Source organism: Urtica dioica, chromosome 3 (assembly GCF_054948205.1).
Source record: "Urtica dioica subsp. dioica isolate 48M chromosome 3, U.dioica_male_clone48M_v1_H2, whole genome shotgun sequence".
Lineage (NCBI taxonomy): Eukaryota > Viridiplantae > Streptophyta > Magnoliopsida > Rosales > Urticaceae > Urtica > Urtica dioica.
The window spans coordinates 42,894,821-42,966,909 of NC_142758.1; the positions used below are offsets into that span (position 1 = coordinate 42,894,821).

Sequence of the window (72,089 nt, forward strand, 5' to 3'; positions counted from 1 at the left end):
CCGCTTAGAAGCTTTCTGCATAGTCCAAATAAGTCAGGGGGATTGACCAAATGGCTTGTAGAACTAAGCGAATACGACATCGAGTATCGAATCAGGACATGCGCCAAATCACACGTTTTGGCAAATTTCCTTGTCGAACTCCCTAGAGGAAACCCCGCTGATACAGAAGTTGAGGGTGCTTGGATACTGAAAGTAGACGGGGCATCATCAAAACAGGGGCAAGGGTAGGAGTCCACCTACCATCCCCCCACAGCGAAATAATTGAACACTCATTTAGACTCGACTTCGTCGCATCTAATAACGAAGTTGAATACGAAGCGCTAATAGCTGGGATACGATTAGTTACAGCCATCGGAGCAAAGCAAGTCCAAGCTTTCTACGATTCACAACTCGTAGCAAATCAATATTCCGGTGAATACAAACGCGAGACGAGCGAATGGAAGCCTATCTGAAGGTCGTAAAAGACAGCATGGCGCAGTTCAAACAATTCACTCTGACATGAAGCCCTCAAGGTGAAAATACCTCCGTAGACGCTCTCGCCGCATTAGCATCGACTTCGGATCCAGACTTGAAAAGAGTTATACTGGTCGAGACAATCAAACAACCTTATATAGCTAATACCGTTACTGTAGTAATAACTATAGAAGGGGGGATCGGAGAGATGAAATCATAAACTACATCACATTGGTACAACCCCGATTGAAAAAATGGCCAAACGCAAACTCGTGCTACGAAGTGCAAGATTATGCATAATAAGTGGAAGCTTGTTCAAAAGAAGCTTCGCATAACCATACCTCAGATGCGTTGGATTGGTCGACTCTAAATGAATCCTCGAAGACGTACACGAGGGAGAATGCGAAAGCCATGCAGGTGGGAGAGCACTCGCCATAAAAAATAAAACGACAAAGCTACTTCTAGCCCACAATGGTAGCCGATTGTGAGGCACATTTGCATCGTTGCGACCGGTGCCAATGATAAGCCCCTAACATAAAAAGACTCGCAGAAGAGCTGTCCTCCATTTCGGCTCCATACTCATTCATTAAGTGGTCTATTGACACATTATAGGACCAATGCCAGCCATCCCAGGTGGATTAAGATTTCTCTCAATCTTGACAAATTATTTTTCCAAATGGGCTAAAGCAGGCGCCTTCATCTTAGTGAAAGATGTCGACGTGGAGGCCTTCATCTAGCAAAATATAATTTGTCGGCAAGGGACACCTCACGAAATCATGGTACACAATGGCTCATAGTTCTTATCTAAAAGACTAAGGAAGTTTTGCTACAACAATAATGTTGAACTAAGGATGTCGACACCACGATATCCTCAGGGAAACGGACACGTGAAGCAGCAAACAAGACCATGTTGTCAATGGTGCCCACAAGAAGAGTAGTAGTGTCTATTTATGTACATTTGATGTAATATAGTCTCACGAAGACTCTTGCTTGTAACTGCTGAATCATTAATAAAAGTTGACACGTTCATTCATTCTTCCTTGTCTGTTTGAAGCTTTATGATAATCTATAGTCTTTAGTCCTTAAACAAACCTAACAACGTATGAAGAGACAAATGTCGATTTGCATGATTAATCATTAATAAAAGGACTATTGATCTCAGTACGATTGTTAGAAGAATCTATGATGTCTGGTTATGGGGCATAAAGAGTTGGAGACTCTATAGTTATTCTAGGTATCTTCTGAAGGTACTGAATTGACCAGTGCACTTCTAGAGACAGAATAAGAACAAACCATTTAATCTCTTATGTCTCGAAGTCACTACGCATGAATTGCATAATGCTTACCTCAATCCTGAAATGAGACATGTCATTTCATAACTTATGTATTCTCATTTGAGAAAGTCAAAGTTTGAATTCACTATGTGTTTCTGAACAAGACCTATTGGTGAAGTACTAAGTTATGAAGATGTCATGAATAACTTTGTGAAGATCTCATAGATATGGAATTCATGTACAAGATTGATAAAATGCAATGTATATCACCTTATGCTTTGTTCCTTGGAATGTGAATAAATGAACTGGCCAGTATCCAAATTGAGTCATGACTCTTTTGGATGAATCAATGTGACTTGTTATCTCCTCGTCAATACATTGTTTCTAATTTATTCACAAGCGACAAAAGAGTTGAGGAAAGAACAGCTAGAAGGGTGTAACTTTGTAAATCCCGACTAGCTGATGATATTCATGAAGAGTAAACATAGATAATATTCAGTGGATCCACTCATCACAATTAAGTTGAATTCTTGAGTAGAAAATAAATTCATTTGAACCGAGAGATTCTTAGTGTCAACTCTTTAGTGGAGTCAGTTGACATTAAGCTAAACTTGGAAAAGGTTTGTGAACTTTTGAGTCCAAGTATGTTAGCTCAAGTTTTGTCCATTTGGATCCATGAGGTCACTGTCACAAGTCATATCGAGTAGGATTAGTTAAACTAGAAGCTAAGTCAAAACTAGAACGAGACAAGTTTTACGAAAATTGTCTAAAATGTATTTTGTCTTTTTGGACATAGGACGAAATGAATGTCAATAAATTTTTTAACATTGTCATATGATGACAAATGAAATACTCGGCCATGATGAGATTTTTGGGCCTTGAGGATTAATTTCATTTCATGGAATTTTGCTTGAAAATTCTTAATGGGCTTTTCTTATATTGTCATGAACAAATGAAGAAACATCTAGAAGCTCATTCTAGATACATGTTGCTCGTCCAAACCAAAGAAAGAGAGAGAGAGACCAAATTTACGTAATGATGTATGAAGATACTTGCCAAAAGAAAAAGAGGATACAAATTTCCTCTATAAGGAAATGAAGTGGGCGGCCAACAATAGGCAAGGGAAAAGTGAAACAAAAAAGGAAACAAATCCAAGGGATTCTAGAAGCTCTCTTGGCCGTGTGACTTAAGGGGAATAAGGGCAATATTTGCTCATGAATATGTGATATTCTATAGAAGAGGAAACTACCTTGTTGAAGGTAATTCCTCTCCTATAAATAGGTCCCTCATTCTCATTGTTTTCTCATCCCACATAAGTTAGAGATTGAGAGCTTCTCTCTCTAGACGTTGTGGCCGCCCAACTCCCTCTCTCTCTCTAGTTCTTTTCGTTTTTGTTTTGGCACCTAGGTCCACATTTGACCTAGTGTTTTAGCTCTTTGACTCTTAGACTTGTTCTTGAGTCGTCGTGTTTAAAAGTGCCATCACACTAATTCCTTCTTACCTCGAGTGATTTATGTGATAGAAACTTTTGTGGTTACTCGAGTTCCCGAAGAACGAAGAAAGACGAGCTGTGTAGGGAGACAAGTGATTCAACCTCCACAAGCTTCTCAACGATCAAGCTTCATAAAGGTTAGTAAATGTGTAATCGCTTTTAGATAGTTTTAATAGTAACATGTGCTTGCTCTTTGTCTAGGTTAGTAAAATCGTTTTACTTGTTTAAAAGAAAATTTTTATTTTCTGCCGCTTGCTCGAAGTGTTAAATCTTTTCTTAACCCTAGATCAATTCCAACAGACCATCGTGAACTCCATCAAGAAAAGGCTAACGGCTAAAAAAGGACGATAGCCGAAAGAGCTACCAGGCGTGCTCTGGGCCTATCGAACTAGCCCACAGAGGCCGACCGGGGAAAACCCATTTTCCCTAACACATGGAGTCGAGTCAGTCGTACCGATCGAATACCAGGTGCAAACTCTCAGAACGATGCACATCCATGAAGATGAACAAAAGAATGAACAGTCATTATGTGAGGCATTGGATTTCATAGACGAAAAATGGGAGCTAGCATTAACACGACTATCCCAATACAAACAATCAATTGCCAGGTTCTATAACAAGAACGTCAATCCAAGAAATTTTGAGGTAGGAGACCTAGTTCTCCGAAAAATCTTTCAAAACACTACCGAGGCAAATGCCGGAAAACTAGGTGCGAACAGGGAAGGCCCTTATAGGGTCAGTAAAGTCGCACACCTTGGAGTCTATGAACTCGAAACGCTCAATGGAGTCCCCATTTTGAGATCCTGGAACGTAATAACTTAAAAAATACTACTTCTAACCCATTAAGAATTGATCCGACTTGATCCCTACAAAAAGGTACGTTGGCAGCCTTTCCTTACAAAGGCACAGTCCCCAACCTCTTAGAAATTCTAACCCCCCTTTTTTGACAAGAAACGTCAAAAATAAAAATAAAACCACTACAATCAGAGCTCCGGAGCTCGCACATCGGCCAAACTGTCCCGACCTCGGACCAGACCAGCAGTGCAAATACTTCACGACGCATGTGGCAATATCCGACATCTCACAACGTCATCTCAATAAAACATCTGAATTAGAGGTCGCACTTTGACAAGCTCGACCTGGCCCAAGGGCATTAAGGGAAACTTTTTAGACCTCCAACGATCTAAAAGACTTAACAAAATCTTGGTAAAATTCATTTGTTCACCTCGGCTTTAAATCTTAAGGGAAACGTTTCGGATCACCGGCGATCTGAAAGACTTGTCAGATTTTGAATAAAATTTAAGTCATTCTACGACCTCGGCCTAAGGGAAACATTTTAGATCTCCGACGATCTAAAAGACTTAGCAAATTTATAAATATCTCTAAGACATCGGCCTAAGGGAAACATTTTAGATTTCCGACGACCTAAAAGACTTGGTGAATTCTTCGCACGACTTCGGCATAAAATCTTAAGGGAAACATTTTGGATCTACTATACAAATTTTGCAAGTCTAAGTTGTTAAAGACTCGGATTAAATAATACTACGTGAAAATTCTCAGATCGGTAGGGCGACCTGAATGACTTAGTCAAATCCATAAACATTCATGCATTCATAAAAGAGTTTGGCGAGCTAAAGGACTTAGTAAAATTCGGTAATAAAGAGCACGAAATAATAATAACCATGATTTAGATAAAATAAAAAAAAAAAAAAAAAAAAGAAGAATAATATTCAACTAAAATAGGGGTACCAAAGCCCCCTGTAATTGTCTCAAAAAAATATTAAAACTTCGTCCAAAACAAACGGGCCCAAACAAATTCGAAACAAAATAAAAAATAATAATAAACTTCACGCTGGAGAAAGGCTTAGGCTTGGGGCTCGACCTCATCGTCTCTTTGCTCGGGAGTCGGCGTAAACGCTACCCCATTCTCATTCCCTTCCGGGATCGAGTTGAGGACCTCGTCACTTTGACCAAGCATTAAGCCGTATTCATCAATGACGGCGGTCTCGACTTCGGTCGCGGGGACGTCGGCAGGAGATCGGTCCGAGTAAGGAGTGAACGGGACGTCCTCGACCTCGGGGATGGCGATGGCCGTGTAGTCGACCTCGTACTGAGCAATATCATCCTCAGTGTCCTTCATTTCACCCGCCCAGTCTGAGATCTCGCCCTTCAAGGCCTCCGAGATCAACTCCTTGTTTCCTCGGCACTGCTCAAGCTTTTTCAGGACGAGGATGGCCTCGTCCGTCTTCTTTTTTTGAGCTCGGTACTTGAGGATGTGCTCTCTGTATCGCAGCGAAGTTGCCTTCTTCGCCGCATGCACAGCCCGATCTCGGTCTGCCTTCGCCATCCTCTTCGTCCAAGCGAGCTCCTCAAGAGCGTCTTTCAGCTCTTTGTCCCGATCAGCCAGGTCAACCGCGTGATTCTCATTTTCCCTCTTCAAGCTGTCCGCATAAGTGCCCCACTTTTGGATCTTTGCCTTCTTGTCGTCAAGGTCCACGGACATGCAGTGGGCCTTGTCGTAGAGCTCTTCGTTCCTTAGCTTCACCCTATCCAGCAGGGCGTCCTTGGCGAGAAGGTCTTCTTGAAGTGTGGCATCCTTGGCGAGAAGGTCTTCTTGAAATGTGGCGACCTTGTCATTCATCTCCCGTAGTTCAGCTTGAAGAGACTTTGTCCCCTTCTGAACCTCTGCCAGCTTTTCCTGCTCGACCTTATCATCGTGGAGGCGTTTCTCATAACGAAACACGCCCCAGTTCAGTTGGGTCGACAGCGGAAATAAAATAGACGTTTAATCAGCTCGATCACTAGAAAATCACAAAAATTTTCGTCAAGTGCAAGAGTTCGACAACATAAAAAGCTAACTAAAAATTCGGTTCAACTATTTGATAAATTTCCTAACTAGAATTTTACCAAGTACAACAGGTCGACTACTAACAAAAAAAAGTGCTTACCCCAGTGATGGCCGAAACCATCATTCGGTACCAGTCTGATTCGGTGAGCTCGGACACCTTCGGGAGAGCCATGTAGGACCAGGTTAGCTGAGAAGGAACCCCACCGAAGAATAGATGTCGTCGCACAACATGTGGTCTTGCGCGTAGTGAAAATTGACGACATGCTTCTTCTTGCAGGATGAAATCAGGTCGGTTTCAGCTTGGCCGCCACTCCGCAACTTCGAGAAGCCCTGCTCCCTTCGGCAACAGGCTTGCCCTTGTCGGCCCGAGCCACTACGGCCGCGTGGGCTTTGGTGGTGGGCTCCTCCTCGTCCTCCAGCAAGATCCAGGACTTGGGTCATCTTCTTCTTCTTCTTCCTCTTCACTCCTTCATCGGGCGCTCCGCCCTCGGGAACTTGACCTGCCGGCGTCTTCCTCTTTTTAGGTGCTGTCGCGACCTCGGTGCCCTCAATGGCCTGCTCCCCCTCGACCATGGGAGCAGCGGACTCGGGGGCTTCGGCCCCCGAAACAACCACCTATGCGGTCTCGGCCACCTCGGGCGCTTTGCCCGGATTCACCAGGATGACCGGGATCGAAGACATTAGCCTGACACCCGTCACCGGGCTGACCAGAGTCGAATTCGAGGCAGCGCCCCCTTCTTGTTCTTCCTCGCCTCGCGAGCGCTGACTGGGGTGTTCATATTGTCTCCTACGTCTAAAAAAAGGGACTTAGCAAAAATAACAAATACATATATATATATATATATATATATATATATAACAATAAGAAAAAGGAAGAACGAAATAGATCTATGGCAACACTAACCTTCTTCGAGATCTTCCACTAAGACAGCTGGAGGGTATGGCCAAAGTTTGGCCGAAGTAAACATGTACGATGTAAAACTCGACCACTCTCCACATCCCTCCTGCCACTTCGAATGCTTTTCGGCGAACTCTTCTCCTTGAGAGTGTGCCTTGATCTTTCCTGAAAAATGAATTAAAAAGGAAACTTTAACATATTTCGCTAACTACGTAAAAAGCGAACAAAGGTAACAATAAATCCAAGCATACTCGGTGAGCTCACCCACTTCGACGAGAAAGAACGAGTTCGGTTCCCGAGGGAATGCTCGTTGATGGCGAAGTAAAAGTATCGCCTCCCCCAGTACTTGTCCTTCGCAGGAAAGCCCGAGATCACTCCCTTGCCCGCGGCCTTCGAAAGGTAGAAACACTTCGGATCGTGTTTCGAGTCCGCCTTGCCGATACAAAGATGGACTAAATCCATCAATGTGAGCTCGACCTTTTGTTCTTAGGCCACAACTATCAAACCCAGAACCATTCTAACAAAGTTCGGACACATCTGAGGCAGGGTCAACCCGAGAGCCTCGACGAAGTCGAATAGGAGAGGGTGAATAGTAAATCTTAACCCACAAGACTCTAACCAAATCTCGTAGATGCAACAATAACCATCTACGATGGTATCGGCAGTGGATCCGGGAGGGGGAAGAAGGGTTTGGATTTCTGGAGGTATTTGATATTTCTCACGAATTCCCCTTAAATCAAGAGAGGTTACAGCAGAAGGTAAAAGGATGTCCTCATTTCCTAAAGGGTGAGATCCCAACGGACGAACTCCTGAGTTTGACATCTAAACCTAAAGTTGTAGGGAACGAAGTGACTAAAAATATGAACTTGTTTGGGTTCACTGGTCGAACTAAGAACAAAAACTAGCCGTAGTCTATACGAAACTAGGGACTCGGAGAGAAAATGAGAAGTTCGAAAATAAGTAAGAGAATAAAAAAAAGTTACCTTTCTCACTTCGGACGCTGTGAATATAACTGAGGAGAAACGTCTTTTTGTTACACTTATTTATACACATTTCTATTTAACCGAATTCCGAGCAAATCCAATGATTTCGAATGAAATCAAATCAAATCAAGAATATTCTCTCGATAACTTGGAAGATATCAACAAAGTTCGCGACTCTTCGACTCCGACTTCTGGAATATAATAAGATCGTACCACGTGTTAGGGAACACGTCTTCACGCGAAGCCACGTGTAAAAAATAAAAAAAAAATTCAATTTCCATCTTTAAATTCGAGATAGTTCAAATTCTTCGCGCTAAATATTTTCAAAATATTCAGAATATTTTGAAAATATTTGGGGGGCTAATTGTGGAGGTATTTAAAAAATAATAATAAATTTTCTTATTATTTATTGGGCTTTAGTTCGGCCAAATCTCAATAAGTGATTCAGCCCGGCTCTAACCGAAAAGCCCAAGCCCAGATCACTGAGGAGAACAAATCGTCCGCGTTGATCCAATCAAGGAGCGAAGTCATTGTCAAGCTGGAACCTCGCCAAGAAGACTGGATCTAAGACTTGACAAACTTGTGATGTAGCGAGGACGAGCTGATCAACACGTGTCCAAGAGATGATTCTTTCTTCGCCTATAAATGACGACTGTTGTATTCATTTTCGCGCACACAAGCTTTTACTTGGTCTTTCACTTTTATTCAAATTCTCTCGATCTTTTGTTGAGTTCGCCTTCTTGAGTTCGGCACTTCGCCAATTGTAAACGATTATAATTAATAAAGCTCATTTCTTTTGCATTTCGTATCAATATCTCTCTTGAATTAAATCGGGATTTTATTTTTGTTTCTTATACGAAGTCTTCTGAGACATATTATTAAATAAAACAAATATATCGTATATTTATTTGTGATTGTTGACGATCCCGAAATCGACATCAACAGTGATCAAGTCTGCATGCTACTCCTTGTATATGTAGACAACATTTTGGTCACAGGCTAATGACAAGAAGTTGATATACAAAGCCATCTTTGATCTTGATATAGATCATTCACATTGAGGTCCCTTGGCTCCATCAATTAATCTCTAGCACTACTACAAACTGTGGATTACACAACGGACTTTTCAAAACACTTAATTTAAGTGTTGTGAAAAGTTATGAAAAGTCGACATTTTACAACGGTTATTTTGTATTATTGTGAAATATGGGGGCTTTTGGAAATTTTCTTTTTGATATGTTTTGGAAGTAATTGCTTTTGGATATGTAGTTTATTTTCAGGTATTATGAATTGGGAAAACACGTTTTGCAGTAAAAATCCTTCTGGATTCTGGAATATCTCGCCGCAACGAGACTTTTGTCTCAAGAGTTTTTTTTTTAAATTCTCTCATTATTACACAACAGTATTTTTAACAAAAAAATTCTCTCATTATTACACAACGGTACTAGTACCGTTGTGTAATATTTTTCCGCGCTGAGAAATACTCGTAGCCGCGGCGAAGAATTCCTCTTGCCTCTTAACTTCCTCGCTGCGGCGACGTGTAATTATCGCCGCGGAAAAGTCTTCTACAATGGAACAGATATCAATTTTAGAAGATCTCGCCATGGCGAACAATACGCATCGCCGCGGCGAGGAATTCCTCTTGCCTCTTTGCTTCCTCGCCGCGGCGAACAAGACATGTCGCCGCGGCAAGGAAGCAAAGGGGCAAGAGGAATTCCTCGCCGCGGCGATGCGTATTGTTCGCCATGGCGAGATCTTCTAAAATTGATATATGTTCCATTGTAGAACACGTCGCCGCAGCGAGGAAGTTAAGAGGCAAGAGGAATTCCTCGCCGCAGCTACGAGTATTTCTCAGCGGCAAGGACGTCAGAAAATTCACGATTTTTACAATAGTTCATGACCTGTTGTAGAAGCTTCTACAATGTTTAGCTAACCGTTGTAAAACCCTTGAGATTACACAACGATTATTTGTGTTGTAAAATTCCCAAGATTACACAACGGTTATTTAAGTGTTGTAGAAACTTTCTACAACACTGGATTACACAACGGTACAAAAGTGTTGTAGAATCATTTCACAACAATTTTAAGTATTGTAAAATCCCTAATTTGTAGTGGTCTAAGTTTTGAAGTTGCAAGAGATTCTCATAGTTTGTTTCTCACGCAATAAAAGTATGTCAAAGTTCTTCCACTCAAGACCAAGATGAGTGATTCAAATCCTTGCCCAACATCAAGGTGCCAGAATCAAAAGCTTCTCAAAGAAGATAGTGACCTCTTTGATGATCCAACTCATTACAGAATTGTAATTGGATCTCTCCTATATCTCACCATGACAAGCCCATACATCTCATATGTTGTAAATAAACTTAGTCAGTTTTTACAAGCCCTTAGTCAATCCACTGTAAATGCTCGAGGTACGAGAGGGAGATCACTAGACTTCTTATAAAGGCTTACTAAGATACTTGGTTAGCATACCATGCCAAGGACTTCGCTTCACTACTGCTCCAAACTTAACTCTGTCAGGTTTAACGATGCTGACTAGGTCAGTATTCTAGATAACAAACGATCTACAACGGGTCTTGCGTTTTTCTTAGCTACAATTTACTTGTCTCGTCATCGAAGAAGCAAGAAGTAGTGGCACGAAGCTCAACTAAGTCAAAATATCGTGCCTAGTCCACCACGGCAGCAGAGACTGTATGGCTTTGATCTTTGTTCTTTGAACTTAGTATAGCTACCATGAAAGCTCTAGTCGTCATATTGTCACAACCAAAAAACTTTTTTAACAACTAGAGTTTTAATTTACTTTTAACTATATGTTGGCCTTAGAACGAAGTCTTTTAACATAGATTACGATCGCCCTAATATTAGGGTGTATAGTAGACTCCATTGGAATATAAAACTGTAGTGATTAACTTTATTTTCACTACAGCGAGTATAAAAAAGTAGTGTATATACCAAAAACATAAAAATTCCCCACAATTTTCACTTAGTTAGAATAGGAAGGATATTTCCCTCTAAGAATTTTGTTTTAGGCGGTATATGAAAACTCTAAAATTAGCTAAATTCACTTTACCACTAAATTAGCTAAATTTGTTTTAGAGATGAGAGTGACCACGATAGACGGATGAGATGACCTTTGATAGCCGTTCGTACACACATGTTTCACTGTTGTTCTATGTTGTTCTCATCGTTGTTCTTGGTCCAATCCAATCCAACTTCACTGTAATTTATCAATCTTTTTTATTTTTTGAATTTTTATATGTAGTAGTTGTATTTGGGATTTTGTTTTTGTTTTTTCGTGGCGTGGTATGCACTAATAACTACCAACAATGATTTTTGAGATAGTTTAATGCAAGAACCTATAACTGCGGTTATTCTTCTCCGATGCATTCCGCCATTGTTAACTATATAAAGCTATCTCCGACTCATCTCTCTCAAATGCTCAGCTCATAGCCTCGCAGAAAGCCCTCCAAATCCTGTCTCTCCCTCAGAATCTTAGATTTATTTAATATTTTTATTTGCTATATTAAATTATAAAAATATAAATTGGGGGAGATATCACTGTAAAACTACGAGAAGAGAATGTAGTCTATATTATTGTAATATAATTTCATAATTATTAAACTATTATTACCTACTATAGTTTTAAATAACAAGATACTAAAACACTTCAAAAAATAAAAGCAGTCTTATAATATGACTACAAAAAATATAAGTAGTATATATAATATATAATAACTGAATTATATTAAACTACCTGCTAACGAGGTCAGTAAATACTAGTAAACACTACATGTATAAATTGTAGTAACATATTCTCACTACAGTTTTATGAGTTTAATTAACTACGCAAAAACAAAACAAAAATTGGAGTCATAGGTAACGTTAGTCGATAGATGCCAATAACTACGTTAGTCGAAGTAGAACGGCTTTTTTTTTTTTTCTGGTAGTGAGTGTGATAACATGGGTGCTGGCTCACTTGCCAACAACCCAGTTTTTTCACTCTCGGAAAGAATATTGAGATAGATATTCATTTTGTGCGACAGAAAGTCACTGCCGAACTAATGGAGATCAGATACATCCTAACTATTGATAAAACCGCAGATATCTTCACCAAGCCTGTAACTATTCCTCAATTTGTCAAACTTTGTTCCAAGCTTAATATAGCTTTGCCTGTTTAAGCTTGAGTGGGTGTATTATATCACTACTACAACTGTGGCTTCGACGGCACACTTTGGACTACAATTCTGGAAATTTATCGTCCAGACCTCCGCGCCATGGCAAAACTTATACAGGCCGCGGTGCGGAGAAGCTTGTATGATAGGTTTTTTAAATATTCGTCCAAATTATAATCCTGGAGATTGGACGAAAGTTTTCGAACTGTCGTCCAAACATTAGTAATGTGTCCACAGAGGAGATCGCTCCCACCGCGGCGAAGGAGTTCTTGTACAAAAAATTTTAAACTATCGTACCTAATTATCTTTGTACGACAGTTTTGTAATTGTCTTACATTCCCGCCGCGGCTGTAACTAGACATGTCGCGACTCAGTAAACCTTGTACAATAGTATCGTAAACTGTTGTACAAACACTGTATACTTGATGCTCTACGCTAAGGCTATACATGTCTAGGCCGTGGCGAGAGAACGTTGTATGGCACTTTTCATTAAATGTCGTACAAAATGAATCCTTGTACGACAGTTACACATAATGTCATATAAAACTGACTTATTTTGTGTTTATTCGATGAGATAGGAATGTGCGTGTACTGGTATAAAACAGACTCCCACCGCGGCCTTATCATGTTCATCCATGACGAGAAATTGAAGCACACAATATGGATACCCTCTGCATAGTTTTTAATCTTTATGTCGTGACTTGAATATTCTTGACTGTGGAGGACGCCTCAAAAGATGCTTTCGTCGCCGGGTTATCATGATCAGCCGTGGCGAGAACTTGAACCACATAATCTGGAAACTCTGTCTATTGGGTACCGCCGCAGCGGACTTACTCCCCCGCAGCGGCGAGCAACAAAATTTTCGATCTCCCACTCATTCGATTCTTCATTCTAAAAATCCAAGTGTTTTCCCTCTTCTTGACCGATCTAACTTCCGCCATCGACGCCTGGAAGAGCTTGAAGCCACAAAAACACGGCCCCTAAGTCTAACTACCCTATCATCATATATAATAAAACCCGATCTCTTATCACAAAATTCGAAGCCACAAAACACGGCCCCTAAGTCTAACTACCCTATCATCATATATAATAAAACCCGATCGCACACGCACACACACAAACACAAAAAATAAAAAAAAAGTAGATATACATCACGGAGTTCAACCAGCTGTAATTATGTCTAGAGTTACTTACAGCAGAGACTGAACCGAGAAACCGCTATTCGTTTCAATCGTAGGCAACGGAAACGAGATGAGGGGCTTTGCGGTCATTAAACGAGAGGCTGACGTACTCTCCGTGCACAGCCTTGCTGTACATGTAAAGCACGGTGTTTGCCACCACGCTGTAGAGAAGCACCCTCTCTTGGTGGGCTAAGTTAGCATGAAACTTCACAAAATATGGGAAAGATGACCAAAAAATTAAAGGCGAAATGAAAAGTGTTTTTGGGAGATAAGAACATCAATATAGCAAAATGCTCAAATATTTATGGATGTTTTACAAATGAAATGACTCTCGTATTAATAGGATTGTCTACCAAGTCTAGAAGAAGACTAGAGAAAGCTATCAAGGTGGTGAGTTCTTATGAAGGTGTATGTTACTAAGTTCTTAGATGGTTCCATAGTTTGAGTGACGTTTAGGGTCTTCTAAAACTTGTTGGGCAAAACAGTCCATTGGTTTTTACTATCCCGTGGGCTAACCATTCTTCCGAACCTCCATGCTCCCATAGGTCAGACTGTCACGCTCACACAGATATCGAATATTATACGGGTGCGCGACAATCTACTCACTTTCTTTAGTTTTCCTATTTCTAATTTATCTCTTTGCATCCACTTTTTTTTTTCGATTAGGCCTTATTTAAATTGCCTCTTTAAAAAAAGAATTTTAAGAAGAAAAACAAAATAAACAAACATTTTTAAGCTTTTTCTTGGACACCTATTTTTTCCCGATATGGACAACCCACAGCGACCCAAAGCAGAAAAAAACGGGCTTTGATGATTTCATAACAGCTTTGGAAATGGTATGTATGTGCATTTGTGAACAAGATAGTTAATTTACGACCAATAAGGTGACAACTCTGTACTTGTTCCGGATACAAATCCGTTTATTCATTTGGAAGTCTAATCATTCCGTAACGATGTGGAATCCCCTTGGTTATACACGTTAAAAATTTAAGTTTTACAACTGATTTAATTGCCATCCGAAAGTGGGTCCTGCCCCGTTTGATCAAAGCTCCCCCATAACTTGATCGTGCGGAGGCAGCTTGACGCTGCTGAGCGAGAGAGGATGTACCTCAGATTGGATATTCTAATTAGGGATATCGATTTCCTTTATAAACTAAATGTACTGAGATATTTAATTGAACTATCAATTATGAAAACTTGTATTCTCTTTGCTTTTCTCCGCATTTTAGATATTTGCCTGTAGGTAAGTAACACCTATCTAGTTGTCGGAAGTTTAAATTGGATAGTAGAAAACGAGTAGCCCTTGAAAGCCATAAAAAACAAGCCCCTAAGTCTAACTACCCTATCATCATATATAACAAAAACCATTCTCTTAATACAAAATTCAAACCACTCCTCTTCTCTTCTCGTCACTTGCATATGAAATGTTCTAATGAAGCAAATACTTGACACATATCTAAAGCCCTGTTTCCCAAACCGTATAGATATATTCAACCAACTGTACATTATGTCTACAGAGTTACAACAAGCAAACCAAAAGCAGAGACTGACCCGAGAAATCGTTTCAAGCAGCGTAGGCAACGGAAACGAGATGAGGGACTTTGCGGTCATCAAACGGGAGGCTGACATACTCAGCCGCGAACTCCTCGGCGATCTCCGCAACAAGCTCTCCGTGCACGGCCTTGCAGTACATGTAAAGCACGGCGTTCGCCGCCACGCTGTAGAGAAGCACGACCGTCAAGAAAGCCGAAGCCACCGCGACGAGAAACACCAACTCCAGACTCTCCCAACCCCGCCTGAACTCGCCGGCGCTGGCGAGGGTGACGGCGACCCACGCGATGGCGGCGGCGGAGAGGCCGAGAAACGCCAGAAGCGAGGCGGCGAGGCCCCGCATTCCTTTTAGCAATCCGGCGCTGCGTCGGAGGGCAGAGAATCCCCAGTCGGACTCGGCGGCGACTATGGCCGGGAAGAGAGCCCAGTTGAGGTGAAGGAAGGTGAGGGCGGCGAGGAGGGCGAAGAGAAGGAGGGAGAGAGGGGCGAGGAAGAGAGGGGAGGAGTAATCGACTCGGATGGTGAGGAGGTTGGCGGAGAGGAGAGCGAGGAAGAGGGTCAGGGCGGCGAGGAAGGCGAAGGCGGCGGCGATGAGGAACACGACGAGGGAGGTGGCGAGGAGAGGGAGGAACGCCGCGGCGGAGGAGCGGAGCGCGGGGAGGAGGCGGACTGGGCGGCCGTAGAAGCCGCGGAGGACGCTGGAGGTGATTGAGGCGGTGGCGAGGAGGGCGAGGAGGGAGAGGAAGACGGCGTAGATAGCGGCGGAGGCGGCGGATGGGAGGGAATCTCCGGCGGATATTCCGGCGAGGGAGGGGAGGACGGTGAAGGAGAAGGAGATGGGGAGGAGGAAGAGGAGGGAGAGGGCGAGGAAGTGGCGAGAGTGGGCGTTGATTATGCGCTTCGATTGCGATAGGACGGAGAGGAGGCTCAGGGACGGCGGTTGTTGTTGGGTTGTCGCCGCCATGGATGGAGGGTGGCGGAGGAAATCGAGATTTTGGGGGAAAACGGGTGAGAAAGAATATGGGGACCGGGTTTTGGTCTTATTGACGAGTCTCTCTCACTTCAATTTATCAAAATAATATTTTTTATAAAATTTATCATTTTCTCTGATATTATACTGAATAAATAAAATAAAGTTCCATGTATTTAGAGCTGGGCCGATCATGTTGCAAAAAAATTACAATAACAACATTAATAATTTAATATAATCTCAAAAGCCAATAACAACATTAATACCTTCATCTATCCTCACTTATTCTGCGATTATTCAAATTACCATTTCATTCATTTTTTAACAATTTATAAATTGGTTAACCTTTTGCGTGTTGTTTATAAAAAAAAAATATAACTACTCATCTCAATGCTTAGTTGGTTCAAGATCGCAACTTCAACAACTTCAACGATAGAGAATCTGATGAATAAGGCGACTTATCTCAAATCACTTATGCTTCGACTTTAAAGATCAATCTTTTCAATTTTTGACGATCACAAACTCAAATTCTTCTCATAGTTTGAGCACCTTAACAAACGTCTTCTCATAACAATTTTTTGTCTTTCTCAACTTATTGACAGTGTAGAAGCACATTGATTTAGCATTTGATCGCTTAATCTCGAGTTCTTGCAATGGCTCAAGCTTGATCGATTAATTGTTAGATTGACTTTTTCATCATTTATGAATTCATGCTAGATCATCTCACTCACTTTGTTCAAGCATCAGATATCTAGTCTACGTTGAACACTAATTCACTACTACGACTTCAAAAACCCAAGCACTTCAAATTGGTTTACAACTCTCATTGTTGATGATTAGCCGATTCTCTCAACTTGCTCAACTTGAGTGTAAAATAATTGGAGATGATGAGCTATACCATAAATTATTTGTGGTCTTGAGGAATACAAGTTTGTAGTTATAAATTTCACATTGATGCATGCTATTTATTTATCATGAAGTTCAAATCATATGCTTTAATCACTAGATGGGGCTCTAGCTGCACAAGTCTTGGCTTAGTCATCCATAATTCACTTTGCCAACGTCACTTATGCCATAGTTGTGGGTTGTGGACATGGAAGACATATTTATGTAAGAGGAAACAATGTAATTTTTTTTAACTTGTTGGCTAAGTTGGTCACAACACCATCAACTGTTGTCACTGTGTTGTTGATTTATTTTTTACAGCAACTTTGTCTTGGTAAAATGGCTTGCAACATAGTCCAAGATATGTTGAGATATCTTGGCCGCTATGTGCAAAATTTGTATTTGGCAAGTTTCGTGTTTCGCCATATGATTATAAGTGGAAGACCTTCTACACATATTTGTTTTTGCGTGAATGAGTGACAAAACTATAATTCCACATCCAGAGATGTTGACTATTATAAAAGAAAGTTTATGCTTTTAGTGGTTTTTGACGCATTCATTCACACCAAGGATTCGAATACCGTTACCGATGCCGTACCAAGACTCAGATTTTGCTTGGTTATCGGTACCGGGGTATTTCAGGAAAACTTAGGGTAAACTGTATCGATGAACTTACCATTACCGATGTGGTTTACCAGTAAATACTAGACTTACCGAGCGGGTATCCATTGAACAAATAAATATAAAATGTCATACATACCATATTCTTAAAATGAAAATAGTTTACAATATCTTCATTACATAATCAATATAAAATAGTTCAACAAAAACCTAATGAAAATAGTTCAACACAAACTTAATTAAAATACTTCAACAATCTACCAAATATCATAGTTCAAGTATTCAACAAAAACAACCAATAAAATAACTACTCCGGCAATTCCCATGGCTAGTGGTCATATAAAAATCATACCAACTCAAAAAATGAGCATATGCAGTTTGCTACTTTTCAAAATGGTAGTCCTATTCCTATTGAGTCATACCAGTAGAGAAAGAGTATGCAGGATAACCTTGTTGCGGTGGGACTGGGGTAATATCAGGAGGTGGTGGCGGTGGTGGACAATATTGATTGATGTGGTAAGAGGAAGATCCTTCATATTACGGGTACGGGCCCGTTTCTTGAGGAGTAAGTGGCACCGATCCGAAGTTGTTCGACAAGTCATCAACGTCATTGCTAGACATAAATGGCATAACATCATTCATATCTCCGTCCAGACCGATGTATCTATATGATCATCCATATCCTCCATGTTCCATCTCCCGAGGCTGATATTTTCTTACCGCACGAACAAAAGATATGGAAGCAATTGTTATAGGGAAAAATTTAGATCAACATCTTCTCAACAAGGTCGATACCATAATTCTCACCGGTCTCAATTTTAACTCCACCACATTAAACACCGACTACACAGTGTATGTGCGTAAAACTATATAGTTTTCGTACTTTAACTATCATTCATTTACTACCTATTCGATATAAGGAGAATGACTAAATTGATTGATGATTATTTTGTTTGCATATTTATTTTTCTTATGCATAATTTCAAAGAATAAAAGAGTGATCATGGTGTCTATGAACGAGCTTGCAATTTATATGTCAACATGCACGAGGGCAAACTCCCATACTCATTGCTTTTAAGTCCTCTTGTCATGTATACTTTTTACAATTGTCCTACTCATCACGCAGTCATTGTCTTCTCAACTCACTAGATTGATAAAAAAAAAAAAAAAAAAAAAGTATTGTTATTCATAGAAACAAAACGCAGTCCTTCTTTGTCGTATTTATTTGCGTGGCGGTTAGTGATATTTGGGCGCTTCTACATGATTTTTTTTTATATTAGGAAATTTCATCGACTATAATTTTATGATAAAAAAATGCGAGTTGGAATAGATTGATTGGTTATGCATGGCTTCGTATTTGGGATCGGTGCATTAACAGTCTTATTTTTCTGATAGCTATTTAATATGACTTGAAAGGTCATACTTTCATTAGAAAGGCATTGCCTTCAAGTCCATCACGTAACCAACCCGGGAATTCGGGTTCCGGGAGAGACAGAGGAATCTCAACCCCATGACTGATGGGTGTCGTTTCTTATTGAAGACACTAATTTGTTTGTGCATAAAATTGTAAAAATGGCATTAACTATTTTTACTTTGAAAATTGCAGGCTTTTATGTCTTTATTACTTTTTTATTCTCATAAATGACTCGCATTTATACATAATTACACTAGAAATGGACATAGGTTTGAAAATATATGAATTAAGGCATAAATACAGCTCTAAAAATTGGACAAATGTGTCCATTTTCCCATAAAATAGGACTAGGAACTAGACAAATAAACTATATATATATATATATAACGTAGATAATAAAAAGAACCTTTTTCCCACTTTCATCCATAGGTCATCACGTGGCGGCTCTTTTTTCATAAATAATAAAGAGAATTTTTCTCTCACTTTCATCCAAAATCCGTCACGTGACTTCGCCAGACGGCGACACACGCTTTTTTTTCTCCCTCTCTACACGCTATTTCTACTCTCTTTCTCACTCATTTTTTTTTCTTTCTCTTCTCTCTTTTGTCTTCTTTCTCTTTCCAACGCACACAAGCGCGTATATTCAACTAGTGTATATATATATATATATATATATATATATATATATATATATATATATATATATATGTCTTGTACTCCAATCTAATTCATTTATTACAATTAGATATTAATGAATCTGTGTTTTTTTTGTTTGGCTCCCTACCACTATATGTATACTCAACCCCATTTGCCCGCTCATTACGTAACTACTCAAAATACCAATTGATTATCAATAACTTAATCATAGAAAGAAACAATGTGGTTTTCCATGGTAGTATGGCTTTGAAATATCCGGACTATGAATGCACAAAGAAATACATTTTGTCATGTTGAATTAACGACACGACATATATTGGTATATGGCCCCCTTCTACTATTATATATAACTACCGGCCTTCATAATCAATAAATAAAGAATTAATGACATTTTTGGCTCCTCGTCTTGGACCTTTTAACACCTTGGTCTCTGATTAAAAAAACTTACAGTCTTGGCCCATTATGACCAGACAATTTTCATATTTGGTACTTCTGTTAATTATTCTGTCAAAATTGACGGATACTCATCACATGCAAATCACGTCTGCGAATTTTTATTGTTTGCTTGAATTTTTATTGTCTTCTTCTTCCCGACCTCGAAGTCATCATCAACCTCTCTCTCGCTCTCATCTCCTTCCTCAGCCTCCCACAGTGTCGCCGCGAGCTTTCTCGCCGAGACCGGACCCGAGATTTTGGCGAGGCGTAGCTGTATTTGACCGGAGATTACAGTTTCGAGTACGCTCGGACATTGTGTTTATCATTGCAAAACTTTACCCAAATTCAAACTATATAAACATATTCCATCCAAATATTAAGCATCGCCTCTCTTTGTCAAATCTGGGTAGTTATTATTACCTTTTTATATTTGAATTTTCTTTCCCCTTTTTGTACAAAGAAAAAGCACACATTTACTGTTTTTATTTTATTTTATTTGGGTGTTCAAAAGGGCTTGAAGAACAACTCATTCTCGGCAAGGTATTATTATATATACATATATATTTTTTTTTCATTTCCTTTTTTAAGAAGAAGAAGCAAAACCCAGTCCTTGACAAGGACACCAAATTCTATTTCATTTTTTTTAAATTTTTTTCTTCAGCTTTGGAATAGTGAGGCGTCATTAAAGCGAGAATGAGGGTTGGAAGAAGAGGAAAGGTTAAGTTCAGCAAACTGTACGCTTTTCGGTGTGGCAAAGCTTCTTTCAGAGACGACCATTCTCGGATCAGAGGGCCGGGATTTTCGCGGGTTGTTTACGCCAACGACCCAGATTGCTTCGAGGCCGGGGTCCGGAGCTACGTGGACAACTATGTCGGCACGAGAAAGTACACTCTCGCCACTTTCGTGCCAAAGTCGAGAGTGGCTGTTCATCATCGGCTTCTTCGTCCTCTTCGATCGTCCAGAACTACAGATTCAAGCGAGCGATTCTCGTCGGGAAGAGAGTCGGATCCGGTACGCCCGTGCCTACTTGGAGGCTCGTGAGCTCGCGATCCCCTGCATCGGCGAGGTTCCGGACCGTCGCCGAGTCTCAAAAGCACGCACCACCGTCGCACGCCGCAGCCGAAGGCGGAGCCAAAATCTCTGGTCCGGTCTCGGCGAGAAAGCTCGCGGCGACACTGTGGGAGGCTGAGGAAGGAGATGAGAGCGAGAGAGAGGTTGATGATGACTTCGAGGTCAAATGGATTTTTTTTCCTGCGAAGAATTTTATCAGACGAAAATGGGGAAGAAGAAGACAAAAAAAATTCAAGTAAACAATAAAAATTCCCACACGTGACTTGCATGTGATGAGTATCCGCCAATTTTGACAGAATAATTAACAGAAGTACCAAATATAAAAATTGTCTGGTCATAATGGGCTGAGACTGTAAATTTTTTTAATCAGGGACCAAGATGTTAAAGATGTCCAAAACGAGGGGCCAAAAATGTCATTAATTCATAAATAAAATATTCAAAATACAAATTGAATATTAATAAATTAATCACCGAAAGAAAAAAAAAAAAAAAAGTGGCAGTGATTAAAGATGTTTTTCCTTGATATTGTGGGCTTGAAATCATGTCTATTAACGCATTAAAATTTTGACGATTATACACATTAAAAGACAAATAAAAACGGTTGCCCTATTTTTTTTTTAGGGATAAAAATTAGATCCATTAGATAAATAGTCATATTTACGGTTTGACATTATCATTAAATGACCAACATTTTGTAAATCTTAAATAAATAACCGCTTTCATATATTTACAAACGTAAATCTTAAGTAAATAGTAATTTCCATTTATTATGCCATATCATCTTTATGGTTATTTACCTAAGATTTACGAAACTTTGGCTATATAACGATTTCAAACGTTTTAGTTTGCTATTTACCCTTTTTTTATTAAAATGTATGTCCCAATTTAAATTTTAATTTTAAAATATATGCCCATTTTTAATATAAAATTTTATGTAAAAATAAAACATTACAAAGAAAAATATGAAAAGATATATAAGCATATCATTTTAGAAGTAGTGGCAATTAATGTTATTTTTCACATTTAAAAGGCACTATGAGTTGTTGTACGCAAGGATTAAAATCTCGCATCTCGCAGTCGTACCGCACTTTTAATTTTGGAGGTATTTCGTCTCATACCGTGGTATCCCGTGGTATTTGATGAACGTTCGGAGTATCTCGTACCGTGTGGTAAACAGGATTTCGCGGGATATATCGCCTAAAAAAGGGTATTCTGCGGGGTATTTAAACAACATTTTAATTAAGATTTTGTTTAAATTTAAGATACACAAAAAATTAAATTTTAAAATAAAATTTTCAACATTTCACACATAGAATTCTAAATAGAGTACAAATCAATACACATTTAGATCAAATTAATTACAAATTACATCTTAATCAAGAAAATAAATATTTAAATTCAGATTTAAAAAAAAAACTCATTTCAAAACAACAACATCAACATTAATAACAACATCTAATTATTCAAATAACTACCTAAATTCGGATGATAAAAAAATCCATATAAAATCAAGTGAACAATTACTAAAAAATCAAAATCTATGTTTTCTTATTCGTACATCATAATTTCATTAACAACCATTCAAAAATCAACATTTAAAGTCTAAACTGGACGGAAAATCCATTCAAAAATCAACTAAAAAACATCAAAAATAAGACATGAACACTTACCTAGCGAAAATGGCGGAAAACGGCGAGATTTACGCAAAAATGAACATCCGGCGGACGGTAAATGAAGATCTCGCGCGAGATCAAGGGAGAGCAAGAAATATGGCGAGATTTCGCGAGGTTTAATATATTTCGCGAGATATTCATGTATCCCTCTCGTACTTCTTAAAAACGCGAGATCTCGCGCGAGATACCCCCATCTCGCGCGAGATTTTAATCTTTAGTTGTACGCGGCAATGACTTGGTATTTTGGCTCTCTATAACCACATATATATAAGGTTAGAGATGTGTACATACCAATCAAGTCTAAAATTGGTCTTAAATTGAACGAGATCGTTTTAACTGATTTTCGATTTAAAAAATTGAGACCGAACCAAATTATTTGAGAGCGGTCCGATCTAATTTGGACCGACTGAAAGAGTTTTAAATTTGATTTTTTCTACAAATTTAATAAGTGAATGTTTAAAAAAAATATATCAACATAATTATTCTATTAATTAAGATGTTCAAACTAAATAAATAGTTTTACATATAGAATTATAGAACAACATTAAAAATAAAAATAAAAAAATAAAAAATTTCAAAGTACTTGATCGATCCAATCTAATGTAAACTGTGGTTTTATTATTTAACATCGGGCTAGATCGTTCTAAAAAGCTAGACTGGACCAGATAAAAAAATTTAAATCGATCCAAAGATTTTATAACTAGTGATCTACTCCTAGTTATAATTTTTGGATTTTTTTCACACCCATATACAAATTCCACTTGCATGATCAATAAATAAAATGAAAATAACATATATCACGTGAATTTTATTTTATTCAAATGCAGCAAGTGTAACATAACTTTTCAATAATATCATACGTATTCCTGAATTTAATATATTTATTACTTAATTATCTCTTAAAAAAGTTAATGACTCATATAATTCTTTAATGGACAGTGTAGCGAAATAGCCAAAATGAAACTATGAAATTTGTTTTTAGCATATGTTTCACAACTTTTAGGGAAATAGCCAACAGGTTTACGTTACAATAATTAAGATCTGATTTGCCCTTATTTATTAACAAATTCGTTATTTTCCCTCTCCTACTTTTTTCCTACACTTTTTTACATAAAAACTTCAAAAAACCATATCTATCTCATATGAACTCGAAATTGAGTGATTCCAAATCCTACGAATTCGTGACGCCGAGATCTTCAAAAATAGATCCATTGTGTTTGATGAAAAATCATGTTTAATACTATAGATGTAGAAAAATCACGTTACTAACTTAAATATAGAAATAACTGAAATTTTTTGAAATTATCGACATAAATATAATTTTTTGTCAAACACAATAGATCTATTTTTGAAGATCTCGACGCCACGAATTTGTAGGACCTGAAATCACTCAATTTCGTGTTCGCATGAGAAATATACGAATTTTTGAAGTTTTGATGCAAAAAAAAAAAATTTGAAAAAAATAGGAGAGAGAAAGTGACGAATTTGTTAATAAATAAGGGCAAATCGGACCTTAATTATTGTCACATAAGCCATTTGACTATATCCCTAAAAATTTTCAAACATAGGCTAGATCCAAAATCACATGTTTAAAGTGGCCTAATTAGTTACAAATATCTTCTTTAATCTACTTTTTCGTGTATTTTTTTCTTAGCATATTTTAAAATCAATCCTAGTACACAAAAATCCTTCCCCCTTTACTCCATTTCTTCTATTCTTGTTTTAACTCCTAATAAATCATATTTTTCTTAGTCATTAAAATATTTTAAGAGAGAATTAATTAATAAATATATATATATAAAATATATATACATATATATAAACTACGGATATAGTATTTGACTTATATATTCTTTCATGAAAAGATTATTAAAAATACATGTTGTTTATCAATAAATTAAGGGCAGTGTGGCAAAATAGCCAAAATAAAACTATGAAATTTGTTTTTATCTTACGTTTCACAATTTTTAGCTAACAGGTTTATGTGACAATAATTAATGTATGATTTGCCTTTATTTATTAATAAATTCGTCATTTTATATATCCTACTTTTTTCCTATACTTTTTTTTAAATAAAAACTTCAAAAAACCATATATATCTCATATGAACTCGAAATTGAGTGATTCCAAATCCTACGGATTCGTGACGCCGAGATCTTCAAAAATAGATCCATTGTGTTTGATGAAAAATCATGTTTAATACCATAGATGTAGAAAAATCACGTTACTACCTTAAATATGGAAATAACTGAATTTTTTTTGAAATTATCAAAAAAAAAAAAAGGAAACATAAATATGATGCATTAAACATAATTTTTCATCAAACACAATAGGTCTATCTTTGAAGATATCGGCGCCACGAATTTGTAGGATCTGAAATCACTCAATTTCGAGTTCGTATGAGAAATTTACGAATTTTTGAAGTTTTGATGCAAAAAAAAAATATTTGAAAAAAATATGAGAGAGAAAGTGACGAATTTGTTAATAAATAAGAGTAAATTAGAACTTAATTATTTCCACATAAAACATTTGACTATATCTCTTAAAATTGTCAAATGTAGGTTAGATCCAAAATCACATGTTTAAAGTGGCTTACTTAGTTATAAATCTCATAAATAAATTAATTTTAGAAAGAAACAATGTGGCCATAATTTAAGGTGTTTTTTAGTTTGGCATTGAAATCTTGACTATCTATTCTAAAGTATAAACCGATCTTCAGACAGTGGTCAAACTCGTTTGGTCAGTCAGTGCTCACAAATTAAATACACCGACAATTTTAATTCAGAAATTATAAAAGAATTAGCCCTAATTACCATTTACTGAAGAAATCGTACACAAAGGATGGCCGAGATCCTAATCGTCCACTGGTGTCCGAATCAGATACTCTTAGCCGTCAGATAAAGAAATCCATCCAAATTAAAATAATAATAATAATAATAATGAAAAACAGTAAATAATTTTTTTTTTAATTTCTGTTGCCTCCTCAATTTCCGCTCTCTATTCAGTTCTCACTTCTCACACACCGCCATGGAAGCTCGAAAGAAAACCATCCTCAACAACCAAAGACGCACGTGACTCATCCGAGTTCCCAGCGAAACGCTCCGATTCCGAGCCGCCATTTATGCCCGCTTTTCTGAGCCTTTTCACGCACCGCACTGCGTCGATTCCGTGACAGCCATGGCTTACCGCTTCTTCTTCTTCCTATGAGCCGTTTCGAATATACTTGATTCAAGCGTTACATTCTTCATCATTCGATAAGAACCGATTGAAAGAAGAAAAAAAAATGGAGACATCGGATACGGATTCCACGAGAATGTTGAGGCTTGATCACCTGAGGAGAGAGGGGCTAGGGTTCGAGCTCGAGCCTTACGATCACACACACGGCGGTACGAGAAGCAAGGAGTTTCGCTCGATGAACGCTCTTGAGATCCTGAGAGAGACGGTCCGAATCCTCCGCTACAACGCGACGGCGTTCATGGCTGTCACGGCGCTCCTGATCTGTCCAGTCTCCGCCGTGGTACTCTCAAACGTCCTCGTCGATCAATCTCTCGTCCGAAGACTATCGATTCGACTGTCTCTGATCGCGAGATCGATCGGACTTCCTCTAATCCCCTTCGTCAGACAATCCTGCCAGCGATTCGCGGAGATGTCGATTTCGTCGGCGATGTGTTTCCCTCTCTACGCAACGCTCTCTCTCGTTGCCAAGTCCGCCGTGGTCCACGCCGTCGATTGCAGCTACTCAAGAAAGCAATTCGACTCCTCGAAATTCTCCGCCATGGCAACCAAGATCTGGAAGAGAGTCTTGTCAACCTATCTCTGTTCCTCAATGGTGATCGTAGGCGTTCTGACACTGTTCTTCCTAGCTTTGGCCGTCATAACCAACGCCATGGCTTCCCTCGGGGCGAGAGAGGACTGGATCGTCTACGCCGCAATAGCTGCGGGGCTGGGATTCTCTGCGGCGTTCGCTAACGCTGTGGTAGTGTGTAGCGTAGCGGTGGTGATATCGGTTCTGGAAGAGGTTTCGGGGCCCGAGGCGGTGGTGAGGTCGGGGGTGATCATCCGTGGGCAGACTCACGTGGGACTGCTCATCTTCTTGGGGTCCACGATCGGGACTGCGTTCGTGGAGGGCTTGTTTCAGCACAGGGTCAAGACTCTGAGCTACGGCGACGGCTCGTCGAGGCTTTGGGAAGGACCGCTTCTTGTCCTGATGAACTCGTTTCTCGTTCTCATCGATTCGATGATGAGCGCCGTGTTCTATTTCAGCTGTAGGTCGTCGTCGAGCTCAGACACCAGGCCGATTTTCGAGGTTGTGGTTGTCAGCGACAGCGAAGAAGCTCAATCCGAAACCGCTCGATGACCAAGTAATCTTTTTTTTTTTTTTTTTGCTGTAGAGGTTGAGAAGAGATCTTACTCAGGTTACATTGTTGGTGGGTTTGGTTTCAAGAGTTGGTTGAAGTCTGTGATTCCATTTTAGGTTCGGGTTGGATTCTTTTTTGTATACAACGCAAAAACCAGCAATGATAAAATGCCAGTTTACTACTTTCTTTTGTGAAGTTTTTGCTTAGCACTATCACTCTGGTTCGGTATTAGCTTTCTTGGTTCAAGAGCGATTTAGAGAGTTAATAGATTGGGGTTCGAAGCAATGGCTTTTCAAGGTCACTATATTTTTAGAGCACTGATGTCTTCTTCTTTAATTGAAGCTCTATGAACACAGTCATATATTGAGAAGAGAGTTGTCCTGAGATGAGATTAGCAGAGGAACAAATGTCATTTTAATTTTATCACATCCCTTTTGGTCCGCCGGGTAAGAGATCGTTTATCTGTCAATGTGGCTCTGAATAAGGGAATTGAAGGAGGTCATATAGGTATGCTCATCCCATAACGCTAAAAGAAAAGACTGATCTTTCCAGTTCTGCTCTTATCGAAACAAAGATTTAAACATCGTCAGTTAAGACGCCAAGATTTGTCTTGCGCTTGAAAGGAACTCTTCTACACGTCTTATTTAAGATTAAACCCCAAGCCTCGTGTCACCCAATCTATTTAAAAATGCTAACTTGCAAAAAATTGCATTAAAAAAAGAGCTTATCGACTCTTCTATTACCGATTGAGACTTGGTTGAAATCGTTACACTATTGGGACTTAGGACTCGAATGATTGAATTTGAGATGCCGTGATATTCCGGTGAAAACTCAATGGAAAGCTATGCGTTTCGAAAGTGTTATTTCGTTTTCTCGTAATCTTTCGGCATTAAGCAAAACCGTCTTCGGAAACTCTTACAAAATGTCGCTAGTTCTTTTTTTAGAACAAAAATTTCGTCGAAAAACGGTAAAAACTTCTGAATTTGATAAGACTTTCGTCTGTAATGAAATCCTTTACACTAAATTCAGAATAGATATATATAGATAAACTAATGATGATAATAATTTACTAGACTAATCAATAGAAAATACACTCCAATTATTGTTATTATTTTATTATTATTATTATTATTATTATTATTATTATTATTATTATTATTATTATTATTATTATTCATACGGACTGGAATGACACCGAAATTCTAGTTCCTTTTGGTCGCCAAGTAGCTGCTGAAGGCTTCCTTCCGTCCGTTATGGCCGGCAGAAGAAACGACTTCCGTACGTGCAACGAAAGACGATGGAATGGCACGGAACTCCTTTCTAGTGCCTTCCGCTCGTCATGCATCTTCTATTTTTTTTTAAATTCTGGACGTTGGATTTCTGGCTGTCCAACAACCACAAATGAGTCAGATTGAGTAAGTGAACGTTGGAAATCAGCCAACGGCCAGAAATTGTAATGGTGCCTCATTGTATTTTTTATTTAATTTTTAACCCATTTTTTCATTCTTCTATAAATATTACCCTCATTAATAACATTTATTCACACCTCACAATACAATCTTATCATACTCTCTTCTGTTATACTCAAAATCTCATAAAATCTTCTCAAATACTCATGTATATTATATATTTTTCATATGTATTTTTCATAAATATTTTTCATATGTATTTTTCCTATATAATTTTCAAATATATTTTTAGTATATAGTTTTAATTTTTAAAAAATGTCTGAATCTCATCATCGAAGCTCTTCTCGTCGAAGTTCCTCATGAGCACGTTCTTCAAACAAACCACCAACCGAAGATTCAAAACCAACTCATGAGTCTCCCGTGAATCAATACCCTAAAAATTGGCTCGGTTTATCGCAATTTCCGAATTACGAAGATACCGAGTACAACCCAACCCAAGTACCATCAACTTCTTACGTACCTCCAAGTTACCATCAAACCGAAAGCCAATTCGACCCAATATCTCCATATGTTCTGAATAATCCACCACCATATTATCCATATACCTATTATATACAACCTCAACATCCATCACAACCTTATTAACCACAATAACAACTTTATTATTCTCAACCTCAACCACAATATCAAGATCAATACCAAGTGTACCAAGAGCAATTACAAAATTATGAAAATCAAATCGACAAAGAGGATGAGGAGGAGGAACATTCACCGTCACCACCACAACCGCCACCACCACCACATGTTTATTTGTGAAAATCGGACGTCGGAGCTAGGAGTTACGACCGTTTAATAAACGGTGTGCAGCGAGAAGAAATTAGGCGCGTCGCGCCAACAAAAAAATCACCGTTTTCGCCTTTAGAGTCTTACGCGCGGACCGCACGAAGCCGAAAAAATGGACTGTGCACTGCGCGATCCTGAAATCAGCATTTTCCAATTTGCGTTTCTTAGTGAATTTTGGCCATTGGATCAAAATGAAAGGTCAAGATGGCTCCGAATTAGACCTAAAACCTTTAAAACACTGTTGTATTCAGATAAAAAGGGGGATCATCTCATTTTTTTAGGGAGAGCTTTTCTTTTCTCTTCATTTTTTTTCCTTAGAGTTTCTCTTGGTTTTGCTTTGGAGATCATCGGAGTGCCATCTCACCGGAATTCGTCAAGCCACCACCACCATAGTTTTATCTTCTTCCTCTATCTCTTGAACTCCATTTATTTACGAAGATTATGTTGGCTTCATTGTTCTTGTTTTATGTTTGCTTTGTTCTTCGTATCAACATGAACTAAGCCTCCATGGGGCTATGGTGTAGCGAGTTCTTGACGGTTATGGATTCCTAATGCTAGATTGATTTTATTGTTGTTGTTCTTGTCATGTTGCTTAGTTCAAATCCATGCTTAATGCCTTGTATGAGATTAGCTACCTTATGCATGCTATGTGTTCGATCTAATGCTTGAGAAAGATTAGGTTGTTGTGCTTTTGATTTGGATTACTAAAATACATTCCTAGGCTAGAGACAACTAAGCTGTTTTAGACTCGTGTGTGTATTCTTGTTGTGAATGCTTGCCGTGCTTTTTAGGAGTTGAGATCGAGAGATAAAACTCTGGCATTGGGTTTAGGTTGCTAGAAACTCGAGAGAGATTTAGTGATACGATTAGCGTGAGTACGAGTAGTAATATATGAACAACACTAATCGTGCGTAATTTCCGTGAATTCGAACCGTAGATTGAACTCGTGAAACCATAGTCCTCCGTCATCATAATCGTAAAACCTCTCTTTAGTTTTGTTATTTATTTTATTTACTTGTTAGATAATTTTGTGACAAACCTTCTATCATTATTTTTGGGTTCTCATTCAAACTTGTGAATTTTGAATCTTCAATTTAGCTAGTCCTCGTGGGATCGACTCGCACTTGTGAATTATTACTATTGCGACCACGTGCACTTGCGTGTGCGAGAATTTTTGCAACAGGAGGCCCGCCACACCTAAAATAAATCGAGATCTAAGAGGTGGAAATACTTTGATGAAACCGGTGAAGGGGAGGATAAAGCGGGAAAATATGGAAAATAGTGAAATCTGGCAACAACAAACATGACGCTTCATCGTTAATATACCACTATAAGAAAGTGCATTTCATCCGAAGTTCACCAGGTAACTTCTCACGATCTCGTCGAGTTTAGGAGAGGACTTGTTAATTACATTGTTTCTACAGACCAATCATTTAGTCATGTAGAATCCGAGTGATTTCTTAGATTCATATATTATTTAGTCTCTGGTATTCAAATGATTAAGATGACTCAATTACGAAGAGACATACTTAAATTTTTTTGCGAAGAAACTAAAAAAAAGTCATATTTGTGTCATGATCGTTTAGTGTAGCTTTAACCTCAGACATATGGTCAGGCAATAGTAAGATGGATTTCATGAGTGTGGTAGTTCACAACATAGATGAATCGTGGAATTTATGCAAAAGAATCATAGCTTTTAGGATAATTGAGGGAGGCCACACGGCTGATAGCACCCTACAAATACTACTTCGAGTGATGGAAGAGCGGCGTATACGTGATAGAATAATATCCATAACTTTAGACAATGCCACAAGTAACAACGTCATGGTTACAGGCTTAAGACGAGAGATACCTTGTGAGGACAACCTTCTACATCAAAGGTGTGCAACCCATATTATAAAAACTCATAGTCAAAGCCGGTTGCGAAACCTATGACCCGTGACTCTATGACCCGTGAATTGCCAAAATTAGGGACGACATTGTCTGGGTCAATAGTTCCAACCCTAGAGTAGATGAGTTGAAGAGACGTTTTTTTTACTAAATGGCCTAAATGAGAGAACTTTCCATCTTGACAATAGAATTAGGTTGAAATCAACATACTTAATGTTAAGGAACTTCTTTTCTCCGGGTTATTACGAGGCCATAGTACAATTTGTCAACCATACGGGTAAAGTATGACAAATATTACGAGGCCATAGTACAATTTGTCAACCACACGGACGACATTGCTATGGCTAAAGTTTTTTGTGGGTTCCTTCACCTTTTCTATGATGAAACTTCTGCATTATCTGCTGTGTATACACCTACTTCGCATTTAGCAATTCATAGCATAGCAAAAACAATACAACATCTTCATGATGTGAACTATTTTCCACTTTTTCAATCATGCATTGTAGCCATGAAAGAAAAGTATGACAAATATTGGGGTCCATTCTATACAGCTTTGGGTGCATTTTAAACCCACGAATCAAATTTGAAGAATATAGGGACTTTTTGCAATATTCAGTGGATATGACTCGTGAAAATTACATTTTAAGCGATCACGTCAGAGTCATGGAAGGTTTTTATTCTCTTTTCAGGACTTATCAATCAATGATTGAACCACAACCCGAGCCGAGTCCACAAGCACATGCATGTTTCAACAACTATATCAACATGTACGAGGTGTGCATAGATCTCCAAGTCCATTGACATCATCCTCAAGAACATCTCAAGATTTGGCCAGCAACGAGGAGGTAGCACTATACAACACGTCTCGGTTTGTTTCCATGCAACAAGATACACTTGACGTCCTAGCATGGTGAAGGCAATGCGAAAACATGTTCCCATTTTGTCAAGAATAGCTCGTGACGTACTCTCGATACATGTCTCGACTGTTTCACCCGGGGCCGTATTCAGTAGCTCCGGTCGCATTATCGATGTAGTCTAGCTCCTGAAATGATGGAGGAATTAAATGTTGGAAAATATTGGCTACTACATGATAGATGAGCTCAAGAGACGTTTGTTAACTTCGATCTCGCGGATTATTTCGATTTCGATCTTTCAAGTTTGAACATTGAAGATTAAATTTATATTTGTAACTTTGAATAATTATGAGTATAAATAAAGGTATTCTTTCCTCTCCGACCCTGGGAGAGGTTTTAAGGAGGCTGTTTTAAATACATCATTTTTTATTTCTCACTTTTACATTTTAGTCCTTATTTTAAAAATACTACATTTTAATCTTTTGAAATTGTATTGATTTTAATTATTTCTTTAATTTATGGAAGTGGAAATTTCCGCCAATGGAATGAAAATTTTGGTATAATTGTCAGTGGAATTCCGGTCAACACTGGAAAGAATAATTTCTCCCGGTCAAAACTGAAATTCCTTGTTCGCCTATAGTTAGGGCCGGCTTTGGGTGTCTAACCGGATGTGTTTGTTTACTTATGTTCTTTGTGCTTGTCCTCACTTTTTTTCTCGATTTGAGAGGATTTCATCAAGAATAAAACAGAAAAGAAATGTCGACGCCAAAGTGGTATCAAATTAAGAAGTCTAAGCCTGATTTGACAATGATTCAATGTCTCGAGGATTCGATTCGATGCAGGAATGGGACATAACTTGAGTGAAATGATCTAAAAAGCTTATGATGCTAGGAGAGCCTCGACTTCAATGGAGGGGCATAAAGGTGGAAAAAATACCAGCTTCCGCCTCTGGGTATTTGGACTGCGAGGTACTCGAGAACTAAGGTTCGGTGTCGCCTTGATGAGACTTCAAGCGAGACTCGACGGATTCATGGAACTATCAGAAAATTACATGAAGGGCTCGAACTCGAAATTAGTTGGAGCTTTGGATCTTGAAGCCTCATATCATCCAATTTATCCAACTGGAAAGCCGCAAAAGAATGCATGAAACAAATAATAAATAAAAAAAGGCTTATCGACATTATTATATTATTGTTTTTTTTAAAAGAACCCAAACTGGTTTTATTAACGCCCAGAATGGGAAAAGGCCAAATCAGCCTTCAGAGGAGAAGCGTACACAAGGGGGGACCGTTCAACCAAGTAGCAGGATATGAAGAAAGTAAATTACAACGAGCAAGGCAATGAGCCACACAATTACCACTTCTTCTAATGAAACTGAAAATCGACGAGCTCCGACCGGCCATAGCTCTAATGTCATCAATGGTGAAGCCCTCCTCGGCGGTTACCAGATCTCGTGAGCACAGGAGACTGATGGCCGTCCTAGAATCAGATTCCAAAACGCATGGAACAAAGCCCCATATGGAGGCGAAGTTAATTCCTTCTCGCAGAGCTTCCAGTTCCGCTCCCAACACCGACGCCGCCTTCGGTTTGGGCTTACTGAAACCCACGACGAAGTTTCCCCTCGAATCTCTGATACAGCCTCCCAGACCCATCGTCGAGCCCTCCGTTGGATAGGCTGCGTCAACATTTATCTTCCACCAATTGGGTGTCGGAGGAGACCAGTGGTAATTGTGACTTTGTTTTTGGGAATCAATGTTATTTGTTGCTGCGCTCCGGCCACAAAAATGGGTTATTTCGTTTCCTCATAATCTTTCATAATTACTCAAATATGTGTTCGGATGTTCAAAATTTCGGCGGTTTTTTTGTTTATTTAATAACGAAATTTTCAGCCATAGAATTCGCTTGTCGGTATTCTCATCGACCGCATTATTTTCGTAAAATAAAATCCTTTAAACCAGGTAAACAATTAATCATAGAAAAAGTTACTTGACTAGTCATTAGAAGATTTCTCTCCCATAAACATTACAGGTAAAAATAAAAAATAAAAAATTATAGAAAAAGTGTGCAGTTGGTGTCGTTTTTTATCTCGTAACTGTCGTTTTTTTCTGAATCGAACTGCCTCGAATCCACTTTCATTTACAACAGAAATATAAACACACACAGTACTTCGCTTGGGCGTTCGTTCATTGCCTGCGCTTTTTAGTCGAGGCAAGCATTTCAATATCAAAGCTGGACAAGCACAACGGTTATACTTTATAACTTCACGAAGCTTATTAAACTTCGATCTAAACATTTCCGTGGAATTATTTTAATCAGCGACGAAAACAAACGAAGGTGAGAAAAGTTTGTGTTTTGCATAGAAGAAGCCATAACAGGACATGATAGTGAATTTCCGAACGAATTGAAATTTTCATTTTCTTTTTAATCGTGTTTCTAGGCCGTCATTATTTATTTATAGGTCCGTCAATAAGACTATATATTTAACTAGTTTGAGCAGTAACTGTTTGATAAATTGCCCAAATGAACTTACCAATTCGATATATATATATATATATATATATATATATATATATATATATATATATATTTGGTCTGTAATTGCATTTCATATTGCTGAAGATGGATTTGTTTCGGGAGGAAAAAATACGGAAATACGAGGATTTCGTTGAGGGTCGCTTGAAACCAGACCTTGTTCGTGCTATTGCTCAAAGGTAACCTTTTTTTATATGGGATTTTGGTGGTTGATAAAGCATGACTGTGTCAAAAACAATTAAGAAATATATATGTGTACGATAGTGATTTCAATTATGTTTTTACGAACTAATGAAGAATGCTATTATCCTAAACATTTTTCATGTTTTGCAGAGACAAGATTTTTGAGCAGCAAAAGACTTTGTATGTGTTCTTAATTTTTTTTTTTTTCTGGGTACACGTTTCCACGTCGTTTCTTTACTTAGGATACAAGTCAAATCCATATATTCTTGACTTGACTCTTATGACTTAAAGCTCGGATCTACGAGGGAACATAGAGAAGTTGGAGAAGAACAGTGTAACTTGTTTGAGGACTATGGTTAATCTTGGCTCTGAAGTGTACGTGCAAGCGGATGTGTAAGCCTTTTTTTTTTTTTTTTTTTTTTTTTTTTTCTTTCTGTTTTTCATAATTTGGCATCAGCGAAATAACTGCTATTTATGGTTTCACCCTTGCACATTCATTTCGTTTAGTGAATTTGTTCATAAGTGAGTGTAATGTTGATGATTCAGCAAGAGCTAACTTTCCTAATATTTGTATTTGTATATTTCATTAACTCCCTTCTCTTGTTGATTATCAATTCTTGGGTGGTCAATTAGTTTCATGGCGGAAATGAACACTAAAATTATTCTATGGATAATTTTTTTAGTTATAGGTTCAAATTGGTATAATTAAACTGATTTTTCTAACTAATTTGTTCTATTATTAAATAATGGAAGGGTGCAGGGTGAATTGTTTTGATTTTTTTTTCCTTTTTGGGCTTTCTCAGTCCAGATACAAGAACCATATTTGTAGATATTGGACTAGGATTTCACGCCGAGTTCACATGGTCCGAGGCACTTAGTTACATATCGCAAAGGCAAGAAAGGTTATCCAAGTAAGCGCTAATTATCTCTTGACTTTCAAACTTCATTTTTTTTTTAATTCTTTTTTAATATGTATCTTTCGGATGTTGCACTAATAGTCGATGAAAGTGTACGCACATGATATGCTTTACTGGAATCAAACCAAATGTAGAATTGACTTGAAAAGTTTCATTAGCTCTGGGCCTCTGGTGTTTAATCATCCCAAACTCTTGTTCATAATTTTAAAGAATTTTTTCATATAAACTACGGTGTTATACTTTTCAGGCAAATCGAAGATTATACTCGTCTGATAGCGTCGATTAAGTCTCAGATCAAGCTGGTATGTTAACCCGTGATGACATGTCCAATGAATTGCTTGTTGATATAAAAGCCAATGCTTGCACATTAGGAAACAGATACATATATTTAAAATTGTGATTGGGGACAAAACAATTCATAGATGGTTAAATTCATTTGTTCTTTTCGAAACCTAAATAACTTGACATGCAAGAAAAAAATATTTTTTGTTCCAGTTGAATTAAGTGTTTTAGGTTTGACTCGGGGTCTGATATGAGATATTGCTGTGTACTTATCAGGTTTGCGAGGGGATTCGAGAGTTGCTCCAACTTCCGGCCGAAAAACCATTACCACAGCGCACTTTTTGATGTACGTCTTTATATTGATTCAAACTTGTGTTATGTTTTTATATGTTTATCTCAGTCTCGATGGTGTGTGAGATTCTGTTCACTGTGCTGCTAAGAGTCTTATTGAAAAAGCAAATAAAAAATATATTTAAGTTTGACTCAAGGTTAAACATTAGATTCCCAATCAAGTAGAGAACAATTAGTCAGCTATGTATTTGATTAAACTTTAGGTTTAGGAAAGAAAAAAAAAATGGTGAAACGCTGGTTCTTGATGGTGAGAGGCTAGTCATAATTTTAGTCCAATTTTGACCAACTATTTGCTTGACAATCAAGTGATGCTTAACATAGAAATTTAAATGGTCGTCGATATTTGAATATTAAAGGCTTAACTAGAATAAAATTACTTATTGGGACTTGGGATAGTGAGAAAAGAGTAGACTTGGCAAAAACATATTTAATTTAGATGAAATCTCACGAAAAACAAAGAGTACGGATGTCCATGAAGAAGCTTCATGGTAACTTTTAGATTATCCTAATCGACTTGATTTCAGTCCATCGTAAATAAATAGAAATTTATAGTCTCAGCACATTGAAGACTCGCACCTAAGTAGATGTATGAGGCTTGGGTCGGGTTTCAAGTGCTTTTATGTTATCAGAGATAGGTTCGAACGTTCTTTTCTACTGGTTTTAAATGAATCAGACTCTCTTGACTTCCACAATGTATCTTCGTAAACTAGTCGGTCAATCCTCCTAAAATTGTTCTCACAGCTGAAAAATTCCAATTACTGGTTTCATATTTCCAAACACGAACCATCTCCAAATGGTCTTGCTATGTGCAATTAGTTATAAGTTGCAAAGGGGAAATCTGATTTCCCTTTACCACTTGAGCAGAGGGAGGTGGGGACTAGGTGCTCCCCGAACTTTTAAAAATAACTTTTATAACCCAATTCATAGATGTTTTACATTTTAGCCCAAAAATTTATATGATATCTTCATTGCCTACCTGGAAAAAACAAATTCTTAGACATAATATATTTTTCAATATTTTTATATTTATTTATATCATATATACCCCATTTGATTTCAAATTCTGCATGCTCTGCTCGACCATATTTGGCAGATCCTTCTTGGATTGGCTGATTAAATTCCGTTGAAGAAAGCATTGCAAAGGTTTATCTTCCTACCCAACAGCCAAGATAATCATTTAGGATTCAGTTACCTTAGCATATGTTGATCTATAAGATTCATCGCAAATCTTCGATTAAAGAACACGGACTTTCGTAGTGAAAAGAATACGATAATACTAATATACTATCACTCAACACCTCAATTCTCATAATCAAATCAGGCAGGAACTTGATCTTTTCGCTCGACTGATTTGGTCCGTCGTTGGAAATTTTCCGTCTGAATAAAATGGAAATTATGGTATTTTTTTTATTTATTTTGTTTTTCCTAAGAGACCTTATTCAATTCATCCACGCCTAAATGCAATCACGACACCATATTTGGCGGATCACTTTTAAGTTTTTTTTTTTTTTTTTTTTTTTTTTACCGAACAAACCATGTATATAAGTGTTTTTATTTCATGGAACATATAAGCTGAATGTTGGATTAAAAATCCCACATAAATTCACCATGTAGATTCACCGTATAGCTACTAGCTCTCGTCACATTAACTGTTGGCAGTCCAATACAAGCTTCGGAATTATTCGATTTGATAAAGAGTCCAACAACATAGAATTAGATTCGTTTGGTAATTTCATTTTTACCCTCTGTAAAAAAATATCAAAGATGTGACATTAGATAAATTATGGTTTCCCAACTTAAAACAACGTATCCAATAAAAATAATATCTAGCACCGTAACACAACAGTCAAGATGGATCTGCTTTCAGCTCTACTGTTTTCATCAGTAAAGAATATATAAAAAAAAAAAAAAAAAAAAAAAAAAAAAAAAAAAAAAACCCTATGATTATGATCTGACCTTCGTTCTCATAAAAATTATAAAGGTAAGAGGACAAGTGACTGAGCAAATTATTATATCCGGGATTAGATTGACGGGATGGGAAGGGATTGGATTGGACATTGGAGTCATTGGACCACGATGTCATTTTCTGGGACGACATGTAGTTTAGCCAATAAAATGACATTTATTGTACTTTTTCTTGTATGCTTTAGACTTTTTAACCGAATAAATGTTGACCGAAATCCTTTGTCTCTTGGACATTTGTAATGAAAACAAGTGTAAATTTGGATATGGAAAGAAAATCAACTAACCTCCACCAAAATAATTTGGTACCAAATTATTTTAGATGCAATGGACTCCATTATTTTAGATGCAATGGACTCAACTAAAACTTTTCGCCCTTGAAAACGGTGCCACGAAGAGGAAAAAACACACCTTACTACTCATTCAAACTTGGTATCAGACGAAATCTTCTCCCGTACAAGGGGCGGGATATCCCTTAAAATACAATTACCCGAAAATTCACTTTGATTCGCCCATCGGCATAACTCGTGGGCTAAACCATTCGACAATCTAGGAGTCCAAACAAAAAAACAAAACTCAAAAACATCCAAAAGTCTTGGATTTTCTCTAGGATAGGCAAAAAAAAACCAATTGGGACCAGGGAGATTTTGACTAAGAGCCTCCATGATACTCTGATTGTCTCATTCAAAGAGAACTCTAGGAATGCCCAAGTCCTTAGCCCATAGAACCGCCTCAAGTACCGCCAAAAGCTCCGCCTCCATAACCTACCCAGCCATCACTTTCGAGCACCACAACCACTGTACGAAGCCATTTTCATCTCTAGCAGCAACTCCTACTGCCGAACTCCCACTATGGAAGAACGCGTCGATATTGATTTTGATCGTACTTGGATCGGGAGGTTTCCACCAATGGACTAAAGACGAAGACTGAGCAAATGACCCCACATGCAAAGCAAAGGACCCCACCTATGTTCAAAAGTTGTTAGCTTAGTGGTTGAAAAGTCTGTTCACCTACAACAGGGCGGGTCAGGTATCTAGCCCAAACAGCTCTCCTATTTTAAAATTATAGTCCAACTATTAACATATTTAGGAAAATAACTAATTTGTTATAATAACATTCCAATATTCCAATAATACCCTTAAGAGTTGTTATTATTAACTGTCATAGTAAATAATATAAACCACCATCTTTGCCGTCTCCGGCGTCGGAATCAGAGTTTTCATAAAAAAATCAAACGGGGAAATCTTAAACCTAGCTTCATATCCGAACGTCGCCGTTAACTGGATCGCCTCCAATGTTGTTCCATTCTCTGGCGAAGTCTCGTTCGTCTACGTCGAAAAAAACGAAGTCTTGACATTCGGCGACGAAACTCTCAAATCTTAGCTTCTTCAGGCGATTTCAAGACTGGACTTACGACCTTCAAACGGTCGGATCGGTGCAGCCGCGGGACTCGCTGATGTTCAAGATCGTTTCCGGAGGAGGATCGTCACAGTTAATCAAATTAACCTTCACAGTTAATCCGATTAACTATCAAAGTTAATGTGCAGAACTAGACTTGCGACTTTCGAACGGTCGGATCGGCGGAACGGCGAAACTGGCCGATATTCGAAATCGAATTCGACACGCGATTCAACCCAAAATTCGGTGACCCGAGCGACAACTACATCGGAATCAACCTCGGAACCACCTTTAGCGAGATTTCCACCGCCTTGGCGTCGGACAGCAGCGCCACCGCGAGGTGCTCGATTGCGCCAACGGACTGCCATGCTCGCCACCCTCGGCCGCGGCGGATATGATCGCGCTGAGGTGATCGATGGTATTGGTTGGATCAGCATTACGGGCGCGGCGGAGGAGCTCATCAGCTTCGAGGGACGGGGATGCATCGGATCTTGAAGATGGCGGTGAAGGCGATGAAGGAATCCCAGCAGCTCGATCCGAGATCGTCGCCATCGTGAGAAGCTGAGTAATCCTCGAGAATCACGTCGGAATCGCCGATGGCTTCGGAGAGAACCAGAGAAAGTAAATCTACTTCCATGTTCACACATATCAGATCTGTTTGGCGAATAGAAAAATATATGTATGACACACTAATTTAATTAGGGAAAAGGATATTTTGGAGAACTTTAATTAGTGTTGGTATTTGCCTAAATAATCTAATAGTTTGGCTATTAATTTAATCTGCCCCCTATAAAATGGTTACTTACTTACAAATCTCTTAAAATTTTCAATCAAAATTTTGTAGATGGTTCGAATACTTAAAAAAATGGTTGAAAATCTAGCAATTTGGTTGAAGAATTATTAAATTGGACAAAAATTACAAATTGGTCAAAAAATATTTAAAAAAATGGTCGAAATCTAGTAAATCGGTCAAAATTTTTACTAATTGGTCGAAAATCTAGAAATACAAACTGACGAACAACGTGCGATTTTTTTTTTTTTTCAAAATTTGAAAAAAGTGTTTTTAAATCAATGTAAATACTTATAAATATATGAACGGAAACAAAATTTACCCATTATATTCTAATAGAACTTGAAGATCACATATCTAAATCATTAAAGTTATGTGATGGAGAATGATTCTCATGTATTTAAATTGATAAAGAAGAGTAATCTGGTTCTTTGATGTAGGTATATGTAGGATTATTGAGATATATGCAATATAGTGTAATGTTTTGTCACGGAAAGCTATATGATGTAAGGTTTTGCAAGTTTCTCAAGACATACTCCATAGCTTTTTTTTGTTCATTATTATATTGTAAGGTGTTATTGAAAGAATTGTGAAATTAGTGTAATGAAATGAATAATGGTTTGTATTTGATTTTGAACTTTGAAATTTGAAGTTAATGCCTTGATACTTGCGTTACGTGTAGGTGTGCGTCGTCACTAATTGATGATAATTTAATGGTGATGTTGATGCCTCATGGATTATTTCCATTAATAAGGTGTTTTGATTATCCACTTTTCCCATGTCACGCATCTTTCATCGAAGAATATTTTGTGTTTATATCCAAATTATACAAAAAAGTAATATTTTTTTTTTCACTTCGCAAATTTCGAATCCCAAGTGCCATTCATTGTTGCTGTTGTGCTTTTCCAAGCTTTTTCTATAACTCCATTCTGTCTTCTCTTGTCTCTTGTATATTTGTAAGGGATTCACACAATACACTCTTCAATCCTCACCTTTTATTTTTACTTTATAGATTTTCTCATTATTGCTTGTTTTCCACTTGAGAACTTTTCCTTCTCTTTCTTATATTATTTTGAGGGACATTAGTTATATCCGTTGAAAAGGAAAAAGCTAAGGTTGCTCTTAAATATGATTATGAATGTAAGAAGGTCAACGCGCATTAGATGCGTAGACTCGCCCTCCCTCAAAAAAAAAAAAAAAAAAAAAAAACTCTATTACATTCCTTTTGCAGAAACTTTTGACAACCTATATTACTATTATAAAATGCTATTTGACCAATTTAAATATCTTTGACTGAAAATACCTAACAAAACACATTAGATATTCAATCAAGTCAAAGCCCAAATGAAATGCATAAAAGTTGTGATGAGTTAGTTGCTCTTTAGTGTCACTGAAACTCAATCTCTCATTTTCTCTACCTTAATTAAATTTCGACTATACTAATACTATACACTATACTATTATTGAGCTTTTATTGCAAAATAGTGAAGCAGCTATGATAGAAGGAAGGAGTACTAAGTGGACCCCACAGATATTGCCTGCCAAAACGCACGTTTGGGTTTCTCAGACGACCCTCTCTGTCTCTTCCCATGTACTTTACCACCCAAATAAATAATTAAAAGGACAAACTAGCAAAGAAAAAGCTAAATAAATTCATGATTTAAATTGGCAGTAAGAGTGAGATATTAAAAACATATAAAAATAATAATACGAGGGAGTGAAATACGGATGTGGAGAGACAAAAGGGAAAGTCCCAACTCAGACTTCAGTAGCTTTTACTTTCAACCCCATCTTTTCTTAGCTCTTCCTTTTGTTCCTTTTCCTTATAATATATCATATATATTAAACCCATATATCTACACAGTGTATATATATTCTTTTGGCTCAATTATGAGGCTCTGTGAGTGCTTCAGTTCAGAGTAGGAAAAAAAAAAAAAAACAGAGTGCTTCAGCTTCAGAGTGACGTCTGAGTTTTTTTTTTTTTTTTTTTTTTTTTTTTTTTTTTTTGGATCCCATTTATTATTCTTTTTGCTTTATCTCTTTATCTCTCGATTATTAAAAAAAAATTCCTTTAACCAAAAAAAAAAAAAAAACTTTATTCTTTTCATTAATTTCAATGCCGTTGCTTTGCATGCATGTAAATCATTGACAAGGATATGAAGTAGCTATATGATATTTCATGTTTCTGCAACAATCTTGTATCAGATAGTACTCACTTCTATTGCACTGTGCTCGTTCGAATATATCTTTATATTTATTAGTGTACTATTTTCAAATGTTTAGTGTAATCTAGTGCACAGTTTCTATCATATTTATATTCATAGAGTAAAAAACAAACCTCATCTTTTTTCTTTTTTAAAGAAAGAAAAGCTTCTGAAACGAAGCAATTACGTCTAATGTGAAGCAGTACTCAGATCACGAGCTGTTTTAAGCAAAAATACTCTCACGCACTTACAACCAAAGTACGCGTTTTGTTTGGATGAAAGAAGAAGAAAGAGACAAAGACAAAGGCTTACACTTTTAAGTAAATATTGGATTTAGTGAGAGATCTTTCATTGGCTCTGTTCATTCACATATGCTATTTGCTCTTTGGCCTTTTAACTCCACTTGGAGGTCCTCAGATTGCCGACTGTTTTAAGGTCAATTCAGTGAGAATCTTTCTTGGCTCATTCTAAACTACGAACCCCAATACGTTATTTATTTTTTATTTTTATTTATTTTTTTTTGGCTTTTGAAGTTTTGGCACATATTCTGACTTTTTTTTATGTCTACACTCTACTGGTGGTACACAGTTATTAGTCTACTTATAATTTAAATACCAATACACCACATCGATACCAACTTTTATATCGGTTACTAATTGATATCCTAATAAATATCTATAACATAAAATAATTAAAAATAAAATTTATCAATATACAAACAATATTTAAGCATCATTTATTGTTAACTGACTTTAAACACAATCCAAATATAAATATTGAAGAACTCATCAATAAATCAAGTTTATTATTTTCTAATAAAATGAAAACTATAAATTGGAGAACTTTTGCATAAATTAAAAAAAAAAATTAACTACATCCATATGCCGCATGATTATCGTTGTGTTAATTTTTATATACAGAGAAGAAATCTGGATTGAATGTGGTCTTTAGTAACTCTTGGTGTCGCTCCAATCAAAATAAATCAATTTAATTATTTTAATCTATTTTTAAATAAATATAAATTATTAATTAAATAAATATAATTTACAATTCCTATAGTGACTTAAGTAGCCAATTTTTTGATAAAATGATGCAATTTATTTTGATTGGGGAGACAACTAAAGAAGAACTAAAAAATGACAGAACATTTGCATTCACCGAGAAGTGCCAACCATATTTAAAACCTTAGTCGATAATAATAAAAACTACAAGTTTATTGACATTTAATCACATCTATTGTCCCAAGTTAGTACAGCATTAGAACAATAATCAAAGACACGGAAAGTGATTAGCTAGCAGTAAAACATGAGGTCCCTAACATTCTCAGCGAGTTTCGGCAGCGGGATTGTCTTCGGAGTCCCGATCCTCGAAGAGACCACGGTCGCGGACGACGATCTGTCAAGGTAAAGCCTGCCCCGATACGCCGCCAAGTGAGCGTAATAGGCGGGCGGGACGAGAGAGACAGGCTTCGTGCAGCGAGCGTAGGTGAAGCAGAGATCGTAGACGAGCCGCTGAAACTCGTCGGACGTGAACCCGCTCTCGTCTCGGAGCACGTGGTAGTGCGTGGGCCGGCTCGTCCCTTTGACCCCGTGGTGGCTGCACAGGAAAAAGTCAAACTCCCTCGGGTGAGCGACGACCGTGTCCACGACCGTCCCGGGAGGGACGTTCTCGTCGCTCCTCTCCGGGAACAGCCTCGTGTGGTGCCTCTTCTGCACCACCGCGAACGTCACGGGAGGATCGTACGACCCGAACCGCGAGAACGCGGACTTTATCGCCGGAAGCTCTTCGCGGAGGACGCGGTGGAACTGGGTCTCGCTCACGCCGTCGCGGAAGAAGACGACCCGCCGGGGAAGCTCGCCCACGGAGGCTCGGAAGTCTTCTAGAAGCTCGGCGACCATGGCGGCGAGGCCCTCGATGATCTCCTGGCGGTGGGTCTGGGAGCGCATGCGGGAGGCGTACTTGTTGGCGGCGGGCCAGTTGGCGCTCCCGACGACGGCGGCCACGGAGGGGCTCGAGTCGTCGAGCGGGTGCGGGTGGGTCACGTCCGCGCCCATGAAGATCACCGGCTCGCGGGGCCCGAGCAGCCTCGGGACCCGCGCCGGGAGCGGGCTCGAGAGCACGACGGTGCACCCCCCGACCTTGGCGTTGATCTTGAGCGCCAGGTTGGCGAGGAACTGCGAGCCGGGGCGGGCCAGGTTCTGGTACAGACAGCACTGGGTCACGACCCCCACGCTGGTCTCCGCGATCCGCTTCAGGTCCGCGTAGCCCCGGTGGCGGCGCTCCATCACGCACACGAGGAGCTGGGGGTCGTGGCCGCGGATCCTCTCGAGCCTCGACTCGAGCGCCGCCGGGTCGGCCAGGACGCGGCTCGGCTCGAACTGGGGCCCGCCCCCGACCGTGGCCGGGGCGAGGGCGATCCCGAGGCGGGCGCACCGCTGGGAGAGCTGGGCCACGAACTTCGGGACCGAGGCGCGCTGCTCGTGGGTCCCGCCGAAGCTCACGAGCGCCCACCGGTCGATCCGCGTGCCCTCGAACACGTGGCTCTCCGAGAGGTTCCACTGCCGGTCTTGGCGCGAGGGAGTGATCTCCCTCACGTGCCCTCCCTCGCCCAGCCTCAGCCTCGGCGGCTCCAACACCCGCCCCGTCAGCCTCGTCATCTCTCTCGACACTTCCACCTTGAATTCCCTCCCCTGACTACACATCAGTATCACTATCAGAGCCCACAAAGTCCAAACAGATAAATATATATTCTATTATATTATAAAAGTCACGAGTTACTCCTCTCGTCTCAGTATTTTCATTTTTTTTACCTGGCCGGGCTGACGCTCCCTTGCATGACGGCGTCGATGATGGCTCTCCGTTCCTTGGGCCTCTGACACCCCATCTTGAGCATCCTCGCCGTCTGATCCTCCGAGAGCTTCCCGAGAAACCTCTGCCCCTCGCAGATCACGCAGAGCTCCATCGGAAGATAGCACGGCTTGCTGCGTCCGACCTGGAGGCACGGAAGCTTCCGGTACTCGATCTCGTAGTTGTAGTGCTCTTTGAAGTACCCGACCACGCTCATCCTCTTCCCGTCCCTGCCCGAGAACCAGAGGTCCTCGGTGGGCTCGTCGGTGAGACCCGAGACGCGGTACCTCTGCACGGTCTCCCTGTGGCACACGAACACCCTCACGTTCCTCAGCGCCCTCTCGACCTCCCTCCTCTCCTCCGGGCCCCGCAGGCGCGCAGTGCTCCTGCGCGGGAGCCCCACCCGCGTCTGCAGGTAGGGGATCACGCCCACGCTCTCGTGGAACGCCGCCACGGAGAGGTCCACGTTCAGAGCGAGCCCTTGTTGGGTCGGCCTCAGGCTCTGGAAGAACCCGCGGAGCCCCACCGCTCCGCCCCCGATCTCGCCGCCGCCCATCGAGGCAGAGTACAGCGACCGGCCCGCCGTGAAGCAACGCTCCGCGGGCCCCTCGCGGAGCGCCACGTCCAGGGCTTGGAGGTAGTCCTGCGGGAGCGGGACCCGCTTCTCGTCGCCTCGTCCCAGGTACTCGCTGAGGCGGGCCCCGTCGAGCTTCGAGACGAGCTTGATCGCGACCCGGAACAGCTTGAGCTCTTCTTCACCTCGCCCGCTGGCGGCCGGGATCGGGAGGCTGACGGAGAGCTCGAGCTTGTCGAGCTGAAACTCGGCGGCGCTGAAGAGGCTCCGGCGGCCGTCGAAGGCGGGGCTGGCGCCGGAGAGGGCGGCCGGGTTCTCGGCGACCAGCCTGCGTTTGATCATCCGAGCCACCTCTTTGGACGGCCTCGGAGAGATGTCCACGTGGTAGTGGTAGATTCTCTGGGACGAGTCGAACTTCACGAGGAAGTGGTTGGCCAGGAGAGCGATGACGTGTCCCTCTACTCCGCCCGAGTCCGGCCTCTTCGCCGCGCCGAGCGGCTGCTCTGCTCCGCCACGTGCCTCTCTCTCCAGGGCTAACGTCATAATTATTTTTTAAAAGCAGATAAACAGGAATTCAATTTATGTTCGACCACATAAATAAGAAAAAAAACACAACTTTTTTTTGTTTTTCTGATACTTACCCGGCGAGATTGGGACATTGGAGACTCTGGTCTCGGAGGAAGCGGAGAGAGAATGGTCGCTCGGTTTGCATGGGGGTTTGTGGAGGCGGGGCTTGGGCCTGAAGCTCTGGCCATGGAGGTTCGGAGAAGGACTGCTATTGGGAGGCAGAGAGAGGTGAAGAGGTATTGGGTTGCGCGGAAGAGGAAGAAGAGCTTCTTGGTAGTATCTCAGAGGAGTCTGGTTACTGTGGTTATTGTAGTTACACAGACCCAACTGGTTCGTGTACTGAAAAAGCTGGTGATGATTGTACTGATACTGATACTGGTATTGGTATTGATATTGATACTGGTAATATCGGTACTCCTTTTGATGAGCTGGGCTCGGCTTTTTGCCTCTCAGAGTTGTCATTGCTTCACCATTGCATTTCTTCTTGTTGTTGGCCGACTCTTCTGTCGCTTCCATTGCGAGGGCAAAATGGGTATTTTTCTTTTTCTGGTAGCGGAGAAACTCCTAGTTATTTTTTTTTAGTGTATGCGTTTGTGTGTGAGAGAGTTTTTTGTGTTTTAGTTCCAAAGGCTCTTTTATGTCCAGCTCCGAACGAACAGAGCTCCGAACGAACAGAGCTCTCTCTCTCTCTCTCTCTCTCTCTCTCTCAAGAAAAAGAAAGAAACTGTGAAAAATGTAAATTATTTAGGTGTGGGGGAAAGTGGAGGCCCTGGGTTGCCTTAAAAGAAAGAGAAAGAAGGAATATTAGGGACTGTTTGGGATAATAATGCAGAGTTTAGGGCATTTCATAAAATGAAATAAAATAAAAACAAACGAGCTTTATGAGATGTTTGTAATTGTATGTATGAATTGTATGTATATGCGAGTAGGAGGATTTGTCCTCATCCTTTGTTTCCATATTTAATATGTTTGGAAGTCAAATGAGGAGTGAAGTACTTATGTTTTGTATGTGTGTGTGTGTTTTTTTTTAACATTAATAATTAAATATTAACTGCAATTAGGCTGTTTTGTGGTGATAGCGATTGGTCATGCATTTCTTCAGTTCAACCCTTTTTGTCTATTGATTCCATGTAATAATTCCATTATGTTGGATTTTATAGCATGCATTGTGTTTGGGACCATTTATTTTTCTTAGCTTACATTACATCGAGCTCTAGGCGTTGAAGGTTGGTCCCAAAAAATGACAACCAAACCCCAAAACCCGGGCCCCGTTTGGTTATGTTTTCTATCTCTGTTTTATGCTTTCTGATTCTAAATTCTAAAAAACAGTTTTAGAAAAACTGTTTGATTATAAATTCAGAAAACATATTTAGAATCATGTTTCTGTTTTCTTTGAAATTTGTTTAGAAAACAGAAAACAATGAAAAATTGTTTTCTATTTTATCTCTATACAATTGAATGAAAAATATAACCAAACAACATTTAAAATATTCTGAAACGTAATTCTAAATCTGTTTTTTAAATTTAAAAATTAGAATCAGAAAACAGAATTTAAAAACAGAAAATGAGTTTAGAAAACTAAACCAAACGGCCCCTAGAATTTCGATTTGTAGAAAATTTGAACTCCGGGAAACAACACAGAATTTTGAATTCTAATTATTTACTATGTTTACACAAAACAAATCCAATTTCTATGTTTATACAAAACAAATCCAATTTCTATGTTTATACAAAACAAATCCAATTTGTTGCTAAATTAAGTAAATGCAACTAAATTAAAACGAGAATGCAAATTTGATCGAAATGACACAAAATAACTCTTATGATCTATAAATTCAATCCATTGTCTCGGTCTTGATGAATGATCAAACTCGATACAAATACAAGCTCTCAATCTCTTTCACTAGTCACCAATTTATGAGAATTCATTCATTATTCTTCATGTTCTTAATTTATAACATATAGATAAAATGCTTACACAATAATTTGACACATGTTAAGATATCAACAAACGACATCATAATTCTTGTGAGTGATTTTATGGAAATTGAAGTTTTATTTTTATGAAATTCTACGCTCTTTGATTTTTTTTTCCAAATGTTTTAGAGATCTCAATCATATTTTTTTTATCAATGACTCGATTAAGAAAATGAAACAAAAAAATTTATCAATAACTTCATAATTTCTTATTTTCCTCTGACATAAACTCTCGGGATGTCTTAACCTATTTTGGATTCTTTCTAATTCTATAAAGCATTGAAAAAATGGAAATTTAGAGTTTATTTTCATTGATTGGCTGGTTTGTGAAAAATATTTGATTGGGGACCACTCATCTAATCTAAAATGTTGGAGAGGATATTTCCATAGCGATGGGTATAAGATCATGTATTTATTTTTTAAAATCGGAGTTAAGATGAATGAGAAATTGATGCTCAAACTGTGTTAAAAAAAAAAAAAGTAAAAGAAATTATATGTGTTGTGAGTGGGAGTGAAATGCAAAATCCCACGATGGAGTACTCACTATAGAGTTTATATAGAGATGATTAATTTAATCTAATCTAACACCACAAGTTTTTTTTTCCCCTCAAAAAGTGATAGGCACATAATTTTTCAATTTGACACTGAAAAAATCAATTTGAGGTATTATGTCCATTCATGTGAGTAACATACACTAGGCATTTCCTCTCATGGTTGTTATTGAGTTTAATACAAGACTAACATAGGCTATTCAGTTCAGGGTAGTCTAGTTAATTAATCAAATATAAAAATAGATTTATAAAATAGCCAATATTTTATTTATATTGCAAAATAACTATAAATAATTGTAAATAATTTTGAAAATGCATATATAATATTTTAAAAAATAAAAATAAAATATTAAAAATAATCAAGACACTCTTGGTATTCTTTACTTCAAATTTTGAGAAAGTGAAAAACACAAAAATTTATGATGATAGTTCAATAAATTTGTATTTCATTCAATCCCTTAATGTTGATGTTTAGTATTTGTCAAGGAAAAAAATGCCGTTTTCGTTGCCGTTTCGAGCTTCCTGATTTACGGAAAATCGTCATGCCGATGGAATTTCCAACGGAAAAATTGTGGAAAAGGGCAAGTAAAATGCCGTTTTCAAATGCCGATTTCCACGGAAAACCGACGTGCCGACGGAAAACCGAACGGAAATAATGTGGCGAAACAAACACATAAATATATATATTTTTAAATGTAGTTTAAATTTAAAACACTTCAAATCATACATATCTAGCATAAATGTTCCATTTGTTCATGAAATAAATATGTTTCACAACCATATAGTTACAATATTAAAAAAAATGTATCAATAGAATCCCGATGGACGTCCCGGTTGGATAAAACTCGGTTGGTTTTCTTGAATCTCGCAATACTGAGACCAAGTGAAATTTCCCTGGTACGATTGTTGGAAGTTTTGAACATGTCTGTCGTAGTCCGCTTGATCGTACCCCACAGCTGCACTTATCAGTGGGCATCCCGGTGCACATGCTATGATGTGCTCGGCACCGAACCGATCTACGCGTACACCGTACATACGACGTCCACGTCCTTGCGAATTCACCTGTGGCTGTGGCACTCCTATCGGATTAGGATAACGGTAGGAAGGACAAGTATACGAACCGTCACTCTGTGTGTCTGACGTGGTGAATGACATTGTGTCGAACTGAGACATCAAGTGATCGACGCCGTATTCACTGCCAGATGACATGTACGCTCCATATCCTTGCTGGAAGTCACCGCTGTATTCACTACCAGAAGACATGTAATGCGTGGGCGCTCTCTGTGTTCCTCCACCGTAATACGATCCGGTCTCAAAGTCAAAGTACTCTCCGGGTCTGTTAAGCATGTAATATATTACTTTCCATATTCATCATACGTACATTGTTTGTGAACTCCGACATGAATAAATGCGAATACACTAACCTGTCAGATCTTTGACGTCGTGACCCGTGATCAGAATCTTGCGTGGGTTGATAACCTTGCTCCATAGTCCACGGCTCGTAATGTTGGCTACCACCACCACCACCACTACCACCACCACCACCACCACCACTACCACCACCACCGTCTTGACTAGCTGGATAACCGCCAAAGTCACCACCGTCTCCACCGTCGTCACCGTCGTTAAGACCACGTCCATCGTCTGATGATCCATGCGAAGTATAACCGACGTCTTCGCTCAAGACGGTGTCGACATTAACACCTTCCGCCCGGGCCTGTGAGGCGACGTTTGGGTCGGGGTTCCGGTCTTCATCGTCGAGGTGAACTGGGCGGATCCATTGTAGGAGTTCATCATCGTCGACATTGTCGCCCATTATCTCCATTGATCTTTGGATCATATCCAACGGATCCTTCCTGTCGACGGCGTCGTTTTGGATATCTCGTAATTGCAGCTTTATATTGTAGCTACAAAAGACGAGTTCCTCAAGTCGCTTATACGCCAGTCGGTTTCGCTGCTTAGTGTGGACAAGTGCAAACGTGCTCCAATTTCGCTCGCACGCCGATGATGATGCGGTCTGAGAAAGGATTCTCATCGCCAACTTTCTCAACGTGGGGGTTTGAATTCCAAACATCGCCCACCATTCTCCTAACAAAATGAAGAAACTCCGTAAATATGACACTATGATATAAACATCGGGAATTAGAAATAGTTCTTACCGGAAGCCATCTTCGTCCTTCCCGCTACTGCGGATTTATTACCTCATTCCCGATGTCGTCGCAGTCATCGTTGGAGAATAGCCGCTCAAACACTTCTGTAACCGCCGTAAGATGTTCGGGTGCCTTGGCGATCTCCGGATTGTATTGGAATTTTGGATTTAGGTAGTGAGCTGTAAGATAAATCACAGATAAAAATTTGGAATTATACAACGATGTTCACAAAGAATAAGTGAAATGAGTAATACCTGCTTGGTGCAACGGATGGTCAAGTTGTCTATTCCATCTCTGAACCGCAATGTCAACCACCCATTGCTTTGGGATGCTTTCCAACTTCTTTTTCATTAAATCGAAGACGTGGTACAGCAAGCCCATCGTGGGAACAACTTCTGTATCAACGAGACGCAGAGCAGAGTACATAGGTTCGAACACCTTGCACACGCTATCAATATGGAGCCAAAAGTTACTGTCCAATACTTTTGACTCCACAAACTGCCTAGGTGCAGTTTGACGTAAGGAACATCGGTCCCACCAATCCGACGTGAACATCTTTTTCAACCTCGGTCGACTGCTCTTGAGACTCGTTAGGGCCAAGTAGTTCGTGGCGAATCTCGTCGGACCGGGACGGATTAGCTCTCCTTGTCCTTCTTCTCGCATCTTCGAGAGGACAATCCCATGATTGTAGATGAAATTCGTGATGTCTCTACAATTCTTAACAACATCGGCGACAGTCGCTCGTTTTCCAACGTCCTCTAGCATCAAGTCAATACAATGTGCGGCGCACGGAGTCTAGTACAGATTATATCGACGAGCGAGTTTCAATCCGGCTTTCTTGTAAGCCGAACCATTATCAGTGATAATCTGAACAACATTGTGTTCACCGACTTCTTTCACAATGGGCGACAGAATCTTATAGATGTACAAATAGTTCTTGATCTCATCTGACGCATCAACTGACTTAAAAAAAAACAGTCTTACCCGCCGAGTACACCATAACATTTATGATGCTTAAACGCGTAGGTCCCGTCCATCCGTCCGACATTATGGTGCAACCATATTCTTTCCACACTTCACGTTGCTGATCGATATACTTCTTGACGGATGCAACCTCTGCTTTCAAGTACGTGTTATAAATCTCATACGAAGTCGGAAGCGGAATACCTGGACCTGTAAAGTTTGAAATGATAGTACAGTTGGACACCACAATACTTGTCAAATTAAAACCGGTACTTCAAAAATTCAAATACACGAGACTTACCAACTGCCACAGCTTCATTGATCATGTGTCAAAAATGCGGCGACTTCACTTTGGCGGCAGGTATGTTCTCGTGGATGACGTAGCTGCTAACAGTTGTTCCTAGACGCTCTTTCAATTTAGGATTCGTGATTTCCGGGATCGTAGGTTGTCGTCCACTATCTAGCCGAAAATGAGGTGGTGGTGAAATCCCTGAACCCCCACCAGGGCCGGATCTACAAGCATCCGGCTGTGTCTCTTGACGGCTTCTTTTAAGAGCTTGCATCATATCACGTTCGTATTGTTGGTCGGGGTCAAGCTCTACGTGAGTCGGACTGAAGCGTCCGGCCACGTGGTCGTCTACGGTTTCTTGAAGGACGCCCTTGTTTTTCTTCTTTTTGACCGTCGCCTCTTGTAACGCTAACATCTCCGTGCGTACTTGTGAAGGAACACTCGTACATGCATTCACGTTTTTCTTCGGATCGTTTCCACTTAAGTGTAACTTCATCCGTGTGATTCTCCCTCCCCTGGTAACGTGCCCATAATAATTGCACGTGAAGTGGAACGGGTTTGTTGCACCTGGGGTGCAATGCTTACGGACTCCTTCCTCGCTCATCTTCGATATACCTGCATATTCAATTCAACATTTCAATTTGTCAAAAAATTCTAATCAAACCAAGGAATTCAATATGTCAACAAATTTATTTCACCATGACATTAAATTCAATTCAACTAATTTCAATTCAATATGTCAACAAATTTCAAGATATAAATTGAATTCACAATACTTTCTTTCAATTCAAAACGTAATAACTTCATTTCATAATCTAATGTCAACATGTCAACAAATTTCAAGATATAAATTGAATTCACAATACTTTCTTTCAATTCAAAACGTAATAACTTCATTTCATAATCTAATGTCAACATGTCAACAAATTTCAAGATATAAATTGAATTCACAATACTTTCTTTCAATTCAAAACGTAATAACTTCATTTCATAATCTAATGTCAACATGTCAACAAATTTATTTCAATATATCAATAAATTCATACACTTAAGTCTTAAATAGTTTCATTTCTAGCATATACAAGATAAAAATTAAACACATAAACTTACTTAAAAACAGAAATAAAACTTGAACTTCGGTTTTTTCAGTCGCCGGAAAATTCAAGGTTCGCCGGAAAAAATGGTGTTTCGCCGGAAAATTTCAAGGTTCACCGGAATTTCACCAAAAAATCTGGAAAAAATATATATGATAGATCGTCACATTACAAACAACTTTCATGAAGAGGATTATATGAAAAAAAATCAAATTACTCAAGAAATTGAAGGTGCAAGTTTCAGAATCTAGGGTTTTCAAAACGACTTGGAAATTCCTTCAAATCGGAGGAAATTCATCGACATCTTGTTGATTTATACCTTCAGCGTGACGAAAATGGTGGAAAGTCGCCGATTGACGTCGAATTCCTCCGACACCCGCGTTGTCTCCTCCACAGCCGCGACTCAGTTTTTTTTTTCTTTTCCTTCGAATTTCTTCGACTTTCCTGGAAAAGAAGATGGTTTTATACACAACTTGGAACGACATCGACCGGCATAAAACGACAGAAACGAAATGTCGTTTCTTGGAAATTCCAGCGACATCAAATATGGAAACGACAAATGTCTCTTCCGCTCGCCGTTGACCCATGGAAATGGAATTTCCAGCCGAAATTCCTGGAAATTCGGCGGCATTTAGTTCCTTGGTATTTGTTAATAATAGTTTCTATAGCTGTATATTGATTGATATCAATACCAAAGATTGAAATCCCACATCTCGCGACCGTACCGCATTTTTAATTTTGGGGGTATCTCATCTCGTACCGTGGTATCCCGTGGGGTTTGATTAACGTTCATGGTATCTCGTACCGTGCGGTAAACCACATTCTGCGAGGTATACCACCCAAAAAAGGGTATTCCGTGGGGGTATTTGACACTTTTTAACTAGAATTTAGCCTACATTTAGGATACACAAAAATAAATTTTATAATAAGGTTTTCAACATTTCACACATAAAATTCTAAATACAGTACGAACCAATACACATGTAATAGAGAGTTCTCAAACAAACTCACACTAATATGTAAATAAATAAATAAAACAAATAGAGACACGCGTTATAGAGAGTTATCACACAAAACCATACAAAATATAATAAGTGTACTACAAACCAAAGCATAGTAAAAAAAAAGTTCACACTCATTGTCGCTACTCATTGGTAGAGTGTCGGGGGCTCTGAAATGTATGAGGTTATTGGTCTTGCATCAGAAAATACTTGTACCAAGTCATCATGTGAGCATATGTAGTCATATAAGTCTCTACGTGATGATCGTAGTTATACTGATCTAATGCAATATAAATGAAGTATTTTTCAAAACCTTGTCGGTAATGAATACGAGGTTGGGTCTCATGTGAATGGTAGAAATATATTAACATTAACATTAACAACAACATGTAAATATTCAAATAACAATAACAATAACAATAACAATAACAAATAATCGAGAATTAGATCAAACAAACAATCAATAATCAAGAAATTAATTACATTTAGATCATATTAATTACAAATTACATCTAATACAACAAGATAAAGATTTAAATTCGGATTAAAAAAAAGCCATTCAAAACAACAACATCAACATTAACTAAAACATGTAATTATTCAAATGACTACCTGAATTCAGATTAAATAAAACCCATATAAAATCAAGTGAACAAATGCTCAAAAATCAAAATCTATGTCTTCTTCTTCGTAAATCATAATTTCATTAACAACCATTCAAAAATCAACATCTAAAGTCTAAACCAGGCAGAAAATCCATTCAAAAATCAACTAAAATAAAATAAAAATCATGTTTGAACGTTTACCACGTGGAAATGACAGAAAACGGCGAGATTTGGCAAAAACGAAGAGCCGACGGACGAGAAAAGATCCTCTCGCGCGAGATTCGGGGAGATCCGAGAAGATCTAAGTGTGGTGAGGGTGAGAAACGCAGAGCTCTATTTCCGTCTGATTCTGCGGAAATCTTGGGGAAATGAGCGAGAAGAAAAAAGTTCAACACTTTTGACGACCAAGAAATTGGAAAAACTTTGGCGCGAGAACTGCCGCAGGAATTCGCGAGAAACACTACAATTCGCGAGAGATTAACATATCCTTCTCGCATTTTTCTAAAACGCGAGATCTCCCACGAGATACCCCCATCTCGCACGAAATTTTAATCCTTGATCAATACAAACATTATGCCTTCGGAGAGAAAGTTTGTGACTAGAAAAAGAATCGGAGTTTGTTTATGGCCAAATCAGAGCTTTGATGAAGCTTGTGGCTAGTCTGGCCTTGCGCTTTGCCATCTCTATGACATTACAAAGATGTTGCTAGATTTGTGATCATAGTTGGAGGGAAGAGATTTCTTCTTGCCCCATTCCATCCGGGAGTCTTGTTGTCGATAACATTTAAGCATAAATATAATAATAAATAAATTCAAATTCAAAGAATTTAAGCATAGAATAAAAATAAAAAATAAAAATACTTGGATCCATGTATACCTTCAAGCTTGTTAGAAGTCGTTTCGCAATTTCACTGTCAAATTCAAACTACTTTCAACGACACATTGTAGATCTTCTTAGGTTCCTCTTCCATGTACACCATCACCAAAAGTAATCAAATTTCGAATAACATAATAACTATTAAACATAATCTAACCATGATGAATTTAGCTCGTAACGACATCCAGGGAATTGTTGAGCCATTTGTGTCAAGAGGGAGGGAATTTTGTGCTTTAGCATTGTTTTTTGTCGGGCTGGGTGTTTTGAATATAATTTGAAATGCGAGAGAGTATTTTGTTGTTGTATAACTCGTTTTCTTGACTACCTAATGAATTTAACTAGGTAATTTTGCGAATGATTCGGAAGCTCCGACTACTTTACAATATTGGTGTTTGATGTGCCTTAGTTTATCAAATTTTCTTATATTTATTTATACATGTGCTTAGTATATTCTACACAACTGTATATATATAATTTTTTTTGTTAATAAGTTTTTAATATTATTTTGCTAACGTCCTTAGTAGAAAATACACAATTATTAATTTTCTAATAATTTGGATTTGGTTATATTTATTATTAGTATTGATTTATTTTAATTTAATAAAAAGAAATAGAATGCTTGAAGTCTATGAAATTCTTAAATGATTTTTTTTATGTAGCATCTATCAAAACCAAATCTAAACTCTAAACATAAAAACTTCAAAATGAAAGAGAAATACATCCAAGTACATTTTAATTAGGGAAATAGAGCTAGACATATTGCCACTTTAGACCTCCCAATGTAAAAATTCTAGCTACTTATTTAATACTTAAGAAATAGTTCAAATTAAGACAAACCCATACATCATACTATATGAGACATATACATGAGTTGGACGATTTATCCTTAACACGTGAATAGTTAGGTTATAATTTTAGTATAAGATAGTCATTCGACTATTTGGTATAGTTTTTTTTTAATTAGCTGATAAGATATATTGAAATTTTTATTTTTTTAAATTAAAATATCTTAAAGAAAGTTATACTATGGAAGATATGATCAAGATTATTTATAAAAAAAATTATATCAAGTATAAAACTTAAAAATACATCTAAAAACATTTTTATTTTGGGAGAGTTAGGATATAGCTCATTTAAAATCTTTATATTAAAAATTTAGTCTAATTATTTAATAATTAAGATGATAATAAAAAATTAAAAACAAGACATACGCATGTATCAATACATACAACATGAGAATTAGACATAAGTTCATCTATATTTTAAATATTTGAATGGTTAAACTATAATTTTTTTTATTGAGAACATATTTATTTTTGTTTTGAAATTTTATGCCAAAAAAACTTATATTTATATTTTATGACAGATTTAGGATTGAGATCAAGAGAATCCTATATGATCTCCATGTCATCCCTTATCTATTGGGGGGTCGGTTAACTAAGATATATGGACCCAAACCTCTTCTAAAAAAAAGTAATATGATGATATCTCTTTCTTCTCCATGATCATGACTCATTTGCGACTTCATAAAAGCGTAAAACATTTTTAAATTATATGAAAAAAATAACACATAAAAATGATTAAGCACAACCAACTTATATTCATGACAAAGAACAAAGATGCGTTACCTATTATCTTCTCAACCTATTACTTGTCTCCAGGTGCTTGTCTCATCTCAACTTCAATATTAATCCACCACATCTTTCTCTCATGCCATTCCTTTATGCCTCACCTTTTGTCAACGTGATTAGTACTCACAGTGAAAAAAAAAAGAGTGGTCAAGACTCAAGAGGGTAATTTAATCATGATATTTATGATTAATTGTCCTCTAATTGATTATTTATTTAGAGGTTACCTTTATCAGTCACTTTTTCCTTCAGTTAAATATGTTTTGTATATTCTTCAACTTTTTTTTTTCGAATAATACTAAATTGTTCCATTGATTAAAAACGATTGAGATCAAAGTGTGTTTGATTTCGAATAGTCATGTCCTAAAATTGTTGATTAAATCAAGTAGGGTTTTTTTTTTTTTTTTGGTTTGACAACAATAGTGTCTTTGGATATTAACAAATGTTACGCAAAACATATTTACCTATATTTATTTGCATATATCATATACTATATAAATTATTTATAACTATAGGAGCTGAGGGTTAATTAGTGAGAGAGTTAGCTTGTGTACTAAGTTAGCTCTGTGTATTGGTCGTTTGTTGCATTACTTTTTACATTATGAGTTGTCTTTTCTTCTTTAGTGAGCTACGACATGGTTTATCATTGACAAGTTTCCGCTGATTAGACTTTTACTCCTTTTGTTCTGTATTTAAGGATTTCAATAATTTATTTTCAAATCAATGAAATTCATTCTTTCTTTTTTCACGATCAAATATTGCCTAAAGATCGGGTGAATTAGTTTGGGTTCATGAGCGTTCAACATTCTAAACATCTATGTATGACATATTGCATTTTCAAACAAAAAGACATAGAGATTGATGTTTACATGGCGTGCGACAAAATCCTCGATAAATATCTTCATGTCTAGCTTGCACCCTTTGAAAACCAAATGATAGATGGTCTCACCAAATCATTAGCGATTCAATTGTAACTCTTTATAATTCATTGCTCTATATTGTATGCAAGGCAGAGTGGCCATTAGCCTCACTCTTCAACCTCACTCAAGATTTGAGCTCAGACTATTTCATATGTTGGCTAAAAAAAGTTTCCCCAACTATAGGAAAAAAAAAATAGGTGACCACTAAATCTTCTTCAGTTTAAATCTCATTTCTTAGTTGTCCGCAAAGCAGCGTGTAGTCACGATCAAGTACGGAATCTAAAATTTGCGCATGTGACAATTGCATAAACATCGTGTGAAATAGGTTGGGTTCAATCACTTCATGGTATTGACTTTTTATGCTTCAACACTAACCATCTATCGCATACTGCATTTTCAAACAAAAAAGACATTAAGATTAATGTTTACATCGAGTATGTGAGAAAATCCTCAACAAATCTCTTCATGTCTAGCTTGTACCTTTCATAGATGGTCTCACCAATTCTTTAGCGATTCAATCGTTTGTCAAGTTATGAACCAAACTCTTTATAATTCCTCGCTCTTGCATTGGACGGAAAAATACACGCATATCATAGCATGTTAGAAAATGTCCATCAATACTACTAGAGCCTACTAAGGATCAGAGGACGTACTTTCCCTGATATTTTGAAAATTAAAATTTTTACCCGTAATTTTTATCAATTTTAAGTTTTTTAGCATAAAATTGTATGACTTTTTTTTTCATATCTGTCTTTCCGGATAATTATTTTTTCTTACACATCTTATTCAAAATTTAAAAAATATATATATATATATATTTTTTTATTTATTTATCAAATTCGTCCTTTGACTGCATATCCTAATTTAATCATGGCTATGGGTGTATTGAATTGTATTTGTAGTAAAACTAAGATATATAGGGGAAATTAAGCATGATGAATTGTCATGGTCGCCTAAGACGGCGGGAAACGTTGCCAAGCATGGGCAAATGCCCCGCACGGATGAAAATCTCCTTAGGAAGTCTAACGGGGTCTCGGACGGGAGTCGAAGGAAAAGACCCGGTCACTCACGAGAGTCATGGCAAGTCATATGACAGGATGTTGACGGTCTCTATTCGGGGTACCTAGATGTAAAGCTCTCCACCACCTGACAGTCTCAGTGACTGGAGTGAGTTTCCCGTGTGCCGAAGAGGCAGGCACGCGGGGCGGGCATACATAGTCGAAGAGGACTAATGTGTCGTTCGAGTTGGGATAACCTCGTACCAATATTGTTGTAGGGGCAGTCACGCCTTCTATCACACACAATGGTTATTCCATAGAGATTCTAAAGTTCTTAATGTCGACCCCAGGAGAATCGGATTGATCATTGAATGGACATTCTCATGCCACAGACAGTAAGAATGTCCCTAACGCGATGAGTCCGAGGTCCGACTCAATTCGCGGGACTTGCAGCCTGAAACACATGACGTGAGCAAGACATGCTGAGATCAAAAGGATAAGGGCTAGGTTGTGAGTCAAGTTGCTCCTTCGGATATCCACTCGCATGAGTTGCGAGATGAGATGTCGGAGTAAAGGACTTTTGGGTGAGGGTGCCGCCCTAAGTCCCATGTACGCCTACTCGAGAGAGGCATACGATAGCTCATCATGAAGGGAACAAATGATGACTTGATCTTGGCTAAGGCATCGCACACGCAACCGAGTGGAGAGTCACATGGGAGAGCGCTGATGCGGGATTGGCCGAGGTGACACGAGGGAACCTAGTAACGAGGCAGGTGTTAGCGAGACATTGCTCGGACAAGCCTCGGTACTGAGATGCAGTTCTAGTCGCTACGAACGAGACTCTTCAGGTGTAATTCCCGTCAGGATATCTGTGTTCGTGAGCACAAAGTGCGTGAGAGTTTTCATGAAGAACACCGAGGAAAGGTAGGTTGGCCTCAACTGTGTGAGTCTTGGCGCCGCATGGGTATAATATTCCACTGAAAATTTAAGACCCGTGTATGAATTAAATTAAAATTAAACAGATAACAAAAACACAGCCTTGGCGTCGCACGGGTATAATATTTTCTCTCCTCTCATTCTCTCGAGTCAAGTATGTATAATCCACAATAGTCTACTATATATTCTCTTTATTCGCTCCACTAATTAGTTAGCTTCATATATTTATCTAATTATTTGAAAAGCAAGCTAATCATAGAAGACATTTTTTGGAATGGGTGATAAAGACAATATCATTAGTGTGGGAGCGCAAAAGATATTGAACCCACTTTTGTTTAGGAATTGGACAACATCATATCTACTAATTATCTTACATTGCTCACTCTATCGTTATGAGCAAAATCTCTGTAAGGAATTTGACAAGAAAAAGAAGAAAGTCTTTTTTATACTTTTGATTTGGTCGGTGTCTGACTTCCCACAAGTTGACAAGTGCCAAAATATCATTGGTTGGCTGTAGAATTAGAAAGAACTACCTTCCCATGAGAATGAGAGAGAACAAAAAAAGGGTAATCAAGTATCTGTTAGAATTCATAAATCTGCGTCATTGAATTGTGAGTATTAAATAAAACAAAAAAATTAGGAAAATAACCAATTTAAACGTTTGATATTGGTAAATAGCCAACGTTTCGTAAAACTTAGATAAATAACCATAAATGATGACGTGACATAATATATGGCAGTGATCATTACTTAAGATTACGTTTGTAAATATATGAAAGTGACTATTTACCTAAAATTTATCAAAAGTTGGCTATTTAGCAATATTAAACGTTTAAATTAGTTATTTTCCTAATGAACCCTAAATAAAATCATACACCTATAACCAACCATATTTAAATACAAAAAATTAGCAAAATAGCCAACTTAAACGTTTGGGTTTAGCAAAATAGCCAACGTTTCGTAAATCTTAGGTAAATAACCACTGCATTTTATATACAAGTGTATTTTTTACAAAAATACCTATAAATAAGTTCAAATTTTTTTTTGGTATTTATATGTATTTTTGTAAATATACGCTTGTATATAAACGTAAATAAAATGCAGTGATTATTTATCTAAGATTTACGAAACGTTGACTATTTTGCAAAAACAAACATTTAAATTGATTATATACCTAATGAACCCATTTAAATAACATTCTCTATAACTTTTTATGTTCTTTTTCTTCATCATGTTTCAATTAGAACATGTATCAAAATTTACAAAAAGAAAATAGTACAACAAAAACAAGATTCTAAGCATTACCAATAATGCTAATAATGAACTAGTCTACTGTGATACATAATTTAAAGTTACTGCGTTTTTCGCTTATGTAATGTATCTTCTTTTTGGCATTATATTTCTACTGTTTGAGGATGACAAGATAATAGTAGGAAGAAAACAAAACACGAGTCGAAAAAGTTTATACGTACACACACACATATATATAATTATATCTCTGGCTGTTTGTAAATGATCATAAAACACAAAAGAAAAACTGAATATTATTTTTCCACTGTCACGATGGGAGAAACAATCCTGAAAAAAGATGTGATCGATTAAAACGATGTATATTTTTCCCTTATAGTACGAAGTTGATCTTGAACTCCTTGTTCTTCAAATATTTAAAAAAAAATGGTACGAAGTAACCAATTCAAACTATGAATTTTGCAAAATAGTCATAGTTTCATTAGGTATAGCAAAATAGCCAATTGAGAGTACTATAACTTTTATTCTTGTCTCGATTAATTTTAATCAAGTCTTCATAAAGCTTACATTCTGTCTTTATAGTTCGTTGGGATTAAATTTAATGCAGCCTAGATTAATCTTACTTGGGCTAGTTTGCTTATAGTTGACAAACTATGGCTATTTTGCAAAAGTTTAAGTTCTATTTGGCTATATAGCCGCTTGACCCAATATTTAAAGTTTGTTTTATAGATATTCTTTTGTTTTTACGATTTAATTATAGTGACTTTGCTACCCAGCAAATAAATAAATAAATTGATTTTATACATAGACGTTTTTAATTTAATTTAGTATGGAATTTGTACTGCTGATGAACCTGAAGACAAAGTTGACGTGCTCGAATATTGTTGTTTCGAAGTTATGGCGACTGACTGGATTTCTTTTTTCACAATTACAAGCTTTGAAAATTATTTTATTTTGTCAACACCGTGAAAGTGTTGCGTAAGCTGGCTTTGCGGGACAGTACCACACGGAAGGAAGGAATTTCGTGTGGTGCGTGTGCCTCACGGTACTTCCGTGTACCGTGAGGATGGCAGACGGAAGGGAGACTTCCGACACGTGACGGAAATGGCAGGGCAGGTGTCAAAAGGTATGGCAGGCGATATTGCCGTTGGACACAAATGAGACTCAGAATTAACGTTAATGTAAACATTTTTTTTTAATTTTTTTTTAAATCTCAGCCGTTAGATGAACAAAGGTTAAGATCTGGATGGCTGGAAAAATTTGTCCGTTATTTGACCATTGGCCCTCCGATTTTACACAATTCTTTAAATTTTAACCCACTTTTTATTTCTCTTATAAATACATCCGAATTCTAACAATTTTAATCACAACTGAATCTCTCAAACTCTCAAAATCTCTCATATTCTCCACATACAAAGTTTATAAGTTTATATCTAAATTTATTTATTTAGTTAAGTTTAAAAATAATTAGTATATACTTAAGTTTTTATTTTACTTAATATTATATAGTTAAGTTTTTTGTTTACTTAATATTATATACTTAAGTATTATAATTTAGTTTATACAACTAAGTTTAAAAATAATTAGTATATACTTAAGTTTTTATTTTACTTAATATTATATACTTAAGTTTTTTGTTTACTTAATATTATATACTTAAGTATTATATTTTTGTTTATATAACTAAGTTTATAAAATATTTATTATATACTTAAGTTAGTATTATAATTTTTTTAGATAATTAAGTTTATAAAATTAATATTATATACTTAAGTTAGTATTATAATGTAAGGAGAGTCAACATCTCACCGAGGTTCTCGTCGAGGTTCACGTGAATCGCGCCGAAGTTCTAGTCGCACTGTCACGCCGTCGCAATCACAACAACAAGACGAGCGACACGACGAAGTTGAACAACCCTCTCCACCTCAACAATTTTCACAAAATTGGGTAAACCTTACTAAAAATCCTAATTACATCGAATATCACCGACCACAATGGCATCCACCTAATGTCCCTCTAGAATTAGCCCGATTCGCCCCGATCTCCCCTTAACAACCTGAATATCTACCATAATTTCTTTCACAACAACCTCAACCTCATCCCCGTCCAATTCACGAACAATATGGTACACAATATCATCCTCCTCACGACCAACCTTCTAGTTCCCATCAAAATCCACACGAAGACCCTTACACGGTGTACCGAGAACAACTCTGTAGATTTGAAGAACAACAACAAGAGGCACCTCCACCACCTCAACACGAGCCATCAACTCCACTACCTCCACACGAGTCACCTGAAGACGAAGCTCCCGAAGCACAACAACCTCCACAAGAGAAGAAGAAAAGAAAATCTCATTCTGAAATGTGGAAATACTTCATCGAGTTCACTGACTACGAAGGAAAGAAGGGAATATGCAACAAATGTGGGAAGCACGTCAAAACCGACTCTGCATCTCACGGTACTTCGTCGTTGCGCCACCACTACAGGGTTTGCGTCTTGAAGGGATCTACATCCATGGTAAGTACCCACGATCCCGTGGAGTTTAGAAAAGAACTAGTAAAGTACATAGTTTCTACCGACCAATCATTTTCTCACGTAGAAAGTGCAGGCTTTAGTAGATTTGTGCATTACTTAGTTCCTGGTATAAACATTATTTCAAGAAAAACTCTTAGAAGTGATATTATGAGAAATTTTTTGGAAGATAAAGACACACTTAGAGCATGCTTCATGTCTGCTAGGTTTAACGTGGCCCTCACTTTTGACATATGGTCTGGAAATGCCAAAATGGACTACATGTCCGTTGTAGTTCATAACATAGACCAGTCTTGGAATCTCAACAAGAGGATCGTAGCATTTAAGAGAATAGAGGGTAGTCATACCGTTGATGCCATACTAGCAATCCTCCTAGACGTTATAGAAGAGTGGAATTTTGATGATAGAATAATTTCAATAACCCTAGATAACGCCACAAACAATGACGCCATGATGAGAGCCTTACGTCTTAAGATCCCTAATCAAGAGTGTCTTTTACACCAAAGGTGTGCAACCCACATCATAAACCTCATAGTGAAAGCCGGGTTTAGGCAATTTGACGAGTGTATCCGTAAGATTAGAGATGCCATATCTTGGTTAAATAGTTCGAACCAAAGGGTAGACGACCTTAAGAGGAGTTTTTTAATCAACGGTCTTGAGGAAAGACAATTCCACACCGATAACAGGATTAGGTGGAACTCAACATTTTTAATGTTGCATTCTTTCTTATCCGAAAGACATGTAGAGATTTGACGAGAATTCGTGAACAGATCGGAGGCCATGACATAACCGAAACAGACATCGCAAGGGCAAAGGTCTTTACTCATTTTCTTCACGTTTTTTACGATGAAACATGTGCATTGTCTGCTGTTTACACACCCACATCTTATTTAGCCATACATAGTGTTACAAAAATTGCTGAACATCTTCATGATTGTAACCATTTTGAAATTTTTCAACCATGCGTAGAATTAGGGGTGGCAATTTGGACCGAACACGAGACACGACACGGTTACGACACGGTGTAAATGGGTTTGGGTCGACCTTAAATGGATCTGGATCCATCCGTGTCAAACACGATTAAATAACGGGTGAACACGATACGAACACGACAACCCGTTAGGACCCAATTAGACACGAATATTAAATGGGTTGTTAATGGGTAAACACGATCAAGACCCGTAATGACCCAATTAAAATATTAAAAACAACTATCAAATTAAATTATAAGAATAAATATTATATACAATTCAAATTATAAGTAAAGTGTATCCACTTTACATAGAATAATGAGTTAGTACTTAGTTGTATATATATTTCCAAAACAAACAATTAATATATACCTTTCTAAAAGAGACGTTTTGCCTTCTCCCATCTTTCTAAAAGAGCAATGATTGCTTCAGTGCATATATATACCTTACTTTCTCTCTTCCATATTATACTTTGCTCTCTGAACTCGAATCGTTGCAAGTTTATTAAACTCACTTTAATTTTTTTTTTATTTGTTAATTCATAAACGGGTTCAGGGTATCTCTTCTCCAGGTATTTGATTCTCAAAATTTGATTATAAATTTTCATTTGTTCATTTAGTAATTCATAGTTAGTATTTAATGTGATTTTCTTTTATTGTATAGTATATAGGGAAACTAAAAGCTTTCTTATGGATCCTGAAAATGCTTCAGTGAACGCAGAATGTTTTGAGGTTCCTCTTACTTTTGAAGAACAGTCAGAATGTTCCAAAAAAAGAGAAAGAAAACTTCACACGTTTGGAAGTATTTTACAGAGCTACCTTTAAAAGATGATAAAATACCAAAGGCAAAATGCAACAGATGTGGTGCAACGTATAGCTCAACAGCGAAGAATGGAACCGGAAGTATGTTGAAGCACTTGCAGAACTGCTTGAGAATTCTGAATCAAGACATATCCCAAAGATTTCTTACTTCTGAAAACGGTTCTTTTGTCCTTGCTGGAGGTAAGTTTAATGTCGATAAGTTTCGTGAACTGGTGATCATGCTAGGGTCGTGGAAGAGTTTTGCTCCTTTTTCAGGTTCTACCAGTGCTAAGGTCCTGTGTGTCCCGAGCCGAGTCCACCTCGACAATCATCGACAAGCAAAGGAATGTTCCGAGACATAACTCGTTTTGCTCGAGGTGGAACTTCATCTCCAAGATCGTCACCGCATGCCCAACCCACTGAAGATACGTCTTCCAACGACGAGATCGCGTTATACACATCTCAACAATTTTCCTCAATGAACCAAGATGACCTCAACTTGCTAGCGTGGTGGCGTCAGCACGAGAACATGTTTCTGATCTTGTCGAAGATGGCCCGAGATGTTCATTCGATCCCGGTCTCAACGGTGTCGTCCGAGTCCGCATTTAGTAGCTCGGGTCACATCCTTGATGATCGTAGACAAAGTTTGAAACCCGAAATAGTCGAGGCTCTCACCATATACAAAGATTGGTGTCAACACGAACAACGTTCTCAAGAAACATTTGTGAACATTGATCTTGTTGATAACTTTGATATTAACTTTCAAAACATGACTATTAATGAAATGTAGTCTTGCTGTAATGTTTTATTCATAATATTGTTGTAATGTTTTAACTTTATTTAAAAAAAAATGATTAATAAAGATGAAATTCAGTTTACATATTAGTACCTTCTTTTAAAATTTTAACAGTTTACTCCCTTTCATTTACCATTTGAATTTGATTTTTTATTTTTTTTAATTCCTTATTGGAAGTTAATGAAAATATGGATTTCCATTAAGCTTAACGGAAATTCCATTTCAAAAAGGCAATGAAAGGCACCAAAATACCTAATGAAAATATAATTTCCAATAAGCAATGGAAGGTGGCTTATTGGAAATGGAATTTACATTACCTTCCAATAGCCAGATTGATGCGTACCTAACCTTTCATTATAACCTAATAAATATTTTTCACCAATTTCGTTGACACCATTGTATATTGTTTTAATTTTGCGATTCACAATGCTCAAACAACATACACACACACACACACGCACGCACGCACGCACGCACGCACGCACGCACGCACGTACGCACGCACGCATAATTCTTTCCTTTTCATGACGCGATTTCACACCTTCCTTTGTTCTAGAAATATTATTCAAACCGATTGCTCTGATGTATCTAGTAAGTTATTGTAGATAAAATAAGTAAAAATATAAATAATATCTCATTTGTTTAATCGAAATGCGCCATTTATCCCTCAATTTCTTAGAATTATTAGACGGTTTTAATCTATTTAATATAAATAACACACATTTTCCCTACAAATATATTATTTCGCAGACAAACAACACTATAATGTGTTTTTATTAGATCTCTGGCCTTTGAATTGAAAGTTGTTTCTAAGTGCAATCATACTCATAGTAGACACAAGGACATATTTGCACATAAACATGTTAGTGACGTTGACATCAAAATTCTTAGGGACGTTCTTCGAATGTTGATAATCATATATAACACAGTTTTGTAAATCAGAATTGGTGATATATTGATCTATAAGCGGCGAAAATCTAGTAGCATCATAACATTGATGCTCAAATAATTTGACTGAAGATATACCAATAACATCGTGAATTAATGTTTGTAAATTTGTGCAAATATTAGTACTAACTACTTGGAACAACAAATAACTGTGAATATGTGTTAGCGATAGCAAATATTTGTTTAAAAGTATAGTAACAACTATGAACACCGAAAAGAAAGAAATCCCAAATTTTCATCGTTAATCTGTAGTGCGTCATACAAGAAAATATCAATACGCCAAAGGGAGTAAACAAAATAAGATTCATGAAATACGTACGTCTTGATGTTGTTATTCAGTTACAAAGCGTACAAAAGTTTGAACTTTAGCTACAATCACATGAAATTGTGCAACAATATGAAGCTTATAAGTTTTAATATAAAACTGGTAAACTGGCCCGATTTATTAGCGAGAAAGACGATTCCACTAAATTATACATTGCATTAATACACGATTTATTAGCGAGAAAGACGATTCACGCTAAATTAAAACAGTAGACGGAATAAAGTTAAAAAACACGTGCCTATGGTACCCTTTCAATTTGAATTCTTAAACTGTCTATACTAAACACAAAAAGAAATGGAACAAATTACTGAATTTTAATTTCTTTAATCCACGTAACTCAAATTATCCATAAAATAGAAAATAACTAATTCCTATTTTATGGATAATTTGAGTTGTAAACATGAATTTTCAAAGGGTATATATAGATTGTTCGAATTATCCATGTCCACATGATATGACACATCATCAATGATTATCTAGCATAAATTAATAATGATTAGCTATTTAGTAATTTACAAAGTTCAGAAAATTGAGAAATTTTAATAATATACACGAAGATGTGACTGTTATGGCATCGTTTTTTCGTATGGGAAAAACGACAATCCAAATGCAAAAACGACGTAAAACCAGACGACCCTTCTCAACAAGGGACCTAAAATTAGATGACGCCTCTGTCAAAATCCCTAAAACTGGAAGATCCCTCTGTTAAAATCCCCAAAACCGGCGTATCCCTCCGGTAGAACCCACAAAATCAGAGGATTTCTCTAGTAAAATCACAAAAACCGGAGGATCCCTCCAGTAGAACCCCCAATACCAGAGAATCCCTCTGGTAAAATCCCTAAAACCGGAGGATCCCTCCGGTAGAACTCACAAAACTAGGCGAGGTGACGAAATGGGCGAGTCCTCGATAGACCACTCGGCGAGGTGACGAGCCACGACGGGGAAGTCTCTGATGGACCGCTCGACGAGGCCACGAGCCACGAGACGGCGTCTTCGACGAGCCGCTCAGCGAGACGGATAAGCCAAACACATAAAATATAAACATGAGAGACGTACTCGGCGAGACGACGAGCTACTAGACGGGGGAGTCTCCGACGGACTACTCGGCAAAGTGACGAAGAGTCATTGTCCAACTAGCCACCTCGAAGCAACGTGCCACAATGAGACAAGGCCGGAGAGCCAGCGCGATCCTAAAGCTAGCGAGCCTCTACGCGCCCTAGGCCGTTAAGAGTCTGCGAAACACGAGACCGGTGGGTTACCTCGATCCTAAGGCTGGCGAGCCATCATGATACTAAGGCCACCACGATCAAAACTAGGCCAAACTCTCTAGTTATTTTCTCTCACAAAAACACATTTGAGACCAAACAAAGAGAACCAAAACAAGACTACCAAACACATACAATATAACACAAAAAAAGAAAATGAGAAAGCCAAATACAAAAGATGAATAATCTACTTTCATCCTCTGTAGAATGAGGGAAGAAATATTCACTCTCTCAAACACCTTCTCTAAAAAACCAAGGTTAACCAAGCCAAATTAAATATACCTATCTAAAAGTGTCAAAGAGCTTGATAAATCGATTCTCATGTTCTTCACTTAATAAGAGGAATATTTCACCACCACACTCAAATCCTACTTGAGTTCTCATTCCAAATCACGATTCAAAGATTCTTCCGAAGCTCTCAGACGTTTTGGGCCTTGTCCTAACTTCTTTGAGCCATTTGGAATCTTAGAGACTGATTTTGGGCCCATCCAATACTAGGCATGTGACTATTCCAGGCTTACCACGTGTTCTCAAATGTTAAATCTAAAAAACGGCTTAACATTTTTGCACTAGAAGGAGAGGATCTCGAGAACAACCATGGGCTCTCCACCGGCAACATTTTTCTCTCTGTGAGAAAAGCTTCAACAACAAACTAAAAGAATTTCACTTTAAGACGCTATGCATGGAGATCTCCACGAGATTTCAAACATCTTGGTCGTATCTCCGAAGGTGCTATCACGAAGCACGTGGCCGACGAGCCACGTTGAGCTCTTGGCCGACGAAACACCGCAAAGTCTTCGACCGGCGTGCCATCGAAGTCCCACATCTCGACTGGCTCTTGGCCAAAGAGGCACCACGAAGTTCTTTGCTGGTGCGTCACCACGAAGCCCGTGCAAACATCGAGCCCTTGGCTGGAAAGCCACGACGAGTCCCTGTTTGACGGGAACAACACGAGGCACCGCGCCACGATCAGCGCTTGGATGGGAGCCACGGGCACATGTTCTCGCATGAATGCTTACACACCTCTCGGTGATACAAAAAATCCCGCGAAGAGACGTCAATACCCTCGTCGAGATGAGGAACCCCTACCCGAACAAGGTCCCCACAAAAAGCTCTAAGACGTCCACACGACGCGCCAATGGACTTGCGGCGAAAAAAATCCTTACCAAGACACAAGACTAAAAGAAGAACCAAAGAATAACAATCAGACTCCAAAAATAAAAGCCTCATACTCGCCAAATAAGCATCCACACGATGCAAGCGAGACATAAAAAACATCTTTTAGACCAAATCAAAATCCGACGAAAGCTGAAGGATATCTCAGGACTCATGAAAGCTAAAGCCCACAAAATGCGCGAGAAAGACAGTCAAAATCTGGTGAAAGCCGAAGGACATCTCAGGAGGCGGGAGAGGCTAAAGCCCAGAAGACGAGATAGAGACAGTCAAATTCTAGTGAAAGCTAAAGGATATCTCAAGACGCGGGAGAGACTAATGTCCAGAAGAACGTGAGAAAGAGACAGTTAAACTCTGGAGAAAGCCAAAAGACATCTCACATGGCTAGGCAAAGGCCCGAAAGAAAGCCAGAAAAACAGTCAAAATTCGGCGAAAGCCGAAGGGCATCTCACGACGCGGAAGAGGCTAAGGCCCAAAAGAACGCAAGAGAGACAGTCAAAATCCAGCGAAAGCCGAAGGACATCTCACGACGTGGGAGAGACTGAAGCCCAACAGTACGCAAAAGAGACAGTCAAGGTTCGACGGAAGCCAAAGTACATCTCACGATGTGGGAGCGGCTAAGGTCCTAAAGAGCGCGAGAGAGAGACAATCTAAATCCGGCGAAAGCCGAAGGGCATCTCAAGACGCGAGAGAAGCTAAGGCAAAAAAGAATGCGAGAGAGACAGTTAAAGTCCGATGAAAGCCAAAGGACATCTCACGACGCGGGAGGGACTGAAGCCCAACAGTATGCGAAAGAGACAGTCAAGGTCCGACGGAAGCCGAAGTACATCTCACGACACGTGAGAGGCTAACGCCCAAAAGAATGCGAGAGAGACAGTGAAAGTCCGACGAGAGCTGCAAGACATTTCATGACGCGGGAGAGGCTAATGCCCGAGAGAATGCAAGAGAAACAATCAAAGTCCGGCGAGACCGCAAGACATTTCACGAGACGGGAGAGGTTAAGGCTCAAACGAATCCGAGAAAGATAATCAACCCCGGCAAGAGTCGAAGGACAATCTCACAATGCGAGATAGGCCAATTCCGAACATAGTGCAAAAGTAATAGTCAAGTCCGGCGTGAGCCGAAGGATATCCAACGATGCGGAAGAGACTAAGGCCCAGAAAGAACGCATGAGAGACAGTTGATCTCGTGTGAGAACCGAAAGATATTTCACGATGCGCGATGAAGCACCAAGAGAGGTTAAGCCTTAACTCCAAATGGAATTGAAAAGCTTAACTCTCACTACTCGATCCCTGACTTTAGATGGCTTGGTTGAAATCATCACCAAGTAGCGTAACACCCTGCACCCAAAGTGGCGTCGAACAGTCCAAAGAAAGGCGAAGCCCCAACCCAAAAGGTATGAGCGAGCTTAGCCTGAAGAGACATTATTCTCAATCACAAGTGGTTAAAGCTATTGTGATACTTGGAGTAAATTTCATCTAAACCTGAATAAGATCGAGTA

General features: G+C 38.4%; 4 protein-coding genes and 1 pseudogene across 6 annotated transcripts; 2 read left to right on the plus strand and 3 right to left on the minus strand.

The window, feature by feature from the left end:
• Positions 1–14,454: 14,454 nt before the first annotated feature.
• On the minus strand, positions 14,455–15,923 carry LOC149402931 (uncharacterized). The gene has a single exon (XM_089608720.1). The coding sequence runs from the start codon at positions 15,814–15,816 to the stop codon at positions 14,866–14,868; it is 951 nt and encodes a 316-aa protein (XP_089464846.1). The 5' UTR covers positions 15,817–15,923; the 3' UTR covers positions 14,455–14,865.
• A 9,636-nt stretch (positions 15,924–25,559) lies between these two features.
• LOC149402932 (uncharacterized) lies at positions 25,560–27,341 on the plus strand. Its single transcript, XM_089608211.1, has one exon. It carries the CDS (start codon positions 25,862–25,864, stop codon positions 26,933–26,935), a length of 1,074 nt encoding a protein of 357 aa, XP_089464337.1. The 5' UTR covers positions 25,560–25,861; the 3' UTR covers positions 26,936–27,341.
• A 6,745-nt stretch (positions 27,342–34,086) lies between these two features.
• LOC149402933 (Prefoldin chaperone subunit family protein) lies at positions 34,087–41,080 on the plus strand. 3 transcript variants are annotated; one of them, XM_089609505.1, is made up of 8 exons: positions 34,090–34,266; positions 34,552–34,643; positions 34,798–34,827; positions 34,939–35,040; positions 35,451–35,558; positions 35,812–35,866; positions 36,123–36,192; positions 41,030–41,080. In XM_089609505.1, the coding sequence occupies exons 2-7, from the start codon at positions 34,552–34,554 to the stop codon at positions 36,189–36,191; spliced, it is 456 nt and encodes a 151-aa protein (XP_089465631.1). In that variant the 5' UTR covers positions 34,090–34,266; the 3' UTR covers position 36,192; positions 41,030–41,080. The 3 variants fall into 3 exon arrangements, with proteins under 3 accessions (XP_089465632.1, XP_089465631.1, XP_089465630.1); XM_089609506.1 differs by lacking the exon at positions 41,030–41,080 and having other exon boundaries at positions 34,087–34,266; positions 34,939–35,022; positions 36,123–36,333; XM_089609504.1 differs by lacking the exon at positions 41,030–41,080 and having other exon boundaries at positions 34,091–34,266; positions 36,123–36,333.
• A 2,590-nt stretch (positions 41,081–43,670) lies between these two features.
• On the minus strand, positions 43,671–47,313 carry LOC149402934 (protein argonaute 7-like). The gene is made up of 3 exons (XM_089609960.1): positions 46,614–47,313; positions 45,362–46,505; positions 43,671–45,245 (listed from the first exon to the last, which is right to left on the minus strand). The coding sequence occupies exons 1-3, from the start codon at positions 47,053–47,055 to the stop codon at positions 43,844–43,846; spliced, it is 2,988 nt and encodes a 995-aa protein (XP_089466086.1). The 5' UTR covers positions 47,056–47,313; the 3' UTR covers positions 43,671–43,843.
• Positions 47,314–49,874: 2,561 nt separating this feature from the next.
• On the minus strand, positions 49,875–52,217 carry LOC149402935 (uncharacterized; annotated as a pseudogene).
• Positions 52,218–72,089: the final 19,872 nt, after the last annotated feature.

Coding starts and splice junctions, on each gene's coding strand:
- LOC149402931 (XM_089608720.1), bottom strand. CDS start 15,816: ATGGCGGCGACAACCCAACAACAACCGCCGTCCCTGAGCCTCCTCTCC.
- LOC149402932 (XM_089608211.1), top strand. CDS start 25,862: ATGGAGACATCGGATACGGATTCCACGAGAATGTTGAGGCTTGATCAC.
- LOC149402933 (XM_089609505.1), top strand. CDS start 34,552: ATGGATTTGTTTCGGGAGGAAAAAATACGGAAATACGAGGATTTCGTT. Junction 34,644..34,797: donor GTTCGTGCTATTGCTCAAAG/GTAACCTTTTTT, acceptor CATGTTTTGCAG/AGACAAGATTTTTGAGCAGC. Junction 35,867..36,122: donor TTAAGTCTCAGATCAAGCTG/GTATGTTAACCC, acceptor TGTACTTATCAG/GTTTGCGAGGGGATTCGAGA.
- LOC149402934 (XM_089609960.1), bottom strand. CDS start 47,055: ATGGAAGCGACAGAAGAGTCGGCCAACAACAAGAAGAAATGCAATGGT. Junction 46,506..46,613: donor CAATGTCCCAATCTCGCCGG/GTAAGTATCAGA, acceptor TTATGACGTTAG/CCCTGGAGAGAGAGGCACGT. Junction 45,246..45,361: donor GGGAGCGTCAGCCCGGCCAG/GTAAAAAAAATG, acceptor ACTGATGTGTAG/TCAGGGGAGGGAATTCAAGG.